Source organism: Myxine glutinosa, unplaced genomic scaffold (assembly GCF_964187855.1).
Source record: "Myxine glutinosa unplaced genomic scaffold, kmMyxGlut1.1 SCAFFOLD_2200, whole genome shotgun sequence".
Classification (NCBI taxonomy): domain Eukaryota; kingdom Metazoa; phylum Chordata; class Myxini; order Myxiniformes; family Myxinidae; genus Myxine; species Myxine glutinosa.
The window spans coordinates 1-71,547 of record NW_027618295.1 but is presented as its reverse complement, the minus strand read 5'-3'; the positions used below and the strand labels follow the sequence as shown (position 1 = coordinate 71,547).

General features: G+C 46.2%; 3 protein-coding genes across 9 annotated transcripts in view; 1 reads left to right on the top strand and 2 right to left on the bottom strand.

The window, feature by feature from the left end:
* The window catches only part of TSR3 (TSR3 ribosome maturation factor), a 24,462-nt gene extending 1,170 nt beyond the window's left edge, over positions 1-23,292 (bottom strand). For both annotated transcript variants that reach the window (XM_068127263.2, XM_068127264.2), the window contains exons 1-5: positions 23,051-23,292; positions 16,453-16,663; positions 15,854-16,047; positions 15,474-15,641; positions 14,248-14,317 (exon numbers count right to left, since the gene is read on the bottom strand). In XM_068127263.2, the coding sequence (XP_067983364.2) occupies positions 14,248-14,317; positions 15,474-15,641; positions 15,854-16,047; positions 16,453-16,663; positions 23,051-23,168 (761 nt within the window). In that variant the 5' untranslated portion in view covers positions 23,169-23,292. The remainder of the gene's footprint in view (positions 1-14,247; positions 14,318-15,473; positions 15,642-15,853; positions 16,048-16,452; positions 16,664-23,050) is intronic.
* Positions 23,293-26,940: 3,648 nt separating this feature from the next.
* Positions 26,941-54,750, top strand: GNPTG (N-acetylglucosamine-1-phosphate transferase subunit gamma). 4 transcript variants are annotated; one of them, XM_078769354.1, is made up of 12 exons: positions 26,941-27,005; positions 27,136-27,220; positions 28,776-28,839; positions 31,762-31,826; positions 32,576-32,630; positions 37,901-37,984; positions 45,611-45,704; positions 47,470-47,584; positions 47,752-47,834; positions 47,967-48,077; positions 53,908-53,986; positions 54,071-54,750. In XM_078769354.1, the coding sequence occupies exons 2-12, from the start codon at positions 27,136-27,138 to the stop codon at positions 54,175-54,177; spliced, it is 942 nt and encodes a 313-aa protein (XP_078625480.1). In that variant the 5' UTR covers positions 26,941-27,005; the 3' UTR covers positions 54,178-54,750. The 4 variants fall into 4 exon arrangements, with proteins under 4 accessions (XP_078625480.1, XP_078625479.1, XP_067983359.1 ...); XM_078769353.1 differs by having other exon boundaries at positions 27,002-27,019; XM_068127258.2 differs by lacking the exon at positions 26,941-27,005 and having other exon boundaries at positions 27,034-27,220.
* Positions 54,751-55,485: 735 nt separating this feature from the next.
* On the bottom strand, positions 55,486-69,044 carry LOC137434347 (mitochondrial dynamics protein MID51). 3 transcript variants are annotated; one of them, XR_010985850.2, is made up of 6 exons: positions 68,407-69,044; positions 61,849-62,058; positions 59,108-59,306; positions 57,686-57,858; positions 56,026-57,588; positions 55,486-55,909 (listed from the first exon to the last, which is right to left on the bottom strand). XR_010985850.2 is itself a non-coding variant. In XM_068127256.2 (5 exons), the coding sequence occupies exons 2-5, from the start codon at positions 62,047-62,049 to the stop codon at positions 56,578-56,580; spliced, it is 1,584 nt and encodes a 527-aa protein (XP_067983357.2). In that variant the 5' UTR covers positions 62,050-62,058; positions 68,407-69,044; the 3' UTR covers positions 55,486-56,577. The 3 variants fall into 3 exon arrangements, 2 of the variants coding, with proteins under 2 accessions (XP_067983357.2, XP_067983358.2); XM_068127256.2 differs by having other exon boundaries at positions 55,486-57,588; XM_068127257.2 differs by having other exon boundaries at positions 55,486-57,588; positions 68,403-68,765.
* Between the last annotated feature and the right edge of the window lie 2,503 nt (positions 69,045-71,547).

The window sequence follows — 71,547 nt, the reverse complement described above, 5'->3', positions numbered from 1 at the left end:
CACGCTATCGAAGTTAAGTAATTGTTCCCATTTGTATTTTCGTCAAAACTATTTATTTTATGGTGTGTGTACCTACAGTGGGTCCCCAGGAAAATTCTCGGTGTTAATCTTTCATACCTGTATAGAAAATCGTGTTAATTCGTGTCGTGTCTTTTGAGGCCTTGTACCATGTCCTACTTTGAGGCTTTGTTTTTCTCTCAGCGGTCCGTCGATTGTGCTCCAACTACTTTCGTTCTCTGTTTTTCCCAGTCTTTTCACCCCATACGTCCTTGTTTAAAATCTCAACTCAAAAAAAAAAAAAAAAAAAAAAAAAAAAATTTCCTTCTCTGTTCTTATTCGTTGTTCTTATTCGTTCGTTCGTTCTTCGACCACGAGTTTCACCCCCATTTCCCCATAGTTTTCACTGTTAAACTTTAAAATGTTTAAACTTTCCCCTGAAGTACTGTATTCTGTCATGTATTATAACACCTTTTTCTTCTTCTTCTTCAAAAGGTTGCTTTCGACTTGCTCACCAAATCTATTCATTCCAAAAAAAAAATTCCATCTCTGACAGTTCCTCTTTCATACATTCCCTAAACTCTCCTGCACTCCACCCCCCCCCCCCCTCCCCCCCTCCAGCATCCTTAAACGTATTTTTGACTCGGTCACAAGAAACTCATTTTGCAATAAATGTTCGTTTCCCATTAATCGTACACTTTCCAAAATACAATCTCACCCCTCCCCTCCAAATCTTCCCCATCCCCCCTCCCCTCCAAATCTTCCCCATCACCCATCCCTTTCAAATCTTCCCCCTCCCCTCCAAATCCTCCCCATCACCCATCCCTTTCAAATCTCCCCCCTTGCCCCTTCCCTCCTAAACTCCCCCCACACCCTTCCCCTCCCCTCCGAGACCCCCCTCACCCCTCCCCTCCAAATCTCCCATCCCTTTCAAATCCCTCCCCTTGTCCCTTCCCTCCTAAACTCCCCCCTAACTCCTCCCCTCAAACTCTCCCCCTCGCCCCTCCCCTTCAAATCTCCCCACCCTCATTTATTCTCCATTTCCCCCCTCTCACCCCTCCTCCTCAAAGTGTCCTCCCCGCTTCTTCCCCCTTCCAACTCTCACTTCCATCTCCCCCAACCTTCTGCCTTGCTTTTCCCCCTCCTCAAATAACACCTCTCAATCAGCATCAAACCTTTTGTCCGCCCCATCCTTCCCTTTCTCCGAGCTATTCTGAAATCTGACACACCTTCAACAGCTCTCCCTACCTCTTCCTCCTCTTCCACATCTTACCCTACCCCTCCCTCCTCACCCCCCCCCTCCTCACCCCCCCCCCCCCCCTGTTCTGTATCCGATGCTCCCCCTCTTCATTAACGGTATGGACCTCAAACATCAGGGGCCTTCGTTCAAACTTAACTGATCTCTCCATACAGGTTGCTTCTGACAAACCAGACGTGATCTGCTTAACAGAAACTTTCCTCCTTCATGATGTCTCTGATTCCTTAGTATCTCCCGGGTTACTCCCTCCTCCGGTATGATAGACCTGAGCCTCGTCCTGGAGGTGGAGTTGCTATCTTTATCAAAAACTCTCTTTCTCACTCGCCCTGCACTGCCCTCTCTCCACCTCACCCCCAGGAATACCTCTGGCTATGGCTTCCCCTTCGCTCCCACCTCTTGTTCATATGTGTGTTGTACCGTCCACCAAACAGTTATGACTCCATCTACATCTCCCTGTCTGATAATATGGACCAACTTCTATCTACTCATCCAAACTCTCTCTTCCTCATTTGTGGTGATTTCAATTGTCACCATGACAGTTGGCTGGGTGTGGGTACCTCTCTCACCAGCCATGGCTCCTCAGCAAAGGACTTCTGCGACTCACTGGGACTGACACAATCTGTCAATTTCCCGACCCGGATCTCAGTCAACGGAGCATCTTCTCTTCTGGACTTGGTTGACTAACTTCCCTGAAAATGTCTGCTGCTCTTCTTCTGCTCCAATCGGCTCATCTGATCATGTGCTTGTTAAAGTGGACATCTCTCTGACCATTCTCAGGGAGCCTCCTCAGCGTCGACGAGTCTGGCATTTCACTCAGGCCAACTGGCACGGTCTTCAAGCAGCCATCAATCTTCTGGACTGGTCTCCCATCTCTACCGCCTCTGACATCAACTCATCCTGGGAATTTTTCCAAAGTAAATTGCTCTCTCTCATGTACAGATTTATCCCATCTCGTCTTCAGTTGTCATACCCTTCCTCCCGTCCATGGTACACGGAATCTTGTGTTGAGGCTGTTGCCCAGAAACAACTTGCCTTCGTCTCCTGGAAAGCAAATCCAACGGAAGGAAATCTCATTTCCTTTCACAAAGCCCGAAACAAGTGTCTCCACCCTCAGGAGAGCCAGGAAACAATATCTCTCCGTTCTCAAGACCGAACTCTCTTATCTGTCTCCCTCTTCCAAATCCTGGTGGCATGTGGTCAAATTTGTTTCTGGTGTTTGTTCCCCCTCCATCCCCTCCCTTACCTCAAATGGCTACACAGCTGACTCCGCACGTGAAAAAGCTGAATGCCTCAACTCTGTGTTTGCCTCTAAATCTTGTGTCCCAAACCCATCCCTCTCTGTACCCACCGTACCCAGTTGTACCCAGCTGCTCCTGGACTCTGTGTCCTTTCCTCCTGACAAGGTGGAAAAGTTTCTGTCAACCCTCGACTCTGATTCTGCAACTGGACCCGACGGCATCAGCCCACGGGTCCTAAAATCCTGTTCTTCCGCTCTTTCACTCCCTCTCTCTGTTCTCTTCACCCTCTCCTTTGCTCAAGGTCATCTGCCATCTGCTTGGAAATCAGCCAATATCACCGCTTTACACAAAAAGGTGCAAAAACAGATCCTAGCAATTACAGACCAATCAACCTCCCAATTATCAGCAAAGTCATGGAATCCATCATTGCTTCGGATATGAAATCTTTCCTCTTCTCCAATGGCTTGATCTCTGATCATCAATTTGGTTTCAGACCAGGTCACTCTACTCTGGACATGCTGCTTCTGCTGTCTCAACAATGGATGGAGGTCCTCAATGCCAAACAGGAAATTAGAGCTGTCTCCCTTGACATATCACGTGCCTTCGATACGGTCTGGCACCCCGCTCTGCTCACCAAACTCTCCTCCTTTGGTATCCATGGAAATCTCCACGCATGGCTGGCGGACTTACTCTCTAGTCGTAGTCAACGTGTGGCCCTGAATGGGTTTCTCTCCTCATCTCTTCCTGTTCAGGCTGGAGTTCCCCAAGGCAGTGTTCTGGGCCCTGTGCTCTTTCTGGTCTTCTGTGCTTTTTCTGGTCTTCATCAATGATCTCTCCGATTCTCTTGAAAATCCTCTATCTCTTTGCTGATGAGTCCACTCTCTGCCGCTCCATTCCTCATCCCTCAGATCGGCAGTCTGCAGCCTCCTCACTCTCTGCAGACCTGGACAAAATCACAGACTGGGCAAACAAGTGGAACATGTCTTTCAATCCTGACAAATCTCACACTCTTACAATGTCTCTCCGAAAAGACCGATTTGACAACCCTCCCATCCACTTTCTGAATAATCCTCTCCAAGAAGTTCTGTCACTCAAGCTTTTGGGTCTCACTATCTGCCATGATCTTTCGTGGGAAAACCACATTTCAAATCTGGCCTCCAAAGCCAGTCGCCGACTGGGCATCCTCCGTCGTGCGAAGTCCTTCCTTGGCACACCTGAGCTCCTCACCACATATAAGGCTTTCATCCGCAGCTCAATGGAATACTGTTCCCCCCTCTGGGCTGGTGCTCCTGCCTCACACCGAGCTCGTCTTCACGCTGTTGAAACCAAAGCGTTCAGAATCATTGGAATCTCCCGCGATGAAGCTACCTCCGAGGGCCTTTCACTTACTCACCGCAGGCAGGTTGGTGGTCTTTCTGTCTTTTACTGACTCCTCTCCGGCCTTGCTCGTCCAGCTCTCTCTGGGCTCTGTCCCCCAAATATTCCTACAGGTCGCACAAGATCTGCCTGCAACCTTCTTATGGTTAAACTGCCAAAATCAAGACTCTCTGCTCACCTTCACTCCTTCATTCCTCTTTTCTCCCACCTCTGGAACAAACTCCCTCACTCTCTTCAATCCCACTCCCCCCTCCAGATCTTCAAAACAGCTGTTCACCCCCATCTCTTATCTTCCCCCATCCAAAACCTTGATCTTTTCTACCCCCGCTAATTTCACCCCAAATCCACTTTTTTGAAATACCAACTTCTGTCCTGGAAGTCCTTGGTGTCCTTGTGTTTTATACTTCTCCCACCCCCCCCCCCACCCCCCCTTCCCATGCCTCCTCTCCCCCCCACACATTCCCGATGTCCCTGCTCTCAAATGTTGTGTTTATGTGCTTCCCCTTCTCTCCCCATCTTGTCTTCTGCTCCCCTTTTTATATACTTTGTTTGTTTGTTTGTTTGATTTGTTTGTGTGATAAATGTTAGCTCTTTCACGAGCCTCGATTCTGTATACAAAAAAAACCAAAAAAAAAAAACGATTTGGGGTTTCCTGGTCCGAAGTCGAAAAAATTAACTGAGCGATCCTGTGGACCATCGGGTTTCAGAGCAATCGGTTGGCAAATAAGGGGTATTGAAGAGTTTGGGGTGTAATCTCCCCTCCCTGGGAGCCCTCATGATCGAAACTCGAAAAATTGAAGCCCAATCTATTGTGCAGGCTACTGTCTTGTATTCATGCATCACGTTTCAGAACAATCAGCCAGGTGATGGAGTAGCAAAAAGTTAACGGACGTACGGACAGACATCCGGTCATCACAATCCATTTTACAAGTTCATCTCTCCGAGCATTGAGATGAGATGACCTAAAATTAATTTTGCATGAAAGCTGCAAGTCCCTCAGGCACAGTTGAAAGGACTAGCTGATTGTCCTGTTGTCTCCCACCCATCTGATGAGGGGGGGGGTTATGGCTGAATTTTGTCTCAGTACCTTGGCGTGTGGACACAATATTTCAAAATCCGTTCAAGATTTACCTTGCATGTTGCACAGATCTATTCGTCATACCACCCAAAAAGCGGGAGACCGAGAGTATCATCTTATTTACACAAGCATTGCAGGGTCCCAGAAAAAACATGTCACAATACTCCTTTGCAAAAAATAAAAATAAACCTTGTTCAATGCAAATATACCTTGAGAAAAACAAAATCTGATTCAAATAACTGAATTTATACACAATATATATTGATATAAACTCGTCGTGAGTATATCCACCCTTTTCTTTCAAAACTATTGAAATACTTCTGAAGACAAAATTTTGTCAAACTTGTGGAATGGTGTTCCATGCTTCATCCAAGACCTTCCAGAGATCATCGCAACTGCTGGGATTCTTTTACTCTTTGTCCAAATTAATAGTCCCATACAACTTAAATTATATTGAGATCTGTGCTTTGAGGGGCCATTCCATATGGTGAAGGATTCAGGCATCCTCTTTCTTTTACAAATAACTTTTGCATGGTTCATTAAAATTTGTTTGTACCTTGCTGTAATCTTTTTCCCCTCAACTTTCAGCAATTTTCCAACACCACTTGAGGATATCACCCCCAAACTGGAATTCAACATTCTCCATGCTTAATTGTTGGCCTTTTTAGTCTTGTTCCACTTTCCCTTTTAGTTCCACTTCCGAAAGAGGTTTCCATACTTGAACACATCCTTTACGTCCTGATTTTAAGTCACCTTCGTGCTGTTAATGGATGCACAACATCTGAGCCTTCTGCAAGTTCTGTTGTCAATTCAACACTTGTATTCTTTCTGTTCCTTAAGGATATTATCTTCAAGTATTGCACATACTTGTTATAGTGGGGCGGCTTAGCCCAAATATTCAAAAGAATTGTGCATTTTGTGATACAAGCACCAAATTTGGCACAAATGTACATTAATATGTTGCGAACATTTTCAGATATTGGGCCACTTGAAATTCTCTCTTTATGTCCGCCATATTGGATTTCAAAATGGCCGCCACTTGAAATCTACATTTGCTATTATCTCTGGACGTAATGCAGCTATTGACTTGATTCTGGTATCTAAATGTATGTTTTTGGGGGCAAGGAATCCAATGGTACCAATTTCAACTTAATATTATCTATCACAGTCTGTTATATAATTTTATTTGGAAATTATCTAGGCAAATATTGGATTCAACACAATACTTTGAAAAGAATGTCTTAGTTCTGTAAATATAAATAAAATAAAAAACTATACTAAATCACTAGTAACAACTCAGACAAGCTCATATATACTGGCAGTCTAAAATATAAATTCATATCCCATTAGGAAACAAAGTGACCCATTCATTTGTGTTTTTCATATGCATATTTTATGTAACATTACATTCATATTGTCAATAAATACCAAACATGCATAATCCCCTTTTCCTAGACCCTTTAAGCCATCTTTTGTGTTTCTAGAGTACAGAAATTTCTTGTATAGGCTTCCATCTGTCTTGTTTCCTTAACAATGCACTGTAGCATGTCTTTAACAATGTTTACAAACATGACTCCACTACATGTCTTTAATCACAGCCCTGACCCAAATAAAAGAGTAGAGAGGCTGCATGTGTGTTGACCCACATCAACTGTGTTCTTTGTGTGTGGCTGTGTTGAAATCACCTTGTGACTCCACATAAATGAGTTAATTACATACAATCTGGGCTCAGCTAGACAACATTGTGTGGTCAGCAATGAAGACGAGAGTCTGAATTACATGTATGCAAAAGACCTTGTGAACCAGTGAAGTAAATACACGGGTAAGCATGAATTAAATCTAGGGCATGATATAATTTCCATGATGTTTACCTCTACACTCAATGGTGGAAGGAGGTAATGTTTTGATCCCAGCTTGTCTGTATGTCTGTTTGTCTGTCTGTTAGTCCACAAAATTCCAGACAAAGCTTGTAGTAGTGGTAGTTGTAGTGGTAGTGGTGATAACAGAAATTGTTATATAGAACTGAACTTATATTATTATTATATGCAGAAAATAACTTCATTTCTATATGCCCTGCAGTGGACAGGTTAATTGGTTTATGCACTGAAGGGGTCACCCTGGTGTGCACTGCTGTGTTCTGCCTCACTGAGTTGTTCAGGTATGATGTACTCAGCACAAGCTTACCTGATACACATGTGTGCTGGCTAAAACCACTTGTCTGGTGGGCACGACAGAGGCAGGTTGTCTAATAGCCAACCTGGTCTTACTTTTTTGGGGTTTATCTGAAATTCTTACTTTAAGGCTTTAAATTAGAAATGTTTTATATAAAGTAGTATTTTGAGTGAAGTGTGTATTCCACACTGACAGTTTTGACATGTTCTGAATTTAACACGAAGGCTGTAATTAACAGAACGGGGTATGTCTGGAAAATGTACTGTCCAACCTAATAAGAGTTTAGACTGATTTATATTTAAATCTTGGCTGTGTAAATATTGTAAGAATTTATGAATTCAAATGTTTTGTAAATATTCAATAAATTTGGGAATATTTTTTAACTAAAGAATCTCATGTGATTTTATTTCTCTTCTTGCCTCCGGTATGGGTGAAAATTTAATTCCGGCATAATCTCTCAAAACTAATTCCCTAAGTGTGCCAAGCTAAATGCTCTACGATATAGAGGAATTATCCTCCTCTCCATTAGTATGGCGGAGGAAACCCCTCTATTATATATATAACAAAATGTTAACATTATATCATTGTATCGTTGCAGATTCAGAAGACAGTTCCACCATGTCCAAGAGCTTCAGACTAGCTGATGTTGAGCGAACTTCACCATCAACATCACAGCACCTCACCACAACTGACTGGAAGTTATGCCTTATATGTCAAGAGGACAAGACGGAGACACTGACCAAACCTGACCAATCAAAGAGAAAAGACATTGAGAGTGGGTACAGTTCACTCGCAGAGAACTTGGTCAAATTCAGTGAACTTGGAGAGCTTCCAGGATCATTTCACCTGGAAAGACTCGATGATGGTCATGGCATTGAAGCTGCGATGGTTGCACACGGTGCAAAATATCATCAGACATGCAGGCTCCAGTACAACAACACCAAACTGCAGAGAGCACAAAAGAGAGCACTCAAGAAAGAATGTGAGAGCGATGAGGAACAAGCTGCATGCAAACGCACCAGGTTACATTCACGCTCATCGAGTACAGAGAAGAAGGTCCCAGAAAATTGTTTCTTCTGTGAACAACCTGCTGGGGCTGACAGTCTTCGGAAAGCTGCAACATTCCAAATGGACAAACGGGTGCGTGCCTGTGCAACCCTTCTTGGTGATACAGAACTGCTGGGCCATCTCAGTGGTGGGGACATGATAGCGTTGGACGCCCAGTATCACCCACGGTGCTTGATAGGACTTTACAATCGCACAAGAAAGGCCCAGTCAACAGGATCACAGGACACAAAACAAGAGCGAGCAATGTCGGCAGTTGTCTTCGCTGAACTCGTCCTCTACATTGAAGAAACCAGACAAGATGAGGAGACGGCACCAGTATTCAGATTGGCTGACCTTGTCCAGCTCTATCAGTCCAGAATGGAACAGCTAGGAGTCCAGCTCGACACGAGAGTCCACTCCACACGACTGAAACAGAGACTGTTGGCTCAGTTTCCTGACATGCGGGCACACACCAAGGGGAGAGACATCCTGATGGCATTTGAAGAAGATGTCGGTGCTGCTCTTGCCAAAGCCTGCGAGCTGGACAGTGATAGTGATGCAGTCCATCTTACCCATGCTGCACAGATTGTTCGCCGTCACATGTTTGGAGAAGCCAAGCCCTTCACAGGATTCCCTGAAGTATGTCAAGAAGAATCTGTGCCACCGTTGCTGCTTGCCCTAGTCAGTATGATCCTAGAGGGACCCAGCATCAAGGAACAGATGGCAGACACTAACCCTGCAGCAATTGCCACAACTCAGATACTGAAGTTCAACAGCATCAAACACAAGCGAACACGTGGCACCACATCATCCACCAGTGTCAGGCACAGTGTTGCACAGGAGACCCCACTTCCAATATACATAGGGATGATGCTGCATGCTCATACACGCAAGAAGGAATTGGTCGACAGACTGTCACACCTTGGCCTGAGCATCTCCTATGATAGAGTGCTCCAGCTCTCAGCACAGATGGGCAACAGTGTCTGCCAACAGTTTCACAGAGAACGAGTGGTCTGCCCTCCGAAGATGCGTGGCAAAGTGTTTACAACTGCCGCTGTAGACAACATAGATCACAACCCCAGTGCAACAACATCAAAGGACTCCTTCCATGGTACCGCTATCTCCCTCATACAACATCCTTCTTACACTGGTGAAGGAGTGGATCGGAGTATCGTCATTGTTGGAGGATCTGGGGATGCACGGTCCAAGACAGTCGCCCCCTTGCCGCACTACTACACTGATGTACCCCCTGTCACTAGCAGCATCAAGAAGTCGCCTGTCCCAGCTGCTAAAGTGGCGTCATTGACCAGAGGAGACTTCAAACAGCAGACTGATGAAGAATACCAATGGCTAGGCAATGCAAAGCGAGTCCTGGAAGACAACACTGGTACAGTGGACAATGACAACACATCTTGGGCTGCATTTCATGCCAGCCGACAGCCACCAGATGCTCGAGTCATCTGCCCCACGTCGCTGCTTCCACTCTTCCTGGAGAGTGCCCACACAGTGGCCATGATCCGGCACTCAATGGACGTCGTGAAGAATGCTGTGGAACACCTGAATCCTGGACAGACACCAGTGGTCACCGTTGATCAGCCACTGGATCAGGTCAAGGACTGGAGAAGGACAGTACACACCTTACTGGACCAGGCTAACTGAGGCAGCTCACAGCTGCATTGAGCTGGTTTCTTGCACATGCAAGAAAGGGTGTGTGAGGCGCTGCAAGTGCAAAAAGGCTGCCCTTCAGTGCACAGCCCTCTGTGTATGTGAAGGGGACTGCACATGACGATGAGTCAACAACATACATGTACTTGTGGCAATGCTGAACTTGTTAACATGACACTGTTTATGTACACGTATCTTCAGTACCGGTATATACCTAGCCTCAGATACCAGTACACCTAGCCTCAAATACTAGACCATGTAGCATGTCAGTATTATACCTAAGACATTTACAGAACTAAGACATTCTTTTCAAAGTATTGTGTTGAATCCAATATTTGCCTAGATAATTTCCAAATAAAATTATATAACAGACTGTGATAGATAATATTAAGTTGAAATTGGTACCATTGGATTCCTTGCCCCCAAAAACATACATTTAGATACCAGAATCAAGTCAATAGCTGCATTACGTCCAGAGATAATAGCAAATGTAGATTTCAAGTGGCGGCCATTTTGAAATCCAATATGGCGGACATAAAGAGAGAATTTCAAGTGGCCCAATATCTGAAAATGTTCGCAACATATTAATGTACATTTGTGCCAAATTTGGTGCTTGTATCACAAAATGCACAACAGGTTTGCTATGCTGCTACACTATTAGACAGATTTTTGGGTCTTTCAGTCCTGGGTTTGTCAACTGAGGCTACCTTGAATAGCCAGATCGACGGCGAATACCTTGAATAGCACAGATGGCGCTATACAGTTGTTTTTTACGCGCTCTGGTCATCGTGCACACTTCCGGTCGGGTTTGCATGCAAGACAACTAAACGCATATTTGAATGATCGATGAAAATGTTACCTCTGCCACCAAAGGTGGATGGAGGTTATGCTTTCACCCATTTGTCCGTCTGTAGGACATTTCAAAGTTAAACAGATTTGGACAAAACTTGCTGAACAGGTTGGGAGTGTGACAAGGACAAATTGATTCGATTTTGGAGATGTTGATCCAGATACGAGTTAAAAAAAATTTTTTTTACGCGATTCTTCACCATTGAGAGATGGGGCCAAAAATGATATATAGCATGATATTTCAACATGTACAAAAAGTTTTAATTAAAACAAAAGCCACGTCGATGTTACACAATGCCTAGATGCAGCTGTGCCTATAACGTCGATGTTATAAGCACAGGACATTCCTATTGATTCGATTACTTGATGTTATTTTTGTGCAAAGTGAAAATATATCTCGGCAATTTCCCGTGTGTGGCGACGAATTTTTAATATATCTCGGCATTTTCCCGTCTGTTATTTCAGGCGGTGTATGACTGACCATGCCGCGATTGAAAAAAATATATATCTCGGCAATTTCCCGTGTGTGGCGACACGTGAACGAAGCTATGCTCCTCTCTCCACATTATTGTGACGACGTATAAATTAAATATTTCATCGTGACGATTGTCATCAAATGGACGAATTTTTAATATATCTCGGCATTTTCCCATCTGTTATTTCAGGCGGTGTATGACTCACCATGCCGCGATGTAAAAAAATATATATCTCGGCAATTTCCCGTATGTGGCGACTCTCTCCACATTATTGTGACGACGTATAAATTAAATATTTCATCGTGACGATTGTCATCAAATGGACGAATTTTTAATATATCTCGGCATTTTCCCGTCTCTTATTTCGGGCGGTGTATGACTGAACATGCCGCGATTTAAAAAAAATATATGTCAATGGACTTGAAGTTACAGGCCTTTGAGAATTCATTTCGTTCTATAAAGGGCAACTTTCATCGCATTTTCTTCCCGTTTTTTTTCAACGGAGTCTAAAACTATGTTGGCGACTGTGAAAAATGAAATGATATATCGAATTTGATTTGAAAGAAAACTGTGAGGAAGACACCATGGGCCTACAAAACAGGCCTCAAAGCTATGCGAGTTAATAAAATGGTGGATATTTGTTTATATGAAGGCTCTCCCAGAATGGGTGGAGCTATGGTTCCCAGAATGGGTGGAGCTTTGAGGTTTTGTCTTCTCTGCAAGAACAACAACAAGAAGAAGAAGACGTGGTAACAACAACAACAGCAGAGTGCACTCTATGAGCAGCGTCTGCGACGCGGCTAAAAAGTTGTGGACGCGTTTTGACAAAATGAGGTGGATAAGTTGGTTAGGTGACAAAAACATGCTGATTATATTTTGGGTAAAGCCTGGATCTGGCCTATCGGTGCATTACAAAATGTAAACTGTTCAGCCTGGTGGCGGTAGGTGCTTTACCAAGTGTCGTTCTAGTTACCGTCGCCAGAGGAGAAGGTAATTGCATTCGGGTGCGTTTTTGTCTGTCCAGACAAAGTGTCTTAATTACATACTACTGAAATGATAATGACAATGATTATACTGGTACATAATGATTATGATAATAATGGCAATGGTACAATTATAACAATATAACACAATTATAATAATATCGAAAGCATTCGATAGGGTTCCACGTGAAGTAGTGACAGGGGCATCGAGAAAGTTACAAGTGGAGGAATGATTGACCAGAGTAGTGATGGCAATGTACAAAAGAGCGCGCACAGCTGTAAGGACGAAGGACGGGAACAGTGGTGAGTTTGAGGTGAAGGTGGGAGTGCATCAGGGGTCGGTACTAAGTCCACTACTATTTGTAGCTGTGATGGAGGTGCTGGCTCAGAACGTAAAGGAGGGTTTACTGTGGGAGTTGTTGTATGCAGATGACCTGGTGTTGATTGCAGAAAGTATGGATGGACTGAAGGAGAAGATGAACAAGTGGAAGGAATGTATGGAGACAAAAGGTCTGAAGGTGAATATCGGAAAAACGAAGGTGATGGCAAGTGGTAAAGCATGTGGTGAGGTGGAAAGAACTGGGAAGTGGCCGTGTGCTGTGTGCAGGAATAGTGTCGGAGTGAATTCCATTCAATGTACAATGTGCGCTGAGTGGGTTCATCAAAAATGTAGTGGTTTGAGAGAGTCATTAACCAGTGTGGCAGCTACATTCAAGTGTAAGGTGTGCACACTGGGAGCTGCAGATGGAGGAAATGTTGAGTTGGATCTTGGAGACAACATGAAGCTGGAAGGTGTGAAAACATTTTGTTACCTAGGAGAAATGCTGAATGGAGAAGGTGGATCAGACTCGGCAACAGTTGCTAGAGTGAGATGTGCATGGAAGAAGTTTTGTGACTGGTTGAGAAGAGTGATGGAAATGAATGTAGAAGGAAGTAGAGGACGGGGAAGACCGAGAAAGAATTGGCTAAAGATAGTCGAAGAAGAAATGCGGGCAAGGGGGTTAACAAGGAGAGATGCAGAAAATAGGGCAAAATGGAGAAGATTGTCATGGGGACCGCAAGGCTAACCCCTGCTCTAGCAGGGAAAATGGCCTTAAAATGCATGTTGTTGTTGTTGTATAGCAAATGTTTAATATTTTCTCTTTTTTTTGTTAAAGTAAATTTTGCTCCATCTTCGTTCAGTCCTTTTCAACAATTAAGCAACGAACTTACTTCCAGTTGATTTATTTGACGACTATTGTGTTGAATCAAGTGATGCGAGCTATTTTGCTCTATTTTCCTTCTTTATGCAGCAACTTTTACTGATATTTTATTAATTTTCTTTTAAGCGAACAGTTAATCCTGGAGTACGAAAGGTGAGCTTAGCTTTGTGGATATGTAGAGACTTAGAGAAGACCATCTGACGTTAATGATGAGGAACACCTGACAATGGAGTCATCAATTCGATTTGATTGGGAAATATGATTGATGAGGAACACTACCAAAAAAAACACCTTTAGAGGCCTTTAGAGGAAATATGATGAGAAACACTACAACACTTCATATTCGTTGCTCATGTATAGTTTACTTTGAGTTGATGTGATAAAGTTTTTGAAGATGCTGATCAATGTGAATTAAAGATTGCTAAACCCCAAGCTCGATTTATTCTCACCCAAACTAAGCTATGTTAATAGTGGGCAACATTGTTATAATCATAGAAAAACTTTTGTGGAGGCTTTTGCCTGGTGTTGGCTTAACGGTTAGGGTGCTGGCTTGGGATCCTAGGATCCTGAGTTAAAATTCCGGTCAATCGTTGAATTAACGCCAGGGGGGGTTGACTCCGCCTGTCATCCTTCCGAGGTCGGCCAATTGAGTACCAGCTCACTAGTAATTGGGGCACTGCATCAGAGGCACAAACGAGCTTCCAAAGAAATGATGCAAACCAGCAGCCAGAGGCTGCATTTGAAAACAACAGTGGAGGCTTTGAATTAATTGTTGATGCTCATAACATCCATATATTAACTCCTAAATGTGTATAAGACTTCTGGAATAATAACCACCACAGTAAGTACAATAGGCTTACAGCCAGACTGGCTTGAAAGCCTTGAAGATGAGTGTGAGATATCACCTGTCAAGCACATGGTGAAATGGCTGGTTGGGACTGACAAACTCTTCCTGGGAATCTGGGTCAAAAGGATCTGTAAGCAAAACAAAATTGTCAATAAATCCACATGTCTGCTCTAGTGGTGTTTGTAATCCTACTCTATAAAATAAGGCAATTCTCTGTGGGTATGTGTGTACAACTGAAAATCATGGGGGGAAAAAGGCTTGGACAATCTTCAGGAAATTTTGCATACATACTGGAGGGTACACAGGGTCAGGTTATAGGTACACAGGGTCAGGATTAACATAGGTACAAGGAGGTGTCGATTTACGATTTTCACTTGTACACGTGGCACAGTGCAAGTGGTTTACTGACCCTTGCTGGAGAGAGGAAGGATTACTAGCCACAGCACAAAATATGAAGTCTGACTAAAGTTCCAGGACTGATGGCAGCAGTGGCTTGGATTTAATAATTCGACGTGCATGGTAATCCTCCCATCAGTACTGTTAGCCATTGTATCGATCAGTTTTGTTAAAATTATAAGTGTTGCAATCATCATGTTCTGAAGATGAATGACAAATTTATAGAACAGAGAATTCTCATCAAGTTTTTGGTAAAATTAACGAAAGTGGCATGGACATTTTCGGTAAGCTGAAACTAGTGCAGGGAAGATGCAATGTCAAGATCATGAGTTTGAGTTGGCCAAGAGGTTTGAGGAAAAGAGAATTGACTTCAATGATGCCGGGAGGCCCATCGATTGCAAAAACGGACGGAGATGTGAAAAGGGTGAAAAAGTTGATCCGATCTGACCGACATCCAGAACTCCAATGAAAGAAACTCATTTTGCATCAACAGAACAGATCCAGAGAGCGGTGACCAATCAGCTAAATGTCCTTTCAGACGATTTTCAAGGGTGCTTTGAAGCATGGCAGTGACGTTGGCATGTTTGTATAGACTCCCAGGGACATTACTTTGAAGACATACACTAAACATAATTGGTACATTTTACAATAAAATCTTTCATTGCTTTAATCCTGGAATTTTATTGTCAGACCTCATATTTGCCTCACCTCCCCCAATATCACCTCTAGGCTGCTGCGGGAGGGAGCAGGTGTTTCTCATCGATCAAACACAGGAAATGAATGAATGTTGCTTTCTCAAATTATAGTTAATTAGTATTGAATGTTATGGCATAGTTCTCATAACTTGTAGCAATTGGGTGTCTTCTCTGACCACGTAATCTACCTCACCATGGGTAGGGCTTGGTGGCCGCTCTTCCAACCATCGTTGTTGTACGTCAATCACAGCCTGTTCATCTGTACAACTTGCATAATCCTTAAGGAGAGTGTAGTTCAGCTCCAGGAAGGCTTTACCCCACTTGAACTTTTGCAATAGTTCAAGTGCCCCTTTCTCAAAACCTGGAAAGAGGAGTGAAAACAAGGCAGGATAGCAGAATCGTAGACTAGGAAATCATTCAGTTTTAACCCACCCCACCTTCTTCCCCCTTGCCACTTTTATCACAATCCCGTCTCTAAATTGAATGCTGATGGTCCTGCACGAAGGTTGATTAAAGCCAATCGGCGTCTTGTCCATCAGCACACGGTCTAACTTTAACAAACCACCTCCTTACCAGTAATGCACAATGTAGCTGCATAAGCTTCGACACACGACAGCCGCCATGGCCGTCCGTAGTTCACTGGGTTAGCTGCCAAGAGCAATGGGAGTAACCGGGCATGGCCACAACGAAAACGGGCGATCGGGGACTCTCCAACACGTGCCCAAGAGCAGTCGATTGTGGCCACACCACGCTGCTTTACAACATCACTGAGGAGAGATACATGTTGACAAAGAGATGGCACAGTTTCCACCATCTCGTATCTTTTTGTTCACCTCCATCTCATATCTTCCCCCATCCGAAATCTTGATCTTTTCTACCCTTGTTAATCCACCCCAAACCCACTTCCTTCAAATTCCGTTTTCTTTCCCGAAAGTCCTTGTGGTGTCCATCTTGTTTATCCCGTGTACCCCGCCCCAGCCCTCTCTCTTCCACAGATCTCCTGATGTCACTCTTCCCAACTGTTGTTGTGCTTCCCTCTCTCTCTCCCTCTAATGTACCGCTCCCTTTATTATATGTTCTGTGTGTTAGCTCTTATACGGTGAGTACTAACTTGGCTGTACTTGCTTTACAACATGCATACTTCCACACGCCTCGGCTCCTGCACTGCTTACCGATCACATGGAGTCACATAGTTTGCGGCAATGGGAGTCAGCACAAGCCCTGGCCAGCGTTGGCCCAGCTGTAACTTCCGCACGAAGCCCTTCGACAGAAGCTTGCGTCCAGTGCAGCGACGGCGATCACACTGCTTCAGGTCCCACAGGGCTAGTGGGAAAGGAATGTGCACTAAGGGGGTGGCAGGTGCCACTTCTGCAGATGCTCCCTCTGAAAAGGAAAATGTTTAGAAATATATCACATGATGAACGGCGACTGCTTTATCGAGTCACATTGAAAAAAAGCTCACTTATTCCACCCAGACAAATTTAAACTTGTACACCGTGATTCAAATCATCTCGTGTTTATGCATCATTACTCGCCAACTTCACCAACTTCAGAAACTTTTGCAGGGCGATAAAAGTAAGGCTGCGTCATGATTTGGAGTGAGGGGAGAGGGTGGAATGGTGAGGTAGGTGTATGTCAATTTGGTGCATGCCCACTTTGACTTGGTCCGGATTTATCCCTAGATGGTTCCTGTGTTAGGAAGCATCGGTTAATAACACCACACGAGATACGTCATAACGAATGATGTGGCGTCATAACAAATGATGTGGCGTATATGGATTTTGTTTTGTGTTCAGCTGATGTTGATCCTCCTGGAATGGCTGCAGAAGAGTTCCAAGCTTGGGTTTCCATTGGCGATGAAATTCTGGTGACGCATGAAGCTGACGAAGCGGTCTTGGAAGGACTTGTGTCAGAAATCAACGATATTAATGCATCAGGTTAGGATTCTGATGATGACAGCACTGAAGAAAACGATAATGAGGAAGTCAAAGGCACTCCTTCAAATGCTGAAATGCGAGCTTGTCTTCACTGTCTGCAAATCGGTGTTGAGAGACATGGATTTGACAACATCAAAGGGTTTGAAAAAATTCAAGATGACATCAGGGATCTTTTGAGGGCCCGTGGTTCAGACAGACAATAATGTACATGCATTCCCCTTTGTGCATTCTGCACTCTAGCATTCAGAAGAATTCTGCATTCAGAAGGCCGCATTCCAGTGGATTGGGAACTGAGTACCCTCGTCCCTCTATACAAGGGGAAAGGTGACCCTCTGGACTGTAGCTCGTATCGAGTGATAAAGTTATTGGAGCATGGAATGAAGGTATTGGAAAGGGTGTTGGAGAGGAGGATAAGGAAGAAAGTGAAGATTGACGAAATGCAGTTTGGATTTATGCCAGGAAGAGGAACGACAGACGCGCTTTTTATTGTGAGGCAGTTGCAGGAGAAGTACATGGAGAAGAGGAAGAAGTTGTTTCTTGGGTTTGTTGATCTGGAGAAAGCATTCGATAGGGTTCCATGTGAAGTAGTGACATGGACATTGAGGAAGTTAGGAGTGGAGGAATGGTTGATCAGAGTAGTGATTGCAATGTACAAAAGAGCGCGCACAGCTGTAAGGACAAAGGACGGGAACAGTGGTGAGTTTGAGGTGAAGGTGGGAGTGCATCAGGGGTCAGTACTAAGTGCACTACTATTTGTAGCTGTGATGGAGGTGCTGGCTCAGAACGTAAAGGAGGGTTTACCGTGGGAGTTGTTGTATGCAGATGATCTGGTGTTGATTGCAGAAAGTATGGATGGACTGAAGGAGAAGATGAACAAGTGGAAGGAATGTATGGAGACAAAAGGTCTGAAGGTGAATATCGGAAAAACGAAGGTGATGTCAAGTGGTAAAGCATGTGGCGAGATGGAAAGAACTGGGAAGTGGCCATGTGCTCTGTGCAGGAAGGGTGTCAGAGTGAATTCCATTCAATGTACAATGTGCGCTGAGTGGGTTCATCAAAAATGTCGTGGATTGAGAGGGTCATTAACCAGTGTGGCAGCTACATTCAAGTGTAAGGTGTGCACAGAGGGAGCTGCAGATGGAGGAATTGTTGAGTCGGATCTTGGAGACGGCATGAAGCTGGAAGGTGTGAAAACATTTTGTTACCTAGGAGACATGCTGAATGGAGAAGGTGGATCAGACTCGGCAACGGTTGCTCAAGTGAGATGTGCATGGAAGAAGTTTCGGGAACTGAATGGCGTGCTGACGAGGAGGGGAGTGTTGTTGAAGCTGAAGGGAAAGGTGTATGATGCATGTGTGAGAAGTGTTATGATTTATGGGAGCAAGACATGGGTAATGAACGTAGAGCAGCAACGAAGGGTGGAAATGCGAATGGTTCGGTGGATGTGTGGAGTATCGTTGAGAGAGAGGAAGACAAATGATGAATTGCGAAAGATGACGGGAATAGAGCCTGTGATGGATGCTGTGAAGAGAAACAGTTTGAGATGGTTTGGTCATGTGTTGAGGAAGGATGAAAGTGACTGGTTGAGAAGAGTGATGGAAATGAATGTAGAAGGAAGTAGAGGACGGGGAAGACCGAGAAAGACTTGGCTTAAGATGGTCGAAGAAGAAATGCGGGCAAGGGGGTTAACAAGGGGAGATGCAGAAAATAGGGCAGAATGGAGAAGATCTCCAAAATGGAGAAGATTGTCATGGGGACCGTAAGGCTAACCCCCACTCTTGCAGGGAAAATGGCCTTAAAATGCCTGTTGTTTGTTGTTGTATTGTGCATTCTGTGTTTGGTTTGTTCTATGCAGAAATATAAAAAATGTGACAAATTAAAATGTATATACAGTATATATTGTTGCTGAATCTGCAGGCCTCGGTTTATAAAACCATCAGTTAATAAGACCAAACAGCCGCGGTCCTACTGTGGTTTTATTGAGCAGCAACCACTACATATGGGAGTTCACATTTAGCATGCCATACAAAGGGGAAAGACCACAAGGTATATTTTCTCCTTTAACCCTTTATTTACCAACATGGAGTGGAGTGGGTGGAAATCTTTTTCGTATCTCATCACAAAAAGTTGCTGATATCATGCGAATGTAGTGGCTATAGTTGGTGGCAGATCATTTGTTAACCATTTGCATGGACAGAGTAGATGTAGAGATAGGTAGATGAGGCAAATAGTTGTTTACTGTAGCAATTAATAGGTGGTGGTGGTGTTTTTCAAACCCCACCAACCTCCCTCCCCCCTTGCCCCTCTCTCCTTCCCCACTATGAAAAAGGTAAGTTCCGTTACCCCATAAAGTTATCTTTTGCAGAATGTTTAATTTCTTTAAATGTTCATATAATGCTGCAAGGGTGGAGTTCTTTCTTTGAGGAGGGGGGGGGGGGGGGGAGGGGGAGGAAGATTGGGAAGTGGGGTGATCCTTTAGGGGAATTTCAAGAGTGGATTCTCTCGCCCTGTCCCCTAACCCTCTCCTCCCCCCATAAGAACCGGCTCGCAAATCCCCCAATTAATTTCTGTTATCAGCCTCTGGAGCCACAATCAATATATCTCCAAGCGAACCTCAAAACTTGCCCACCGAAATCTCCTCAGATTACGATGAACGTGCTCTTCCAGTGACCCCCTCCTGATTAAACTTCCAAAATCCAAACTGATTGCTCACCTCAACTTTTGTATTCCTCACTTTTCCCATTTATGGTCGCACCTTCCAGGGCTTCAAGGCCCTGGCCCCATCCTACCTGACTGACCTCCTCTCCAGACACACTCCCACCCGCAACCTCCGCTCTGCTGGTACCAACCTCCTGCCCCCCCCCCCCCCCCCCCATGCAGACCAAATTCAGATCCTGGGGGGACAGGGCCTTCTCCATCGCTGCTCCCACCCTCTGGAACTCACTACCTCACACCATCAGAGACTCCTCCTCACTCACCACATTCAAAACATCACTCAAGACCCACCTGTTCAACACTGCATTCAACATTTAACCCACAGCATTTAACCCCTGACTATCTCTTCTCCTTCTCCTTCCTTTTGCTTTGATTATTTACCTGTTGATTTTCTGTCTTTTTGCACTTGTTTTTTTGTACTCTGTCAAAGCACCTTTGGGCTTCTTGAAAAGCGCTATATAAAATAAATGTATTATTATTATTATAAGGAAGGAGTGCCCTGCCACCTCTTGTCATCCCCAGTTATGACCTATGATCTTTATTACCCCCACCCCCACCCCACCTGAACCTTTCCTAACCGAACTATCTTACTTGCTCGTGTAAGTGTTTCTTCACCTCCTCCCGTTCCTCTTCTTTCATCAACTTCATGTTTGTCCGACTGGCAATTCTACCTTGCTCTTCCATGAGCTTCATTCCTCAAAATAAGTTAAAAATTAAAAGGTCCGAGTTCTTACTCATCTTACAACGGTGTACAAGGTAATCATCCAAAGTGTCAATGGAATATGGCTTCCCCTGTGGGCAGGTGCTGCTGCTTCTCATCTTGTGGAGTCTCGGATCCTCTGCCTCATTGGCATCTCGCAACAGGAGGCCGAATCTCAGGATCTGCTTCTTGCTCATGGAAGCCACCTGGCATCGGATGCGATGTCATGCCGTTGCTATAGTGTTATTAGGTCGGATAAGCCATTTAATGGTTTTAAATATATCTATATGTGTGTCTGTCCCCCTTCATAAGGGTAGGTTTTAAAGGGTTTGAGGAGCGCTTTATGGGGGATTTGAGTGGGGTTTTAATGAGCAATCTTTGAACACGACTATGTGTCCACTGGTCAAAAGACCTAAAAGACTCCAAGGACCCAAAATACCCCAAGGATCAACAAGACCAAAAGACCTCGAGGATCCAAAAGACCACGATGCCCCAAACAAGATTGTCATAAACATAAATGCAGAAGAATTGGAGAAGATTGTCATGGGGCCTGCAAGGCTAACCCCCGCTCTGTCAGGGAAAATGGCCTTAAAATGCCTGTCGTTGTTGTATGTGTGTGTGTATATATATATTGTTACGGACACGACTTTGATGTTATGGTGGGCCGAGCGGAATGGCCGCCGTGTTCGCACAAGTTACCCGATTATACTCGAACCTTGGCCGAGTCGCGCTACGCTAAATCAATTGAGGAAAGGACACAACGGCTGGGTTTAAAATGACACGACACCAGGGGTACGGTTCTCAAGACCTCCGGAGGAGGTTATAATATTGCGGAAGGTTAGATTACAAAGACAAGAGAGACAGCATAGAAAGGTGGGCACTTAAACACGGTCTTATCTTAGCCCCGACAGACGACAGATAAACGGGACAAGACTGACTCACACGGGGATTGATGGCAAGGAAAGGCAGGTAGTCGGTGGACAGCACAAGGTGCACTCTTGGCTCAGGGACAGGATCCACACGGTCCGAAAGATGCAGGGAGGTCTCTCAGCGCTCGGAAGGTGACGTTCTTTCTCCAAGCTCGGGGCGCATCTGACGTCACGTCCGGTAAGTGGCTGCGTATATCCGGCGGGGAGTGACACGCCCTCGGCTCGTTAGCTCCGCCCCAGTTGGAATCGGCCCGTTGCTTCTTATTGGGTGCGGGGGTTACCGGGCTCCGCCCTTGACGAGGAGCTGACAGCCAGCCCCTTCGTGGTAACCCCGTGGGCGCACATGGCAATGGCGGCTAACCAAGCCGGTGTGAGGACGCACACTCCCCGCACCGCGGCCGCGCCGCCCCCGCTGTGGTTGTAGTTGTTGTTGTTGTTATTGTTTCATGAGGAAGATGGGAGGAGGTATGGGGAGGTCCTAAACTCACTACTGGTGCCATACAATCACATTCTGGTGCAACGAAGAGTCAGAATTAATGGAAACGAGTCCTTAACTGACATAGACTAAGAATAACTAGCAAGAGGTCCGAAAGTTGTCTACGTGAGATGCGGTGGACCTGGGCACGACATTTAATGGGGGAAGAAGGGGAAGGTCGGTTCTACAGAGTGTTGTTTACAGACAATGGGACTAGGGAATGGGGGATTGGGGATAGTTGGGGAGTATTGGGGAAATAGGGGAATATTTACAAGCGGATATGGAGGCCAAGTCCCATATCCGCAACAATATATATCAGTCACTATGCGACCTTCATATCATCAGTGGAGAACCGCCAGCAAGGTGTCCCATACAGCTGCTGCTGCACCTTGCTGGGAGCGATAAGCACCACCTGCCACACGGTAACGTTATCTCTGGTATCCACTGATCATATGGAGTCGACCTGTATATATATATATATATATACACATCACGCTCACGCTAATGATGTCTGTGCCTATCCCTATGGCTGCCCCACTATTGTCATGCCTTCAGCCTTGGACGAGCAGACCCAGTCCTTATGGATGGGACGAATCTCCCAGAATTAAGAACGAGTTAATTCACACAGAATTTTCACATTTTAATAATACTTGTAATACCCCCTCCCGCCAGGTGTGGTGCTATGCCATTCATATTTACCTCCAGATAATTGGGGTCCTACCCCCACCCTTAACTACCGAGAAAACGATTTATTTATTTATTTTAGTGTCCGGAATTCCTAAAATGTCCACGTGCACACCTCGAGGACAACAGGTGTTTAACTCGTTCAGGACTCAGGAGAGCATATAGAAGTTGAAGGCAAATAAATATACTCACGCACACACTTCTCCGTTCTCGAATGATGTATCAGATGATGATAAACTGTTAGTGTTAAGATTGAATCGAGCTGTTTTAGTGGAAGCTTGACGAGCCAAACAGTCCTACGTCACAGTTACTGCTTGTAAAATGTTTCACCTGAGGGTAAGCTCTCCTGGAGCTCGGCGGAGAAGTTATCGAGCGCTGATCGATTTTGGCGGTGCCTGGTGTCCTTCCACCCTCCTGGTTTCCGCCGATCACCCTTAGTGCGCGGCATCACAGCATATTTAAAGCTATAGGAGACCGAGAATATAAAGGAAGGAGAAGAAGAGACGGCGGAGGAGGCATAGAGAACTCGTCTAATACTTATGGTAATACAGATTCATACCATTTGTGTCTGTGTTGGTGTTTTTTTAATGGCATGATTATACCTTTTTATTAAAATAAAAATTTGTTTCAAATTAGCTCGAAAACAGCACGTGGGATAATAATAAAATGAGGGCTATGAGCAAACAGCGCGTAGCTATACACCGCCTTTAAAGGTTACTCATAATTGCACCTTTGTGTGGTCTAGCAAAACTGTAACATGAAAGTTTAATGAAAAGCGAAGAAATAGCGTAATTTTTCTCATTATTAAAATCAAAATTATTTTTTCTGTCGAGTTTTAATAAGCCATGGTGTGAGGGTGTGTTCAGTTACTAAACAGCTACCTGGCGCCACGGAGGTATATAATAAACTGGAGAGCCAATGACGGCTGTCGGCTGAAGCTAGCGGAAGTTGCTTGGCGGCCATATTGGGAAGCCGATTGTGTCCAAGATGACAGTGCTCCCCAGGCCAGCAACGCACTGGTTTTCATGCTGGTTGCACTGAATGACAGTTGGAAAGTGCCTGTAGCATACTTTATGATAAATGGATTGTCGGGGAAGGAACAGGCGAATTTGGTGACACAATGTCTACTAAAATTGCATGATATCGGTGCAGAGGTGGTTTCCTTAACTTGCGATGGACCGTCCGCTCATTTGACAATGTTACGTGAGCTAGGTGCCGACATCACGCCGCAGAATGTGAAACCAACATTTCCCCACCCAGCAAATCCCGAAAAGAAAATTTGTGTTGTACTCGATGCATGTCACATGCTTAAACTTGCAAGAAACTGTCTTGGATCCATGAAAATGATGGAGGATGGCAACAAAAAAGTCATCGCGTGGAAATACATCCAGGCACTCTTTGATCTGCAGAAGAGGGAAGGCTTGCGTCTGGGAAATAAGCTCTCCCGGAAACACATCGAGTGGAAGAGCAATGTCATGAAGGTGGACACAGCCGCTCAGACATTGAGCACTAGTGTGGCAGATGCAATTCGGTTTTGCAGGGACACTTTGCAACTATCAGAATTTCAGGGCAGTGAGGCTACCTGCCAATACATTGAAACATTGGACAAACTGTTTGACATTCTAAATTCTCGCAATCCATTGGCACGAAACTACAAGGCACCACTCATGACATCACGAGAAGGACTTTTCCTGCCATTCCTGGATACTGCCTACAGTTACTTGTCCAACATCAAAAACATGAATGGTCAAGTTATGACCAATACGCGTTTGAAAACCCCCTTCATTGGTTTCATGATCTGCATAGAGAGTGTCAAAATTTTGTATTTCACATATGTCAAACCTGCCTCATCTCCCCTGCGATACCTGCTCACGTACAAAATGAGCCAAGACCACATTGAACTTTTCTTTGGAGCGGTCCGCATTGCATGTGGAAGTGGGAATAACCCAACGGCCCGGCAGTTTGTTGCCGCATATAAGCGCCTCTTGATGCGACATGACATCAAGTCTGCAAGTGGGAACTGTTCTGCACAGGACTCAACCAGAATCCTGAATGCGGCTTCCTTCAAGTGCGTTGCAAAGCAGGCTGTGCCTGACGAGAGTCACGACATGTTGGTGGCCAGACGATACGACCTGGAGTTGAGATCGCCGGCAAAAGAGGACCACGACTATGCGGATATTCCAAATTTTGAGCAACTTTCCATCTTTACAGAGTCATGTGTTGGCTATATTGCCGGCTATGTGGTGAGGATGGTGAGGAAGACTCTGAAGTGTAGCCAATGTCTTTCTGCATTGACCAGTAACAACGAAGAATGGCAAACCACACCAATGTACAGCCTGATTGTTACCAAGAACAGGGGTGGCCTCATAGTTCCCTCGCACAGTGTTGTTCGTGTCTGTGAGGCGACCGAACGCTGTGTCAAGAGGCTCCTGGCTGTAAGCAATGGCAAAATGCCTCGTGAAAGTGGGATAAGAGTGGCAATTTCCACTTCTGTCCTTTCTGAGGTCGGTCGGTCTACATTTGCTTCCTTGGATCGGCACATGTTTGACTGTGAGGCAGACAGCAACCATGTGTTTGCTTTAATACATTCTGTATCACAATCATACAGCAAGATACGTTTCCATCATGTTGTGAGAACACTCGATGATGACATGAAGGAAGAGCGCATCAGGAAAAAATATTGCAAACTGGTCCTGTTTGCTCACCAGTGAGGCAACACCAGAGCAAGCTGAAATATAAGAGCGACCTCATCTCTACATGGTGTGGGTGTGTTTTGTGGGTTAACTGTGAATTGTGTGGGTTAACTACATGACAGCGTTTCATGTCATTTATGTGACTGACTCACTGTTGATGTGTTGCTGACCCATGTCAGTGTAGAATAAACTCTGGTTATCATTATATCTGCGTGGTTTCTAACATCTTGGTAATAGAAACATACACATCTTAGCTACAATATAATGACTGAATTAAGTAACATCATATAACATGACAACAAATCAGATCTTTATATTGAGGAATATTATAGAACAAGCCAAAGAATGGCAAACGACGATGTACCTCAATTTTATAGATTTCTAGAAAGCTTTCGACTCCTTGCCCAGAGAAAGTCTGGGTCATAATGAAGAAATACAGCATACCTGGAAAATTAGTGAACCTTGTAAAAGCCCTTTACCAAGACTTTCAATGTGCGGTCGTCGACCAAGGTGAAACAACAGAATGGTTAAAGGTGAAGACAGGAGTTAAACAGGGGTGTAACATGTCAGGATTCTTATTCCTACTAGTGGGTGATTGGGTCATGAGAAGAACGATAAAGAACACCGAGCGGTAATTTTGGGCACTTTTTTTTCAAACAAGCTCTAAACCATTGGATTCCCCAGGAAAAATGCGTCTAGAACCAACTTCAAACTTAATGAACACCATTTCCTTAAAGAACGGGATTCTGAGCCCGAATATCAGTTCAAATATTAGTATTCTATATTAATTAAATAGTCGGCGGTCCTAAAATTCGCTCCAGCTGCATCATCAGTGCGCCACGCCTTTGCTTTGACAGGCTTACGATCGGCTTCCCAATATGGCCGCCAGACTATTTCCGGTGGCTTCACGGCGGCTAATGCTGCGAGGTGGCCAATTGGCTCTCCATATTATATACCTCCGTGCCTGGCGCTTGCCAAGCCACGAAGCCAGTCGTTCCTTTTATCAACGGTTTTGAATGGAGTGCTTGCTTGAATGCTTAAATCACTTAGTGACCATTTCACATGAAACTTGCTAACTAAACACACCGATTAATGGTTGCTTTGAGAACGTTATTCTACTGAGGAAAAAAAAAAAAAAAAATACTGTTTTTTTAACCACACATTCCGATTTTTCAGTGTCCAATTCACTGCAAAGATCAGACAGGAGGAAGCTTTATTAATGATACAACTAAATGGGAAAAAAGAATCTCTCCACCCGAGCTAAATTGCAATGGAATAAACCCCAAATTACAAACCACTTCATACAGCGTCAATGGAGAAAAAGAAGGTTCGAATGTCGAAGATATAAAATAATAAAGTGCTTACCACATCGCTGTTTTTACCATTAATGTTATTACAATTTAATTATTTTTAATTCCAATAAATGTCGTTTTTTGGGGGGATCTTGAATTATTGATGTTGTATGAAGAAAATCGAGGTACTCCTTGGCTGACGACTGTACTTTGACGAATCGGCTGTATTCAGTTCGTGGATAGAAGTCTGTGTTTTTACTGTACATTGACGAATCGGCTGTATTCATTTCGCAGATAGTGGTCTGTGTTTTTATGTATTTATTTATTTATTGTAGTTCGTGCAATTCGGTCACTGTGCTTTGATTTTGTTGTTACAATACATGAGACTGAGTGGTCTGTTTCAATATCTCTTTCTCTATTCGTGTGAGAGATGAATGAGAGAAAAATGAGAGAAGAACCAAGGGCAAGATGGGTTTTTATTTTGGTTTCAATCATCATCATCATCATCTCTCTGTGTGAGTTGTCAGTGATTCGGTGTCTGTTTCCTATTTCTCCTCAGAAATATTATTGAGCGATAGTCTAGCCTTGGCCTTGTATCGAAATGCATAACGTTGCCGTTTATTAATATTATGCGTACGAACCTGATTTATCACCGACAAGGCTTGACTCAAACTTAAAAAAAATAAACTGTGACATTTATTCACATGTCCTGATAAGTAACACAGAATCATGAACTTCATATCAAATAATTATTTGCGCAAAGTCTGTGCTCTACTGTAAAATGTCCACCCTCCCCCACAACCCACCCCACACCCTCCCCCACAACCCACCCCACACCCTCCCCCACAACCCACCCCACACCCTCCCCCACAACCCACCCCCCACCCTCCCCCACAACCCACCCCCCACCCTCCCCCACAACCCACCCCCCACCCTCCCCCACAACCCACCCCCACCCTCCCCCACAACCCACCCCCCCACCCTCCCCCATAACCCACCCCCCACCCTCCCCCACAACCCACCCCCACCCTCCCCCACAACCCACCCCCCACCCTCCCCCACAACCCACCCCCCCACCCTCCACCACAACCCACCCCACCCCCACCCTCCCCCACAACCCCCCCACCCCCACCCTCCCCCACAACCCCCCCGCCCCCACCCTCCCCCACAACCCACCCCCCACCCTCCTCCACAACCCACCCCACACCCTCCCCCACAACCCACCCCCACCCTCCCCCACAACCCACCCCACCCCCCACCACAACCCACTCCCCCCAACCTTCCCCCAAAACCCACACCTCCCCCTTCTCCCCCACAACCCACACCCCCACAACACACCCCCCACCCTCCCCCGCAACACACCCCCCACCCTCCCCCGCAACACACCCCCCACCCTCCCCCGCAACACACCCCCCACCCTCCCCCGCAACACACAACCCACCATCCCCCACAACCCACCCCCCACCATCCCCCACAACCCACCCCCCACCATCCCCCACAACCCACCCCCCACCCTCCCCCACAACCCACTCCAGACCCTTCCCCACAACCCACTCCACCCCCCATAACCCATCCCCCACCCTCCCCCACAACCCACCCCCACCCCCCACCCTCCACCACAACCCACTCCCCCCACCCTCCACCACAACCCACTCCCCCCAACCTTCCCCCACAACCCACACCCCCCACCCTCCCCCGCAACATACCCTCCCCCACAACCCACCCCCCCCACACTTCCCCACAGTCCACCTACCCCCCCCCCCCCCACACTCCCCCACAACCCACACTCCCCCACAACCCACCCACCCCCCCCACACTCCCCCACAACCCACCCACCCCCCCACACTCCCCCACAACCCACCCACCCCCCCACACTCCCCCACAACCCACCCACCCCCCCCACACTCCCCCACAACCCACCCCCCCACACTCCCCCACAACCCACCCAACCCCCACCCCACTCCTCCCCCACAACCCACCCTGGGCTTACGTAATAAGTCGATGGTTCCTCGCAGATTTGTCTATTGTTTTTATTTTGACTTATCCATGTTCTCTTCACCCATTTTGTAGATTTATCAAACGGCAGCTGCGACTCTGTTGCGATGAGGATTGTGGACGAGCCTAACATGATGGGGTGAGAAGTAGTATTGTGCCTCAGCATGGTGTAATATTGTTACGTGGTGAATGGCATGGTGTAATACTGTCACGTGGTGAATGGCATGGTGTAATACTGTCACGGGGTGAATGGAATGGTGTAATACTGAATGAGGTGAAAAGCATACCATGGTGTAATAGTCAAGTGGTGAATGGCATGGTGTAATACTGTCACGGGGTGAATGGCATGGTGTAATACTGTCACGTGGTGAATGGCATGGTGTAATAGTCACGTGGTGAATGGCATGGTGTAATACTGTCACGTGGTGAATGGCATGGTGTAATACTGTCACATGGTGAATGGCATGGTGTAATAGTCACGTGGTGAATGGCATGGTGTAATTCTGTCACGGGGTGAATGGCATGGTGTAATACTGTCACGTGGTGAATGGCATGGTGTAATACTGTCACGGGGTGAATGGCATGGTGTAATACTGTCACGGGGTGAATGGCATGGTGTAATACTGTCACGTGGTGAATGGCATGGTGTAATAGTCACGGGGTGAATGGCATGGTGTAATACTGTCACGTGGTGAATGGCATGGTGTAATAGTCACGTGGTGAATGGCATGGTGTAATAGTCACGTGGTGAATGGCATGGTGTAATACTGTCACGTGGTGAATGGCATGGTGTAATAGTCACGTGGTGAATGGCATGGTGTAATACTGTCACGTGGTGAATGGCATGGTGTAATACTGTCACGTGGTGAATGGCATGGTGTAATACTGTCACGGGGTGAATGGCATGGTGTAATACTGTCACGTGGTGAATGGCATGGTGTAATAGTCACGGGGTGAATGGCATGGTGTAATACTGTCACGTGGTGAATGGCATGGTGTAATAGTCACGTGGTGAATGGCATGGTGTAATAGTCACGTGGTGAATGGCATGGTGTAATACTGTCACGTGGTGAATGGCATGGTGTAATACTGTCATGGGGTGAATGGAATGGTGTAATACTGTCACGTGGTGAATGGCATGGTGTAATAGTCACGTGGTGAATGGCATGGTGTAATACTGTCACGTGGTGAATGGCATGGTGTAATACTGTTACGGGGTGAATGGCATGGTGTAATACTGTCACGGGGTGAATGGCATGGTGTAATACTGTCACGGGGTGAATGGCATGGTGTAATACTGTCACGGGGTGAATGGCATGGTGTAATACTGTCACGGGGTGAATGGAATGGTGTAATACTGTCACGGGGTGAATGGCATGGTGTAATACTGTAATGAGGTGAAAAGCATACCATGGTGTAATAGTCACGTGGTGAATGGCATGGTGTAATACTGTCATGGGGTGAATGGCATGGTGTAATACTGTCACGTGGTGAATGGCATGGTGTAATAGTCACGTGGTGAATGGCATGGTGTAATACTGTCATGTGGTGAATGGCATGGTGTAATAGTCACGTGGTGAATGGCATGGTGTAATACTGTCACGTGGTGAATGGAATGGTGTAATACTGTAATAAGGTGAAAAGCATACCATGGTGTAATAGCCACGTGGTGAATGGCATGGTGTAATACTGTCACGTGGTGAATGGCATGGTGTAATAGTCACGTGGTGAATGGCATGGTGTAATAGTCACGTGGTGAATGGCATGGTGTAATACTGTCACGTGGTGAATGGCATGGTGTAATAGTCACGTGGTGAATGGCATGGTGTAATACTGTCATGTGGTGAATGGCATGGTGTAATACTGTCACGGGGTGAATGGCATGGTGTAATACTGTCACGTGGTGAATGGCATGGTGTAATAGTCACGGGGTGAATGGCATGGTGTAATACTGTCACGTGGTGAATGGCATGGTGTAATAGTCACGTGGTGAATGGCATGGTGTAATAGTCACGTGGTGAATGGCATGGTGTAATACTGTCACGTGGTGAATGGCATGGTGTAATACTGTCATGGGGTGAATGGAATGGTGTAATACTGTCACGTGGTGAATGGCATGGTGTAATAGTCACGTGGTGAATGGCATGGTGTAATACTGTCATGTGGTGAATGGCATGGTGTAATACTGTTATGGGGTGAATGGCATGGTGTAATACTGTCACGTGGTGAATGGCATGGTGTAATACTGTCACGGGGTGAATGGCATGGTGTAATACTGTCACGGGGTGAATGGCATGGTGTAATACTGTCACGGGGTGAATGGCATGGTGTAATACTGTCACGGGGTGAATGGAATGGTGTAATACTGTCACGGGGTGAATGGCATGGTGTAATACTGTCACGGGGTGAATGGCATGGTGTAATACTGTCACGGGGTGAATGGCATGGTGTAATACTGTCACGGGGTGAATGGCATGGTGTAATACTGTCACGTGGTGAATGGCATGGTGTAATACTGTCACGGGGTGAATGGAATGGTGTAATACTGTCACGGGGTGAATGGCATGGTGTAATACTGTCACGGGGTGAATGGCATGGTGTAATACTGTCACGGGGTGAATGGCATGGTGTAATACTGTCACGGGGTGAATGGAATGGTGTAATACTGTCACGGGGTGAATGGCATGGTGTAATACTGTAATGAGGTGAAAAGCATACCATGGTGTAATAGTCACGTGGTGAATGGCATGGTGTAATACTGTCATGGGGTGAATGGCATGGTGTAATACTGTCACGTGGTGAATGGCATGGTGTAATAGTCACGTGGTGAATGGCATGGTGTAATACTGTCATGTGGTGAATGGCATGGTGTAATAGTCACGTGGTGAATGGCATGGTGTAATACTGTCACGTGGTGAATGGAATGGTGTAATACTGTAATAAGGTGAAAAGCATACCATGGTGTAATAGCCACGTGGTGAATGGCATGGTGTAATACTGTCACGGGGTGAATGCTGTGTTTTCATGTGACAGTTCAATTAGAATTTTCATTTTTTTCCAGGTTTAACAACATTTTTACACATCCGTCCAAACTCATTCCAAAAGTGAAGCCAATGGAACTTTCAGGTATTTTTATTTTATTTTTATAGAATGTCTTATTCCGGTACCATATTCACGACTTTGTGTTTGTACAATGTGGTAGGCTCATCAGTGCACGCTTACAGAAGGATGTATTTAAGGAGACCTCGGTGTACTTTTTTTCCATGAATTACGAGGATAACACTACGTGCATATGGAATTTGAACATGTAATACCACAATCGTGAGATGCAACAGTCAGCGTCGTGTCCCCTCCGATGGGCTGCATACTCATTGATGAAAATAACTTCCAGGATCACTGCTCACCTCCACTCTTTCGTTCCCCGTTTTCCTGCCTGTGGAACCAACTTCCACATCCTCTTCAATCTTATTCTTCTCTCCAGGTCTTCAAGACACCATCTCAGATCGTCCCCAATCCCAAACCATGATATCATTTCTGCACCCGATTTTCCAGGTTTTCCTGAGAATTTGATTCTGTGTCCATCTTATCCACCCCCTACATTCTCTCCTACCCCACCTCTGCCCACGCATCCCCTGTTTGTCCATCTCCATATATTTTTTCTACATCGGCTTTGTGTTGGTCACTCACCCCCCCCCCCCCCCACCCCCACCCCCCTTCTCTTTCTGATGTTCCTCATGTTCTGTTGCGTCCTGTTCTGTGATCTAGCTCTTCCATGAGCTTCTCATGGAATGCAAACTCGGTTCTCAGGGAGGGTTGGTGATCAGGTGAGAAGAATGGTGGTTAATACTGAACGATCGTTTCACTTGTGCTTTCAGGTCCTCCACATTTGTTTCACCTGGCTGGACGATGCTGGGCTCTAACTATTGGGATGTAAGTTGTAACCCTGAGCTCGCAAAGCGAAAAGCGGGTTAAGTGATAGAGCGCGTGTGTATGTGTCTGCATTTTTAAAATTAACTTTCTTGGCATCTGTTGGTCCGATTGACACGATACATTCACCATAGTATGTGTGTACTTATGTAAAAAAAATTGTGATAATTATGACGTCACAAATCACATGGTACCATCTTGGAAAACCGAAAAACCTTGGACCTCTGTATCTCCGAAATCTCTCCATGGAAAAAATTGAAACATTTCTCATTGTAAAGAACTCTGCATTGGGAATAAGTGTTGTTAACGAGGACGTCATTGATGCCTTAGTTAATTACTAGCAATGGTACCCGCCCTATGGGCAGGGCTTCAATTGGGAGGCCCAAATGAAAAGGCAAAATATCAGAAATTGAAGGCTTTTTTATTTTAAACGATTCATATAAACATCCGTTGAATCGTATCACACGCAAATCATCAAAATCTAAACAGTACATGGCGCCCATTTTGAAAAAAGATTGAATTCTGCAAAACGGAAGCGGCCGCGACACGTCTTTCTCATTCGCATGTTTATGTGTGAAGAGTGCGCGCCGAATCTGTAACACGGAAGCGGCCACTACACCTGTTTCTCAGTCGCTTTGCACACGCTGCCATGTTACTTCAGAGCCGCACGTTTATATAGGAAGAGTTCGTCAGGAGTCGATCTACTCTCCTGGTACGTAGAATAAACTATTTGTAGAATTTCAACAAAAGCCACATCACTGTTCATATCGGTAAATATTATTACATCGTGTTTGGAAAAACTGGAAAATTGGAAAACTTGGAAAACTTGGAAAAACAATATAGCCTATTTTACTCCCAGGGGTCCCAGGAATACCCACCCAAAATATCGTTGCGATCGGTTGAGCCGTTTTTGCGGTACCTTCGAACGGACGGACGGACATTTGGTGAATTATAGCAAGATGATGTCACAATTAAACTAGAGCTTCCAGGGAAGCAGAACTCAACTGAACTGACTGGACAACTTCAAAGTAGGTCTGTTGTCAGATCAGAGAGATTTGACATCTCATGATCATCTCATGATTTGAGATTTGACATGTTAGACAGGCCAGCCTGACCATTACCCATTAAACCTTGTATGACGCCAAGTTTGATCAAAACCCATAAATATTTGTGGACGTTAAAGTCTTAACGTCGTTTCGGAGCTGAAAACAATATGGCGGCCTATGGCGGCCATTTTGTGATGGATCGGGTTGGAATGCAATAGCAACCTACCTTGTGTGGTAAGGGTTAAACATTCTAAGTTTGATCAAAATCTGTTAATATTTGTGGACGCGAGAGTGTTAACGTCGTTTTAATGACCAAAAACAAAATGGTCGCCTATGTCCGCCATTTTTCAACGGATCGGGCTGCAATGGAATACCAACCTGGTCCTTGGGGTAAGGATGCTGCATGTCAAGTTTGATCAGAATTGGCTGATATTTGTGGACGCTGGAGTGTTAACGTCGAAAAGTTAACGCACGACGATGACGACAGACGCCGGACGCCGGAGGGTTCAGTTTGTGATGACCTCAACTGGACGGCAGTCCAGTTGAGTTAAAAAGTACAATGCTTAATCCAATCAGTTTGAAATTTCGTGAGCGTGATCTACGCAACAATTATATTGGAGAATGTAAATTTATGATGTCATCTGTCACGTAATTTGACAGCCATATTGGATCGAAGAAAGACAAAAAAAAACCTTGAAAAAAAAACAAACAGAAGAGTTGGCTTGCACCAAGTCGACGGCGCTGGGTAAGTATTCGATGAATACCATCTAGTATTTTTGTATTCAAAACCATCTGGTATACCATCTAGTATTCAAAAACAAGTTTAGTTTGTTTTTGAATAAAATGATCTTATCTCATGTTCCTCTTTCATGAAATCACCACTGAGGGAGTAAGCAACATCGATGACCTAATAACTGAACTATCTTTGTAACTGAAGGCTTTTGAATTGTTCCCGAGTTACCTTCCTTCCGAAATTTGTTCCAGTCAAACATCTGCCATTTATTGGGTCCATTGTAGTACAAAAGCCTCTTGCTGTTGGTGTATTAAAATGATAGGAGCATCATCTCGCGCCATCAAGGATTGATAAATTATCGCAATTCTCGTGAGTTCGTAAAAAATCCTCTATTTATTTATTTATTTATTTATTTATTGTAATGCACGTTTGCTTGATTTAGTCAATCTATCCGTGATACAATATCAAAGCCAAAGCTGACATCCATTAGTGATTGTCAATTTAAAGTTTTTTTTAATACAAAGACGCCAATTATTCCCACCTTGTGTGGTCTGATGGGGAGAACAATTCTGGCCCATCTTTCTAGAACCAGCCCAGCCAGGCCTAGTGTTCAACCGTGTCGGGAATTTGTATTTTGTTCAGATAGATCCTTGAACAAAATGTTTTAAAATGCATGTTTAATGTCCACCGACCACAAGTGCTGGCTTGTCTGGCTGAATGCCCATCCTAGGGACAGTACACACATTGATGCCTCGCCCTGCATGAGAAACATCAGAAACACCAGGGTGAAGTTTATACCTGGGTCATAATTCCAACGCAAGCGAGACAGTACGCACACCTCTACGTTATATTGTCAGCTGTGCTCTTTTTTGTTAATGCCTCCACCGACGAAGTCGTCCAAGGCATTGTGTTTTGGGTTGTCCGTCTGTCCATCCGTGATAGGTTTTCATTACCGCCATAACTTGAAGGGAAACCCAGAACACCTCGATGCTAATCTTTATTCCGTGATGAATGAAGGAATGATCGTTTTAAGGCCATTTTCCCTGCTAGAGTGGGGGTTAGCCTTGCGGGCCCCATGACAATCATGGTTCCCTGTTTGAGGCAATGTTTTTATGGCCGGATGCCCTTCCTGACGCCAACCCTTGGTCACGCTCTTACGATGCGCAGGGATACGGTGTACCTATTCTAAATCCCGTGATACCCTACAAAATAGATATGATGTGTCTTTTTCCGATTTATAAAGTGGGTAATTATGTCATTAAAATCGAAATCTTCTTTTTCACGATTAGCTGTGACGTCGCACCAGAAAGTCGACCGCCATATCCATACTGTCTATGGGTTACATCATGGTATAGTTTAATAATAATCATAATGTTTATTGTCCACAGAAAATGGAAAATCACACTACAAACAAGGCTCACAAAGCTCACGTAATGATAAATGCTGGCAAAACAATAGCCATAGTACAACAAAAAAAAAAACCCTATCAAACTATCAAGGTTTAAAAGAGCAAAGAGAACAATTCAGCAGACAACTCCAGTGTCCCCACTGCAACCCACTAACCCCTTTAATATCACCGACGTCAAAAACCCGAACACAAAATGGTACAAATGATTTCACAAATCTACTTCTTAACACAGACCTAATCTGTTCAAACAACTTATGATGTAGTGGGCAGATAGGAATTTGCATAATGGATTTAACTCAAACGGCGAATAATTTTGGATTTTCCACAAATATTCCGGGTCGATGCGTCCATGGTGGTTGTAGCAATATAAACCAAGATGGTTTCATGCTACACCAATGGCCGAAAGATCCGAGGATTGTCAGAAATTGGACGAGGTTTGTCCGAAATACCAGATTGTGGATCGGGCCAACAAAATGTTTTATTTTGTGCTCGGAACATTTTGCAGAACACTGTTATGAAACGAGATGGCTTTAGATCTTGTGGTTATCAACCATGATTGAGAGAGGATGCCATCCCCACGATTGAGCAGAAGAAATAGCCGTCACACAAAACTGTAACCCCATCTCTACCCAGCTACCAGCACATGGACACAGGCAATTTGAGCAGTGAATCAAACACCTATGTTGACGAGGTGAGATTGGTCGCTGGAAGGCCAACACCTCTCCCTCTCCCCTCCGCTGGGACGGGATATCGGCACGGACACGGCACGGTCATGACACCGCACGTCCATGACACAGCACGGCCACAGACACAAATGGCATCCTGGCAAAGTATGAAACGGGACGATCCTGTAGCATACAAGACACCGGGTCAGCCTGCGACGGTGGGACAAAGCATTCGTTGCCCATTTGGTCGGCGATATTCGAATGTGCCTGCGCAGTGTCCATGCCATTTCTGTGCCGTATTTCTTCTGGAGTAATGTAATTGATTTATCAATTAATACAAAATCCCTGATAAATCGCCAATCGAACAGAAAAACAAAACCTCCCAATCTGTAGTGAACATGTGACTGGCATTTTCATCTGCACTGCTAACACCGCCATCTTCACCACTGATCAGTTCCAACATACTGAGAACCGTCAGAGTTGCTAATGACATTGGAATCAGTATTTGAATCCAAACTCAAAATGCACTGTTCACAATGTAAAGCTGCCATTTGGATCAAGGTGAGTTCTTAGTGTGACGTCACTGGCAAAATCGAAAATAGACACTTTTTGGCGCTTTTTTAGACACTTTCTGATTGGCAAAAAAAATTCAAATATTTTTCTCCTTCAAAGTGGACCGTAATTAATGGTTTTCAGAAGAATTTTTTTTTTGCGTTTAGGTTCCCTTTTAAGAACGGCTGAAGGAATCTAAGCCAAACTTGGTAAAAGTATGTATAATGATGCAAACATCACCTGATTAGATTATGGGATCAAGAGGTCAAAGGTCAGAGGTCCCTTTGGGTAAAAAAATTTGTTAGCGAGCTAACTTGTGAACCAGTGAAGAGATTTTGACCAAACTTTGTATCTGCACATATGATGATGCAAAGGTGAACTGATTAGATTTTGGCGTCAGGTAAAAATGTGATATTTGAGAACAGCTGAAGGGATTGAAATCGAACTTGGTACTAAGTATGCATAATGATGTAATAATATGGGCGGAAGCATATCGGTCTACGTCGAAGAGTGCCGTTTAATAGTGTTTGTCTCAAATTGTTTAACTCTCTTTGTTCATTCATCGAATCTGCATTGTTGCCTCATTGTCAGTGCATTGCTTTTTCTCTGTGTTGTCTTGCTTTTCCATGAGCCTAGACCTTTTAATACAAAAAACAATCCTTGATGTGTTTGAACAAAAGCATCTCTTTCAGGTTTTCTAAATGTGTAATTACTTTAAAATAACAAAATGCATTGTTTATTGTAGATTCCATTAACACGGTTTTCTTTAAACCATTAGATGCTCTTATTCTATCATGGTTTTGTTCGATTTTTGTGATTAAACCATTCTTTTGTTTTATTATAATTTCCGGTTTCTGCTGTTTTTACAGTTACACGTATGAATTGTGTCCTTTCCACAACGCCACGCAGCACGAGCAAACAATCAGATGGAATGCATACAGCGGTATCCTCGGGTAATGTACACCCTCCTGTCCTGTATCGGTGCACTGCACTTGAGCCTAAGGTTTCGTTTTGCAGTAAAGCCTTGCACAAGCACTGCTGGGTATACTTTATTTTTATATAGAGAGACGAGGCTCACGGAAGAACTAGAACACATAATGGATCAGGATGCAACAGAACAAAAGTAACAGCAGAGAGAGGGGGGAAACATCAGGGTTCAGGGACAAAATAGCTGAAGACAGACAAATAGCTGACGAGTGCAGTCTGTCTGTCTGAAAGATGAGGGATGTCATGGCAGAGGGTGGGGTCATCCGCAAATACATAAAGGGGATTTTCCAGAGAGTCAGAGAGATCATTGATGAAATGAGGAATAGGAGTGTGGCCAAAAACACTGCATTGGGGCACTCCAGCTTTGACAGGGAGATAAGATGAAAGGATTCTGTTGACAGCCACATGTTGTCTACGAGAGTAGGGAAAGGAAGTCAGTAAGCCATGTGTGGCATTGGCCTTGAATGCCATAGGCAGATAGTTTGGAGAGCAAGGTGGCATGCCAGACTGTATCAAAAGCATCATATATGGCCAGAGAGACGGCACTGATCTCAAATCTGGCATTGAGGACCTCTACCATTGTTGGGAGGGTTGGAGCACCATGTCTAAGAGAGACTGACCGGGTCTGAATCCGAACTGATTTATCTGAGATGAGGCTATTGAAGAATTACATTAACTTGAAGGAGCTGGGGCTCCCACGTCGATCGGAAGAATGGACGCGACAAAAAGCTGGAATTCATCCGAGTTGCTTTAATCAAACCAAACACTCAGGCACTCTCAAAAGCCCGTTTATCGGGCAGCAATATATATACATATTATCCCGGAGCGTTTGCCCAGGAAAGGCGAGAGGGGGCGTGGCCCAGCGTCCTGGCTGCGGCCTGGCAAGTTGAGGGCGAGCCTGCCCGGGCATGCCCGGGCATGCCCGGGCGTCCCGACCGAGGCCTGGCAAGTTGAGCGCGGGCCTGCCCGGGCGTCCTGGACGAGCCCGGCATGGTGATCGCTCCGCGTCCTTGATAGGTGCAAGGCGATTGTGAAAACCCAGCGGTAGCCGCTACACACGTCCCCCCAGAATCGACTTTCACCGGCAGGGTCAATTTGAGGGGGGTCCTGATGACCCGGCCGAAGCGACCCCTGGTGGGTCGTGGGAGGGGGTCCGGTGTGGTGGTGGGCGGTCGAGTGGGGGGCACCGTGGATGGGGGGCGGCCTCGCCGCGGCGGAAGGGCCACCCGTGGTGGGTGGTCGACGTCCACGTGCGCCGGCTTGAGGCGGTCCACCGCAATCCGGTCCGACCTGCCGCCGATGTCGATGACGAACGACTTGTCGTCCCGTCGCAGCACCCGGAAGGGCCCGTCGTACGGCGGCCGGAGTGGCCCCCGATGTGCGTCGTGATGCACAAAAACATACTCCGCTGTGCGAAGTGCTGGGGGGACGTAGGACTGGGGGTCACCGTGGTGGGATGTTGGCACGGGGGCAAACCGTCGGGCGGCCTCCTGGAGGTCCGAGCGCTGGTGAGCTGCGGACCAGGGACTGGTAGCGTCGGGCACGAATTCGCCCGGGACGCGTAGCGCCTGGCCATAGACAAGCTCGGCGGTGGATGCCTGGAGGTCCTCCTTGGGGGCCGTGCGGAGGCCCAAAAGGACCCACGGCAGCCGGTCGGCCCAACCGCCGTCTTGAAGGCCGGCCATGAGCGCGGCCTTCATGGAGCGGTGGAATCGCTCGCACAACCCGTTTGCTTGGGGGTGGTAGGCCGTAGTACGGTGGAGCTTGACCCCCAGGTTGCGGGCGACCGCGCCCCACAGCTCGGAGGTGAACTGTGGTCCGCGGTCTGACGAGATGTCCGCCGGTGCGCCGAAGCGGGCGACCCAGGTGGCGATGAAAGCCTGCGCCACGTCGGCGGTGGTGGTGGTGGTGGTGGAGACGAGGGGAACGGCCTCCGGCCACCTGGTGGTCCTGTCCACCATGGTGAGCAGGTGTGTGAACCCCCGTGACGGGGGGAGGGGGCCCACCAGATCCACGTTGACGTGGTCGAAACGTTGTTCGGGCACGGTGAAAGGTGCCAGCGGGGCCTGGGTGTGTCGGTGAACCTTGGCCCGTTGGCAGGCCGTGCAGGTGCTGGTCCAATCGCGGACGTCCCGACGAAGGCCGTGCCAGACGAATCGCGCCGACACCAGCTTCTGGGAAGCTTTCCGGCCCGAGTGGGAAAGGCCGTGGAGGGAGGCGAAGATGCGGCGTTGCCAGGTGACGGGCACGATGGGGCGAGGCTGGCCTTGGGAGACGTCGCAGAGCAGGACAGTGTCCGCGAAGGGGATGTCGGCCAGGCGGAGGCCCGTGTCCGCCGCCCGGAGGGCTTGCACCGTGGTGTCGGTGGTTTGGTCCGCCGCCATAAGCGCAAAGTCCACGCCCAGGTGGACCGCGTTCGCGCTGGCCCGGGAAAGACAGTCGGCCACGGCGTTGTTTTTGCCGGCGACGTGCCGGATGTCCGTGGTAAACTCCGACACGGCGGAGAGGTGGCGCTGTTGGCGGGCCGACCACGGCTCCGTGACCTTGGCCATGGCGTAAACCAACGGCTTGTGGTCGACGAACGCCGTGAAAGGTCGGCCCTCCAGGAGGTGGCGGAAATGGCGGACGGCGAGGTGTAGACCGAGGAGCTCCCGGTCAAACGTGCTGTATTTGAGCTCGTTCGGCCGGAGCTGCCAGCTGAAAAAAGCGAGTGGCTGCCAAACCCCGTTCACCCATTGCTCATGTACGGCGCCCACCGCGTAGTCGGAGGCATCCGTGGTGAGGGTGATGGGAGCGTTGAGCACCGGGTGAGCGAGCAGTGTTGCGTCGGCGAGGGCCCGCTTTGAGCTTTGGAAGGCCGCATCCATTGCTGCGGACCAGGCGATGTCGTGCTTGGCCGGCTTGCCCCGGAGGGCTTCGTAGAGGGGCCGCATGAGTTGAGCAGCGCGGGGCACGAAGCGGTGATAAAAATTCACCATTCCCAGGAATTCCTGCAGGGCCTTTATGGTGCGGGGACGCGGGAACGTGGTGATGGCCTCGACCTTGGTTGGCAGCGGCACGGCCCCGTTCTTGGTGATGTGGTGGCCCAAAAAATCAACGGCCGTCGTGCCGAAGTGGCATTTGGCCGGGTTGACGATGAGGCCGTGCTCGCTGAGGCGCCCGAACAGTGTTCGGAGGTGGAGGAGGTGCTCGGCCCGGGACGTGCTGGCGACGAGGATGTCGTCCAGGTAAACGAAAAGGAACGGCAGGTCACGCAGCACGCCGTCCATCAAGCGCTGGAACGCCTGAGCCGCGTTCTTGAGACCAAACGGCATCCGCAAGAATTCGAATAAGCCGAACGGCGTGATGACTGCCGTTTTAGGGACGTCGGCCGCCCTGACAGGTACCTGGTGATATCCCCGTATGAGATCAATTTTCGAAAAAATGACCCGTCCCGCCAGACGGGCGGAGAAGTCTTGGATATGTGGGATCGGGTACCTGTCGGGGGTGGTAGCGTCATTGAGACGGCGGTAGTCGCCACACGGGCGCCATCCACCCCCCGGCTTTGGCACGATGTGCAGTGGCGAGGCCCACGCGCTATCGGAGCGCCGCACGATGCCGAGGTGCTCCAACGCTTCGAATTCGGCCTTCGCCACGGCGAGCTTGGCTGGGTCGAGGCGGCGGGCCCTGGCGTAGACCGGCGGGCCCGTGGTTGGTATGTGGTGCTCGATCCCATGCCGTACTGCGACGGCCGAAAACGTCAGCCGCGTGAGGGCCGGGAACTCCTTGAGCAGGCGAGCAAACTCGTTCGCCGCCGGGACGGCGCATGCCAGCTCGGTCGGCGCGGAGCTGCTCAATGTGCATACCAGGGAGCTGAAGGTTTCGGCGTTGATTAAACGACGCCGTTGGACGTCCACCAGCAGTCCGTGTGCGCAGAGGAAGTCGGCGCCTAGCAGAGCCATGGGCACGTTTGCGGTTACAAACGTCCAAGCAAAGCGTTGGCCGCCGAAGCAGAGGGTGACGTTGCGTGGGCCGAAGGTGCGGATGGTCGATCCGTTGGCCGCAACCAAGGAGGGGCCGCAAACCGCGGATTGCCTGTCCTGGTCAGAGGCGGGTATGACGCTCAGTTGGGCGCCGGTGTCGCACAGGAAGCGCCGTCCGGACGCTTTATCCGTGATGAACAGTAAGTTGCCCGTGTGGCCGGCGCTTATGGCTGGTAATGAACGCCGGCCCGGCCGTTTCCCGGCCTGCCGAAGGTGCACGGGGGTCGGCATGTCCGGGCCTTCTGTCCGAACCTGGCATGATAGTAACACCACGCTTGGTCAGGTGGAGGCCCCGGTCGTCGTGCTGGAGGTGGTCGGCTCGGTGTAGCGGCCGCCAATTGCGTCGGCAGTTCGGTCGTCGACCGTGCCGGGTGCTCGGGCGCCATGGGTGTTGCGTCGGACGGCGGTGGGTCCCATGTCGCCGCTGCGATGCGCTGTCCTGCGGCGGAGATCTTGTCGGCTTCTCTGACAAGGGCCCGGGGATCTGTGATCGTCGTGCTTGCCAGGGCGAGGCGTACCGGGTTAGGCAGCTGACGGAGGAACAGCTCCCGGAACAGGAATGCCGGAGAGTGCTCGCCGAGCAGTGAAAGCATGTAGTCCATTCGCTCGGAAGGGCGCGTGTCGCCGAGCTCGGGCAGGTCGAGCAGGCGCCGTGCGCGTTCCGCCGATGGGAGGGCGAAAGCGTCGAGGAGAAGCTTCTTAATCGCGCCGTATTTGTCAGCGGCTGGTGGGCTCTCGAGGAGGCTCAGGGCGCGGGCCGCGGTGGTCGAACCGAGCGCTGCTACCACATGGTGGAAGCGGGTGTCGTCGGCCGTGATGCCTCGCAGGGCGAACAGGGAATCCGCCTGTGCGAACCAAACCGCCGCGTGAGCCTCCCAGAAGGTAGGCAGTTTAAGGGTGACTGCCGTGTCCATGTCGGTAGGTCACCAATGAAGGAGCTGGGGCTCCCACGTCGATCGGAAGAATGGACGCGACAAAAAGCTGGAATTCATCCGAGTTGCTTTAATCAAACCAAACACTCAGGCACTCTCAAAAGCCCGTTTATCGGGCAGCAATATATATACATATTATCCCGGAGCGTTTGCCCAGGAAAGGCGAGAGGGGGCGTGGCCCAGCGTCCCGACCGAGGCCTGGCAAGTTGAGCGCGGGCCTGCCCGGGCGTCCTGGACGAGCCCGGCATGGTGATCGCGCCGCGTCCTTGATAGGTGCAAGGCGATTGTGAAAACCCAGCGGTAGCCGCTACAAACTGATGATTTTATGTCAACTGCGATGATGGATTCTGGATTCAATGACCTTGCTGATAAAATTGGAAGTAAGCTGATAGGTCAGTAGTTCATTTAAAGGGATCTGTTTTTGCACTTTTTTTGTAATGCTTTGAGGTTGGTGGATTTCCAAACAGATGGATGTGCAAGACCAGCAAAGTAGGTTTTTATGACATGTGAACTGATGCCATCCGGTCCAGTTGCAGAGTCGGAATCGAGGGTTGAAAGAACCTTCTCCACATTCTCAAGTGCAAACTACATAGAGTCCAGGAGTATTTGGGTACGACAGGGAAGGATGGGTACCGAGAGTGAGAGGTTGGGGACACAAGATTTGGAAGCAAACACAGAATTGAGGCATACAGCCTTCTCACGAGCGTGGTCGGCTGTGTTGCTTTTGAAAGAGAGGGAAGGGATGGAAGGGGAGCATACACCAGAGACATACTTCGCAAGGCACCACCAGGTTTTAGAGCTGAATTCATTGATGAAGACTTTAATCCAATGGAGTATTTGATTTTGGTGAAGATTCGGATCCAGCTAGTATAATTTTTGAAGCGATTCTTCACCATTGGGAGATAGGGCCAAAAACTATATATAGCAGGATATCTCAAAAGGTTATGGACGGGTTTGGATGAAACTTGGTGGACATGTGTGTGTGACGAGGAAGAATCGACTCCATTTTGGTGAAGATTCGGATCCGGCTAGTATAATTTTTGAAGCGATTCTTCACCATTGGGAGATAGGGCCAAAAACTATATATAGCAGGATATCTCAAAAAGTTATGGACGGGTTTGGATGAAACTTGGTGGACATGTGTGTGTGACGAGGAAGAATCGACTCCATTTTGGTGAAGATCCGGATCCGGCTAGTATAATTTTTAAGTGATTCTTCGCCATTGGGAGATAGGGCCAAAAACTATATATAGCAGGATATCTCAAAAAGTTATGGACGGGTTTGGATGAAACTTGGTGGACATGTGTGTGTGACGAGGAAGAATCGACTCCATTTTGGTGAAGATTCGGATCCGGCTAGTATAATTTTTGAAGCGATTCTTCACCATTGGGAGATAGGGCCAAAAACTATATATAGCAGGATATCTCAAAAAGTTATGGACGGGTTTGGACGAAACTTGGTGGCCATGTGTGTGTGACGAGGAAGAATCGATTGCATTTTGGTGAAGATCCGGATCCGGCTAGTATAATTTTTAAGTGATTCTTCGCCATTGGGAGATGGGGCCAAAATTAAATACAGCAGGATATCTCAAAAAGTTGTGGACGGGTTTGGACGAAACTTGGTGGCCATGTGTGTGTGACGAGGAAGAATCGATTCCATTTTGGTGAAGATCCGGATCCGGCTAGTATAATTTTTAAGTGATTCTTCGCCATTGGGAGATAGGGCCAAAATTAAATACAGCAGGATATCTCAAAAAGTTGTGGACGGGTTTGGACGAAACTTGGTGGCCATGTGTGTGTGACGAGGAAGAATCGATTGCATTTTGGTGAAGATCCGGATCCGGCTAGTATAATTTTAAAGTGATTCTTCGCCATTGGGAGATGGGGCCAAAATTAAATACAGCAGGATATCTCAAAAAGTTGTGGATGGAATATTTTGATTAAATGTGATCCTGTATTGTGATGTTCTGGTCTATTCTAGGATACAAAACATAAACTGTTCACCTCGCGGAGGTATGCTCTCTACTGAGTGCCGTTCAAGTTGTTTTTATGATTTATTTTGTCATTAGAATGCCAAGGAAGGACGTATTAAGCTGCGATATACATTTTAACAATCGGATAAGCAGTCGCTGAGAAACAACAAACACATAACATCCATCCATCTATATACTGTAGGATTACCATAGTAGATTTGAAAGCAGTGGTTTTTTTACATGCGAAACCTAATGGGAGAGCAGAATAGTAGAAGGTAAAGGGATAACAAAGAAAACCGGACGAACAGGAAGTTGGAGGAAAAGTATGCACAGCTGCATTGAGGATATTGGTAGACAATGGACAAAACGACATGGGACTTAGCATTTGAAACTTGGATCCTGGAACCATGAGTTGAGTGCTCAGGAGGGAACATGAAACGAGCTTGCTTTCACACAGTCTAAATTAATTATCAGCACACCGATACCACCGTGAGCCTCTGAGGACTTTTTCAAAAGCTTTGGATTACATTGCGTTGTCTTTGTCATGTGACTACACATGTCATTTATTTGCATGTTGTTTACAAAATCAGATTTTGGAGTTTGAATTTGGCAAATATTACAAATGTAATACTTACTGACCGAGTGTACTGCATTTTGTACTACCAGAGTTTGGCAGGGTTGGGACATTTCCAATTTCACATTCGTGGCCATGCTGATGAAGGAAGGGGATTCGTGTGGCTCGAGGAACCGGGAAGTTCAGGTAAGTCTGAAAACTGTGCAGGTGGACAGGGCAACATGATTTTTGTTGTATTCGGCTGTAAAAATGTTCTCGAGATTTGCTTCCCTATTCCACTCAAACTATTTTCTGAATTTGTTCGATTGGCAAGATGGACTAGACTCTAGAGGTACGCACACTCGTCGACAAGCTGTCTAGCCTGGGTTCAAATTCTGACCCAGCTATAAACTGTCATCCCGGGGTGTTTCACAAGGCAGAGTGATTCATCAACGTGTGTGCCATCCCTCGGATGGATGTTAAACAGGCGTCCTGTGTGCCGACATTCATTGATGGCAGTCAAAGATCCCATTGTGTCTTTCACAAAGAGTAGGTGAACTATCGCCGGCACCATGAACAAATTCCTGCCCTAACGTAGAGGGCATTGCATCAGCGGCACAGCTGCACCCTCAGCCAATGATACTACCCCACAGTGTTGGTGCTGCATACGTATGAGGAAGAAGAAGTGTTCTTATATATTTACTGCCCCCTACCGTCTTTCCAACCCTGCAGTAGGTATTTCTACCCTATGCATGCGAAGCGAAAAGTGGGGTTAAGCGATCGGCACGTAAGTGCGTGTCTGCATTTTTTTTTAAATTCATTTTCTCGGCAACTGTTGGTCTGATGGACACAACATTTTTACCATAGTATGTGTCTACTCATGTATATGTTTTTAGTTAATTATGACGTCATACGTCACGTGGTATGAGCGCCATTTTGTTTAAATTCATTTTCTCGGCAAGAGTTGGTCCGATTGACACAAAATCTTCATCACAGTATGCATCCACCCATGCAGAATTTTTCGTTATAATTATGACATCATAGGTCACATGGTATGGGCACCATCTTGTAAAAAAAACCTAAAAACCTTGGACCTCTATATCTGAAACGATTAAAACGTGGCTCCATTGTAAAGAACTCCGCATGGGGAATGTGTTGTTAATGATGACATCATCGGTACCTTTGTTATGACGTCATATTTGTTGAGTAGAATGCTGTCCAATCAGTTGAAATTTCTTGAGTGTGATCTACGCAACAATAATTGTATTGGGGAGTGTAAATTTATGATGTCATCAGTCACGTGGTCTGTCAGCCATATTGGATCAAATTGTTTTCAAAAAAACCTTAAGTAACAAGCGTTGCCTCACACCAAGTTTTTCTCAAGACTGCGTGGGGTAAGTATTCTATGAATACCATCTAGTAATAATTTTTTTGGCCAGCATTGCCTTTTCATGTGTAGCCTTTCAATGCCCTGCCCAAGTTGCCCTGAGAGGAATCCGGGTGTGGCATAACCCTGGCATAATCCCTGTTGCTTCGGACAGGAATTTCGTAATCGCAATGTTATTTACGAAATAAATCATGGGTTATTTAAGTCGACCAGCAACCATTGTTGGCAGGCAGGGCCCTAGCCTCTCATTTTGGCAGACTAAACGCTCTCCCTGCAAACCACGAGACTGTCTATTTGTAGCTGGACCAAGAAACACACCTGATTAGCCGGCTCAGAGGCAGGTGTGCTACCTCTGTGCAATCCTGCCAACGCTCTAGTTAGTTCATGATTGAAGGAAACCATACTGCTTACTTGCATAGTGAATGCATCTACTGTAAGTGCACCCTATGTGGCACATCCTGTCATTATTATACCTTGTTATTATTATACGATGCTTCTCCAGTCAATTTTGCATTTGACTATATCCATGTGCTTAATGGATAAAAGCATCCAAAGGATAGCAAACTAAAAGGTACACCGTTGCAGGTGTCGTTTATTTGTGGAGAGGCTAACAAACTTCTGCGAGTGGCTGAGCCCGCGACGTGCAGTTATACGATGGAATTCTCCAGCCCACTGGTTTGCCATCCTCATGCCCTGCTTGGTGTGTACTGTTGAGTTGCGCTGCATTTAAAACACTGTCCTTCATGTTAAACACGCTGCCCCTTTTATCAGCCATTGACTGTAAATATCTGACAGTGCTATTTTATTGCCTCTCCATGTTTAAGTTTTGACATTCTATTTATTTATTTGATTTGTGTATTTTGTCAGTGTACCCTACACTCCACGAATCTCTGCGCAATGAATGGGATCAGCTGGAACAGGCGCTGTATGATTCAGTTATCAACAAGCAGGTATCCCCTTTTCCCCCCAACCTCCAGCTCTGGCTTAAGCCTGTTACTATGGCAGAATATAATTGGCGTATTTGCTATCTGTGTGCACTTTATCCTCATGGGTCTGCCCTCTGCTCCTTTTGATAATTTCAGAACTACACCAAGAGCCTGAACGATCTTTTTGAACGTGCGGGACTAGCTCAGCGTCCTCTTATTGAGAGTGGCAATCCAATGGAGTTCAGGATCCTGGAAACCTGTAATCAGGTTTGCTGTCTTGTCTTTTGCGTTAACTACATAGATAGAGGATGGGCCTTGTTTTGTTTTATGAACGACCCCATCTCTTGCTCAAAGAAGTTGCCTTGTTATGCCGATTCTCAGTTTCCCTCAAACATTATGAAAGTTTGTTTATTTGTGTCACATCAGATTGGAGAAAATGTTATTTGATCTGCGAATCGTAAAGAAAAGTCGAAAATTCACGTAGAATTTGGCGCAAATGTGTTGATGGATATGCATCTGCCTGCGATTTAGATGTCAACCCAGTATAACATTTTATCTCTATGAAACGTCACCTGATAGAGAGCACGAGGGAGATAAGTATAAGAGAGACAACATCAGATGCCTCAAAAACTAGAGTTATGGCTTGCAAAATGATTTTTCAAAGGGTACATGACCTTTGACCTTTTGAACCGGAAATCAAATCGCTTCATTTTTACCACTTGTTCTAAGTCCATATTTGTGCCAAGTTTGGCTGAAATCCCTTCGGTGGCTCACTGGTTAGCATAGTAACAAAATAAACCAATGATGGACGAACGGACAACCTAAAAACATCATGACTTGGGCCTTCGGCTGCAGAGGCCTAATAGAACACCAATGTTGTTCACTTGATTCCCACACCATCTTTCCATTCCATGTGAAGTTGTCCCATTTAGAACAAACAGTGATCTGACCTATTGAGATGTTTTGTGCGTAATTGTTGAGCTGAATATAATAATTGATGAGATAATTTGTCACAACTCACTCAACCACCTCTAATATATTTTTATGATAGTTAAAATACTTTACGTTCATGTATATCTTTAATTTTTGGGTAAAATGCCAGGGGCATAGAAAAGGCCCCCTTTTATATAAGGGTATGTGCCATGTGGCAAAGTATAGAAAAGAAGGGACATTCCATGTAGAAAATGCTTCTGTTTCTTCTGCTTTTAGAAAATGTCAAACAATAGAAAAGAAGGGACATTCAAAAAATCTCATGTGCATGCTTTTACTACCCTTGTGTTCTGAGGAGGAACCAAGTAATGCTCCAGAAAAGTTCATATAAAGGGGAGCCAATTTGATTCATACACCTGCATGAAAAAGTAAATGTATTTTATTTGCCAGATGTATGGCACCCCTTCATATGAACTGTTCTATCAATTCAGTATTTAATTTTTTTCGATTAATGACTTAATTAATTTTCAAAAAGTTACAGCTTCAGATGAATCACTGGTGGTTGAGATATGCTATTAGCCAATTGATTAAGAAATTATTTTACGATAATTATTTATTGATTTTAATGATGCAATTAATCAGGTATTGTAACCTCTCCCCACCCAATACCGTCTCTGTGTTACATGGCAGTATCAGGCACCCTGGCAATGCTGTGCTTGAGGAGGTTATTTATTTATTTTGGCATTTATTCTGCTGTCTCATGGACACCAGCTTTATCAAAAACACTCTTCCTCACTCTCCTTGCACTGCCCTCTCTCCACCCCACCCCCAGGAGTACGGCTTCCTCTCCACTCCCATGTTTTGTTCATAAGTGTTCTGTACCGTCCTCCAAACAGTTATGACTCAATTTACATCTCCCTGTCTAACGTGGACCAACTTTATCCACTCGTCCCAACTCTCTCTTCCTCATATGTGGCGACTTCAACTGTCATCATGCCAGCTGGCTGGGTGTGAGTTCCTCTCACACCAGCCATGGCACATCAGCAAAGGACTTCTGCGACTCACTGGGACTACCCAATCTGTGAATTTCCCGACACAAATCTCATTCAGTGGAGTATCTTCTCTTCTAGACTTGGATATGACAAACTTCCCTGCAAATGTCTGCTGCTCTTCTTTTGCTCCAATCGGTTCTTCTGATCATGTGCTTGTTAAAATGGACATCTCTCTGGCCATTTTCAGAGAGCCTCCTCAGTGCCGACGACTGGCATTTCACTCAGACTGACTGGCACGGTCTTCAAGCAGCCATTAATCATCTGGACTTGTCTCCCATCTCTACTGCCTCTGACATCAATTCTTCCTGGGAATTCTTCCAAAGCAAACTGCTCTCTCTCATGCACAGATTTATCCCATCTCGTCTTCAGTTATCATACCCTTCCTCCCATCCATGGTACACTGAAGCTTGTGGTGAGGCAGTTGCCATGAAACAACTTGCCTTCACCTCATGGAAGGCTAATCCAACAGAAGGAAATCTCAGGTCCTTTCACAAAGCTCGGAACAAGTGTGTGTCTACCCTCAGGAGTGCCAGGAAACAATATCTCTCTACTATCAAGACTGAACTCTCAAACCTGTCTCCCTCCTCCATATCCTGGTGGCATCTTTTTCAAATCTGTTTCTGGTATTTGTTCCCCCTCCATTCCCTCCCTCACCTCAAACGGCTACACAGCTGACACCGCAAATGAAAAAGCCGAATGCCTCAACTCTGTTTCCCTCAAAATCTTGTGTCCCGAACCCATCTTTCTCTGTACCCACCGTACCCTGCTGCTCCTAGACTCTGTGTCCTTCTCTCCTGACAAGGTGGAGAAGTTTTTGTCAAATCTTGACTTTGATTCTGCAACTGGACCAGACGGCATCAGCCCACGGGTCCTAAAATCCTGCTCTGCCCCTCTATGTCATCCTCTCTCTGTTCGCTTCACCCTCTCTTTTGCTCAAGGTCATCTGCCATCTGCTTGGAAATCAGCCAACATTACCGCTTTACACAAAAAAGGTGCAAAAACAGATCTTTGCAACTACAGACCAATCAGCCTGCTCCCAATAATCAGCAAGGTCATGGAATCCATCATTGCTTCTGACATCAAATCCTTCCTCTTCTCCAATGGCTTGATCTCGGATCATCAGTTTGGATTCAGACGAGGTCACTCTACTCTGGACATGCTGCTTCTGCTGTCTCAACAATGTATGGAGGTTCTCAATGCCAAACAGGAAATCAGAGCTGTCTCCCTCGACATATCACGTGCCTTCGATACGGTCTGGCACCCAGCTATGCTCACCAAACTCTCCTCCTATGGTATCCATGGAAATCTCCACGCATGGCCTGTGGACTTCCTCTCTGGTCGTAATCAACGTGTGGCCCTGAATGGATTTCTCTTATCTCCCCTTCCTGTTCAGGCTGGAGTTCCTCAAGGTAGTGTTCTGGGCCCTGTGCTTTTTCTGGTCTTCAGCAATGATCTCTCCGACTCTGGAAAATCCTCTCTATCTCTTTGCTGATGACCAGTCTCTGCCGCTCCATACCTCATCCCACAGATCGGCAGTCTGCAGCCTCCTCACTCTCTGCAGACCTGGACAAAGACTGGTCAAACAAATGGAACATGTCTTTCAATCCTGACAAATCTCACATTCTCACCGTCTCTTCGAAAAGACTGACTGGACAACCCTCCAATCTACTTTCTGACAATCATCTTGAAGGTCTGCCACTCAAGACTTTGGGTCTCACTATCTGCCATGATCTTTCCTGGGAAAACCACATTTCCAAGCTGGCCTCCAAAGCCAGTCGCCGACTGGGCATCCTCCGTCGTGCGAAGTCCTTCGTCGGCACACCTGAGCTCCTCACCACATACAAGGCTTTCATCCACAGCTCAATGGAATACTGTTATCCCCTCTGGGCTGGTGCTCCTACCTCACACCTAGCTCGGCTTCACGCTGTTGAAACATAAAACATGTTTTATGTGTGAAAAACCAAAGCTTTCAAATCATTGGAATCTCCTGCAATGAAGCTAACTCCGAGGGCCTTTCACTCACTCACCACAGGCAGGTTTGGTGGTCTTTGTCTTCTACCAACTCCTCTCCGGCCTTGCTCCCCCTCTGTCCCCCAAATATTCCTACAGGTCGCATAAGATCTGCCAGCAACTCTCTTATGGTGAAACTGCCAAAATCAAGACTCTCTGCTCACCTTCACTCCTCTTTACTCCCACCTCTGGAACAAACTCCCTCACTCTCTTCAATCCCACTCCTCCCTCCAGGTCTTTAAAACAGCTGTTCACCACCATCTCTTATCTTCCCCCATCTAAAACCTTGATATTTTCTACCCCCGTTAATTCACCCCAGATCCACTTTTTTGAAATACCAACTTCTTTCCTGGAAGTCCTATCAGTGTCCATGTGTTTTATAACTTTCCCACCCCCCCCCCCCCCCACACCCCCTTCCCATGCCTCCTCCCCCCCAAGCATGCTCCCTCCCACAGATGAACCGATCTCCCTGTTCTCTGCTGTTGTACTTGTGTGCTTCCCTCTCTCTCCCCATCTTGTCTCCCACTCCCTTTATTATATGTCTTTTGTGTCAGTTTTTTTTTTTTTTTTTTGTGATTAATGTTCTTAGCTCTTACACGAGCCTCGATCTTGTATCCAAAAAGAAATAGGGGTGGTGTACTTTGAATGTACCTGTACTTGTCATCAAATTTTCAACAAACCTTTATCTATCTATAATTCCAGTAATCTCTGTGTGTCTGTGTGTCTGTGTGTCTGTGTGTCTGTGTGTCTGTGTGTCTGTGACCGCTGTTTCTCGACAACCACGGGTCCGATATACTTGAAACTTGCCAGGTATATTGCTGGGGACCCGAGGATGTGCCTTTTCAAGGTTTCATATTAATCGGACAAGTACTTACCGAGCTATGTCCAAAAAACGATTCAACCAATCAGAGAGCAGCGAGCTATCACGTGTGCCGAACGTGGCGATCAGACTCTGCCTCGGACGGCACATTTGACAGCGTATTCATTTATTTCACGTTGGAAAACTATGTTGCCGTTAAACTATGTTTTAAAACGAATTCAAACTGCGATTAAATTAAAACGATTCATCCTAACTGCGATTTGCGAACTTCCGGACAGTGAAGACTGTCCGGCAGCACGCTTTCCGGCATCCAATCACAGAACGCTTTGTTGCGTAGGCGTGGCCGATGTGAGACGAGCGGAGCTGAGCGCGTTACGAGCTGACCGCCATTACGGTACGTAATTCGATTTCTTATGCGCATTATTTCTCCCAATTCATTCATCTCCCAATTTCTCCCAATTCAATTCGTATCACTAATAAAAACGAATTTGCGATTCATTCGCTTTCCTGCGCGTTTGTGCACGCGATGGCGATTGCTTTACCAAACTCCGGAAGCCGTTCGCTTTGGACCAAACCATTGCATGAGGGGGGGGTTCTGTGGTCGTTGCGAATGGACCAAACCATTCATGTAAATAGAGGGGGGGGATTGTCACTGTACTCGCAAGCCGTTCGCCGTTCGCTTTGGCGTTGCGAATGAACCAAACCATTTCATGTAAATAGAGGGGGGGGGATATAATTTTAGATAGATATATAGTACGGGCATATATATAGTACGGGCATGCCCTAGTAATAAGAATGTGAAGAACACCAATTCATAAATAAAATAAAAAAAAATCTTTTAAAGCTGTGGTTTTCATCGAGTTTAGTTCAAGCAACAAGCGGACTCTGATGGGCTTTGCGTTTTGGGATGCTTTCTGGTATATATTGGTTCTTATTCTTCCCTTGATTTAAAGCTTGTGTTCTTAAATTGTAAGGATGCAGGCATTGAGTAGATGTACATTTGCTAGAATTACAAGGACATTTGTAGACAATAGACAAGCATGGATAGGAAGTGGGATTTGTGTCTGAGTTGCCTACATCGTGAGCCAACCGTTGAAATGGAAATGTTAACAAGTCAGTTTTGTTATGACTCAGATTTTCACTGCATTAGTACGACTGTTTGCCCCGCTGATACCCCCGACCCTCCTCCCCACATGCCAATATACAACATAAATTGTTTTTTGCAAAATTACTAGACTGATTTGCAAAAAGCTGTCACTATATTTCCCCCATGCTCTGTGAAAAGGAATACATAACATTACAAGGAGAACTGCGGCGATTACAGACAATTTTGGATCTGCACAACATTCCTTACGTGCAGCCAAGTAAGCCCACCTGACACCAAACTCATAAAGGGGCAGTTGCAAGTTTCCATAAGACGACTCTTATTTATGATTTATTTATTGCAGAGCGACAAACACCTCTCGGCGCAGGTCCGGGCGAATCATCACCGTATTATCCGGTTGACTGGATTGTCCCACCACACCTTCGTGGCGACACACGGGACCGGGCATAAGAGCCAGAGGAGAAGCATCAGCTGCTCGTAAGGGCGGCACTGTTACAGATGGTGATACAAAGAGGAAGAGTACTGTGTTTAGATACTTACCATTACCAGCACTTTCCACTGCTGCACTCTTATTGAGCTTATGGAGATTGTTTGAGGATAAAACTCTGATTTGTGGGGTTTTTTGGGGGGCCATAAGCTGTGTCTCTCTCCTGAGGGACGTTAAGCCAGGTGTCTTATCTGCGGAAACATGGAATTACAAGGATAGACGTCGGCAATAAACATAGCCAATCAAAGAATCAGGCAGGCAGGACAATTTCACCAAGCTATGTGCTCCTTAAAGGTGTTTGATGGAAATGAAGAACATTGTTATTATCAAGAATAGTCATTGGTTTTGAATTGCTTCCCTTAAAAGAATAATTTTCCTTCAAATGGAATATTTTCCTTTGTTTAACTGAATATTCACACAAACCAAGTGATCGTGAAATATTTCCATTATTATAATCACACAAGCTTCTTCATTAATACACTGCTGGGAAATGCAAGATTAAGCAGAGCTTCAAATAAAGTGCGATGAGGATAAAACATTGGTGTTAAGTGGTGGAGATTTTTTTTTTTTTTTGCATCCGTCGTTTAAACACGAAGTAAGCAAATCCAGGACAGTGAAAGATGCTCACAAAACCACCGGCATGAGGAAAGAGCTGCTTTGGGACAGGCTGCGTACGGCAGGCAGCTAATCGTGAAAAATAAAAGGAAATTGTAGCATCTGAAGTCTGAACACCTTTGCATTTTGAAGCAGTAATAGTAAAACTGGGCTCTACTCAGGTTGAGCAAGGCAAAGGATCATTTGTTTTGAAGTTCCTAATTCTTCTGAGGTATGTTTGAGATGTCGAACATACTTCACATCAAAAGACTAAATGTACCCCAATGAAGCCCAGCTTGCCCAATCAAATAACAGTTAAAAACGTTGACGTGCTATACTCTGGATTTCTTGGCTTGGGGTCATGCATGGTGGTTTGCCTTAGTTGGAGTAGTTTGAGCAGGAATTTTGGATTCTGTTCATGGTGCCAGTGATAGCTCACCTACTTTTCACGACAGACACTGGGATCTTCAACGTCCAACGAATTTCGGCAGACGGGAGGCCCCGTTTAACGTCCCTCCGAGGGACAGCACACCCTGACGAATCACCCTGCCCGTGAAACATCAGATGACAGTTTATACCTGGGTCGGGATTCGAAGCCAGGCTACACAGTGTAGCATTGAATGTACTTACCTCTAGGCCATTCTATCAGTCCCAATTCAAAAAAAAAACCACAAACAGACCCCCAAAATATCTTTTATTACCATTTTTACATGTAGTGATTATTCTGCAATACTGTTCAGGGACACCATGTCACGGGCTGCAGCTGCAAACCTCGATTTACATGGGAAGCAGTTCCTCCCCCTGTTCAGGTAATGTCACAGCTGTGCCATGTCATCAGCATGTGACACATAGCAAAGTGTGAAGATGAAGCTGATCAGCACATGGTTGACCAAGAGCAGCCAAGGTACCATAAAAGGGGAAGATCGACTCCGTAATCAAGTGAGGGACCGGTAGTATGGAAGGGAAATTGCTGCAAACATTGTCCCAAGATTACCGAGTGCATTGTCTTTGCCTTTTTCAGATTTACGCAAAACCCGTTCCATTAAGGTAAGCATGCCACAGGAGGTAGAAAACGCAACTCTTCCTTCAATTTGTCACATCCTAGTGGCAGGAAATACATGTTGACAATTACAATATTCTTCAACAGCGCTGTATAGTACGAGCAGTGCAGGTGTGGCGCTTATGCCACGAATAAGGAGAAGAGTGGTGATGCATACCTTGTTTGGAATAAAAATCCCAACGATGGTAAAACAGGATCGGCAAATCAAGAATCTGTTCCGCTTTATTTATTTTCATCTTCTTGTTTTCTTACGGTCAGCACAAATCAAAGTCAAATGGACCTGCTCCAAACTGTATGTTAAACCATTCCAGGTAACATGACTCCCCTCCCAGACCAGCAAGAGGCACCGCAGGGCAGGTTAACAATCATGACTTGGAGTACAAATTTATAGCTTCCACATTGCCCAATAGTAAAGCCAATTTCTGCAGCAGAATTGCACACACCCTCAAATGAATGATTACATAAGACCAAGCACTCGTCATGTGGTCACTCAGTTGGTCCAGCAGAGGAACTTGCCCAAGGCTTTGACATACGATGAATAATACGGAGCAAGACAAGCCGATGAGAAGGGCAGACAGAACCCTGGTTCTAAGTGCGATTGCAGTGCTGGCCGGCTCACGTAGCCAGACAGCACTCCATTCACCATTCCACAGTGAGAAGTGTACCTCCTGCCAAGCAATTAATTTATTCAGGACCAAAGTAGTCAAAGTCAAGCTCTGAGCAGGGTCTCTGGCTTGCCAAGTGCACTGTATAGGAGGAAGCCCATCTCATCAAGCTGTGCTTCACTTATGCCTTTGAGGAGGTTCTTCTGGGGACAAAAATATGCCGGCAACAGGCCTCGTTCTAAGCAGCCAACAAGTCGTTGCAACAGCTCTACAAAGCGCTCCGCAAGAGCTGTTCTGCCCCAATGTACTGGCTCATCGCTGGCGTGCAACAGGAGCGAGCGCAGTATCTCCGAGTCGAGCAGTGCAAGCGTGTCGTGTGCCCGTGCCACTGATTTGAGCAAGCAAAGGGCCATCCTCCGACAACCATGGTCAGTGTTGTCAAGCTGTGCAAGGTGTGCCACCTCTGCTGCACGGAAACTCTCACGCCAAAGGGCTTCGGAGCCAGACCCACCTGGAGGTCGAGCGATGAGAATCCGCCGCCGCTCCGATTCCTTGTCTTGTCCAACACCAGGAGGAGGTGCAATCTCACCACTTTCAGTCAGTTCTACACGTGGCAGTATCTCCAATGTCAGCTTTGAGTTAAGCTGCTCATTTAGCCACATAGTATCGTCCCTATACAAAACCTCGAGCGCCAAGAACCCTGGTTCTGAGTGCGATTGCAGTGCTGGTCGTACCACGTAGCCAAGCAGTGCTCCAATCACAGGCCAATTCATGGAGTCCAATAAGCCATTACGAAGCACGTCTGTGACAGAGCTAGGGGAAAGATAACCGCCAACAAGCAGCCGATCCCAAGCACTCGCGCCACGTGGAAAATACTCCGTGTTGTCCCGCCGGAGTAACCAATGTCCCGGGCAGCTGAAAAGGGTGTCTTCAGCTGGCACAGCTGTCCACAGTCGAGTCTCTAAGGTCAAAGGCAGCGCTAGGGCAAGGTGGTAGCAACGGCCAGCTGCCAGACCCTCGTGCAGTGCACCACCTAAACTAGGCTCCGCTAAAGGGAGATCGGGCCGACGTGACCGCAAAAACGCTCGAAGCTCACCACACACATCCAAAGCCACCTGTGAATGAGATCCAAAGGGACTTGATGAGCAACAGCTAGCATAAAGGTGAGCCTCAATTACAAAAGTGAAACGGTAGACGAGAGAGGGTGAGTACCTGTCGTGCCTGTGCCGCATGTGCTGGGGGAATATCCACGTGTTTGTGGCAGTACAACAACAGCCGCTCCTGTAAGGAGGGTGAACCAGTCAGTACTGACCGAGACGATTCAGACACCTGGCTCTGGATGCAATGAGTTGAAGAGTCATTTTGCAGGCAATCTACTGACGGACCTGCAATAGAAAGTGCATCCGACAATGTCACAATAAAACACAAATAATGCTGAAGCTTCGATATAATTTAACCCTAAAACTACCCGCAAGTCAATTGAGTGACTTATATTAGCCAAGTCATACAAATCAAAAGAACACATAAATGCATTTATATAAAAATAAAAACGAGAATGGCATTTTTCGACGTCGCGTCGTCGACCGATTATGCCTCGGCCCACATTCTTACATCATTGTATATACTTGCACCAAGTTTGACTCAAATCCATTCAGATGTTCTCAAGTATCACATTTTTATCTGCCAACAGAATCTTTACCTAACATGACCTCTGACCTTGGACCTCTTGACCCCAAAATCTAAACAGTTCAACCTTGCATCATTATACATACTTGTACCAAGTTTGGTCAAAATTCCATCACTGGTTCACAAGTTATCATGGTAACAGGATTTTTACCTAACATGACCTCTGACATTTTGACCTTGTGAGCCCAAAATCTAATCAGTTCATCATTACCTAATTATACATACCTGCACCAAGTTTGACTTGGATCCTTTCAGCCATTCTCAGTTATCGCAGTAACGAAAAGCTATTACGGATGGACAGACAGAAAGCATAATGCGTCCTGCGACTTCGTTGGCAGAGGCATAAAAACACAAATCCTGTTCAGGTTTTTATTCTTATTTGTTGCTAACGTTTAGGAAACATGAAACCTCCTTTTGGTTTCCGCATGAAGGTGACCACATGACAAAAATACGACGGTGGCCATTTTTACCCTCAACCTTCCATTCTTCTTCCTGCGCTCTCTTTCTCTCACCCTCTCTGATTACCTCCGCCCTAAAGGTTGACGGATGTTATGTATTCACCCCTGTTTGGACGGATTATGGACGGATTTGGACGAAACTTGGTGGACAGGTTGTGTTTGTAACAAGGACAAATCGATTACATTTTGGTGAAGATCTGGATCCTATATTTTTTTTAAGTGATTCTTCATAATTGAGAGATAGGGCAAAAAACAAGATATAGCATGATATCTCAAAGTTATGGATGGATTCGGACCCTGAAGGTCTATTCTAACAAATAAATAGCAAAGTAAAATTGCATTGTGCAGAGTAAGATCCACTCAAAATTCAACTCCTTGGAGCCTAAACACACAAGCTGGATCATCCTGATTGACAAGCTAACAACACTTTGCATCACTTTGGCATTAGGAGATAAAGGACCTTTGATGGGTGAGGGTCAAGAAGGCTTACTCTTTAGAGGAAGCTCGATGCATTCCTCCCTTGGACGTTCCTGCGATAGCTCCACCATCGAGCGACTAAGGGAAGATCCATGCCCAAGGGTAAGCCACGCTGGCTCCTCACATGCTCCTCGCAATGGAACAGCCAATGCCCTGCTTGTCTGAACCTGCTTTAGCGGGCTGCTCGGGACGCTGACTGCACGATCGTAAACCTTCGGACAAGCAGGACGTACGTTAAATGGAACAGGACATTTATAGCCGTGTGGAATGTACGAGAGTTTTACACAAACAAGGGTATATTATCGAGCATGCGTTTCTACTTTGACAAAGGGAACTTCAACATTCGCATATCTGTAGTTTTATACTATTACTTTTGGGCAACACTTGTAACTACTGACAAATTAAATATAAAAATTATACACCTATTGGTGTGCTGTTGTGCATGTGACATTGCTTTTCATATGATATAAAATCTCCAGATACATTTACCTGGTCTTTCATTAGGAAGAAACTCCAGAAACACCATTCTACAGAGTGGCCACAAAGTCCCTATGGATAATAGTATGTCCTCTGTTACTTATTTGTTTTATTTGTTTTCCAGGTACGGCTTCAGTATGACGGACACCAGTGAGTACACGATAGAAGAGAGACTGATTACTTGTGTTTGGGTTCATGACCGCGTGTGAGAAGGAGCAGGTTTTGAAGACATAAGGACAAGATTTTCGCAGAGGTTTGATAAGCCAGCTCGTACGTGCGACATGGTGCGGGCATGGGATAAGAAGGCTTTTTCAACATGGAGTGTCTTTTATTTGACTTGATTTAGAGCAAGGCACCTCTGCAGCGATTTCACACCATTAAATCAAGACGAAGCGTATTTTTTTCGGATGATTGTGCTGTTTACCTCAGCAATCGATCCAGGAATGTTTATTTTTGGTGCAAAGAAAATCCTCATTTTTATGAGGAAATTGAACAGCATCCTCCTCAGGTCATGATGTGGGCAGAAATTTCAGAAGATCACTTGATAGGGCCATCTTTTTTTGATACAAGTGTCAATCACACTGCTTATTTGAACATGCTTCAGACGTGGTTTGTTCCACAACTGCGTGAGAGAGAGGTCTCGAGGCACCAGCTGTCCTGCAACAAGATGGTGCAACAGCACATTATGCTCTCGCAGTAGGACAATATCTCGCTGACAAATTCAGTGGACAATGGATTGGACATGGATCTGAGATAGTGTGGCCTCCTCGAAGTCCGGACTTAACAACATGCGACAACCCGCTTTGGGGCATTGTACAACAAAACAATAACAGGCATTTTAAGGCCATTTTCCCTGCTAGAGCGGGGGTTAGCCTTGCGGGCCCCATGACAATCTTCTCCATTTTGCCCTATTTTCTACATCTCCCCTTGTTAACCCCCTTGCCCGCATTTCTTTTTCCACCTTCTTTAGCCAAGTCTTTCTCGGTCGTCCCCGTCCTCTACTTCCTTCTACATTCATTTCCATCACTCTTCTCAACTAGTCACTTTCATCCTTCCTCAACACATGACCAAACCATCTCAACCTGTTTCTCTTCACAGCATCCATCCAGGCTCTATTCCGTGTGAATATATTATATGAAACGTGAAATTGTGAAAAAAAACAAAAACTCTAACAACAGTTGAAGACCTCAAAACAGCCGTCAGGGGCTGCTTTTATGATCTCCAACTCTCAACACGGAAGAGGATGTTCAGAAGAACATGTAGAAAAGTTAAAATTTGTGCGGAGAATGGAGGGGAGCATACAGATAAATTCTAACTATATTCTAACTGCGTGCATAGGGACTTTGAGCCACTCTGTACATGCTACTTTTGGCTATTAAGTTTTCATATTCTTGTTGAGATGTATTAATGTAAGTTTGCATCGAACCAACTCAGTTCAGTACTTTCACCCCATAAAGAAGTGCGTTTGTGTTGAGCTGGAGTCATTGCAAACACTCGTGCCTGTTCATGGCATCGCTCGTGCCTGCGCACGGCAATGCTAGTGCCTGCACACGGCGACGCTAGTGCCTGCACACGGCGACGCTAGTGCCTGCACACGGCGACGCTAGTGCCTGCACACGGCGACGCTAGTGGCTGTGCATGGCACTGCTCGTACCAGTGCAGGGCACCGCTCGTAACAGTGCAGGGCATAGCACGTACTTGTGCATGGCACCACTCATGTCTGTGCATGCTCATCATGGTACTGCTCATGCCTGTGTATGACACCTCGTGTCTGTGCATGGCACCGCTCATACCTGTGCATGATACCTCGTGTCTGTGCATGGCACCGCTCATGCCTGTGCATGGTACCACTCATGTCTGTGCATGCTCATCATGGTACTGCTCATGCCTGTGCATGGTACCTCGTGTCTGTGCATGGCACCGCTCATGCCTGTGAATGCTCATCATGGTGCCTGTGCATGGCACCTTTCATGAGAGAAGTTTCACAGCAGGAACTTGTACTTTGGGTGGTGGACTGGCACACAATGCCCTACTCTTTTCAGAAAGTACCCTAGTGACTACAATACCAAAAAGCGAAGAAACAACAAAAAGCAGGACCACCTTATCTCCCAGAGGAGTGCATGCTCTGCGAAGCAAAGTCAATTGATCATGTGAAACACCAAGACAAAGGCTTCCAGTCAGATCCTAATCCGTCAAGAATCAAACTACACCAGTCAGGAATGGAGTAGACAACTTAAAAGTAAGTTTTCACTTTCGTCACATCGCTGAGTTGCTCACCCGCTTGACGGCGAGGGTGGCGATGCCCAGCATAGCCGCTCCACCAACACCGAGCACCAACCGTGCATTGGACAACATAAAGTCCACAGCGTGACCGAGACCTCTGTCAGCTGCTCCACCCCGTGCTGTTCCCTGTTTACCTGCTTCAGTGGGACTTCCAGCACCTGAAGCAGAGCCAGAACCTCCTCCCACTCCTGCCATACCCCTCCACTGGATATGGGGCAAGGTGGGAATACAGGTTAGAGTCGTACAATGAACAAGCGTACCATGCTCCAAGTATGTTGGGAATTGTGCAAGGTGCACTTCAAATCCTTCAAGGTTTGTACAGTTACTACGAGGACAAATTCACTTTTGCTTGGTTGTTCTACACTAAATGAAAGCTTATGGAGGAGCGTGTACATAAATCATATGCAAGACAATAGCGTTAGGAGACATCAGTGTTCTTTTACATTAAATATCAGAGACATTAGGAAATAAAGGACAAATCAGCACTATATTGGATGTGAACCTGGCACAGGTGGAAAAGTCAAACAAGCAATCATGAATTTTATATGTTTTTAGTAACTCAGGTACACTGTCCGAAAGTACTCTAATATGAAACACTGTCTGCACAAAACCAGGACATTTTGCATGTGATCCAAATGTTTTTGAAAACAATATATGATAATAATGCCAAATTATCTTCCAACATAAAAATGCTACTGAATAAATGTGTGTGTGTGCGTGTTTCCGTGTGTGTGCGTGTGTGTGTGTTTGATTACGTCTGTATGTGTGTCTGTCTGTCCGTCTGTGTGTTTCCATCAGTATGTGTGTGTGTGTTTGTTTCTGTCTGTATGTGTGTCTGTCTGTCTGTATGTGTTTCCATCTGTATGTGTGTGTATGTGTTTCCATCTGTATGTGTGTGTGTGTTTCCATCTATATGTGTGTGTATATGTGTTTCCATCTGCATGTGCGTCTGTATGTGTGTGTTTCTGTCTGTATGTGTGTATGTGTTTGTGTGTGTGTGTGTGTGTGTGTGTGTGTGTGTGTGTGTGTGTGTGTGTGTGTGTGTGTGATTTTCTGTCTGTTTCAGTGTATGTGTTTGTTTCTGTCTGTGTGTGTGTGTGTCTGTCTGTGTGTTTCCATCTGTATGTGTGTGTATGTGTTTCCATCTGCATGTGTGTGTGTTTCCATCTATATGTGCGTGTGTTTGTGTGTGTTTCCATCTGTATGTGTGTGTATGTGTTTCCATCTGTATGTGTTTATGTGTGTTTGAGTCTCTGTGTGTGTGTGTGTCTGTCCGTGTGTGTGTTTCATTACGTCTGTGTGTGTTTCCGCCTGTGTGTGTGTTTGAGTCCGTGTGTGTGTGTGTGTGTTTCTGTCTGTGTGTGTGTTCGATTACGTCTGTGTGTGTGTTTCTGTCAGTATGTGTTTGTCTGTGTGTGTGTGTTTGATTATGTCTGTGTGTGTGTGTGTGTGTGTGTGTGTGTGTGTGTGTGTTTCTGGCTGTGTGCGTATGTATGTGTTTCTGTATGTGTGTGTGTGTGTGTTTGAGTCTGTGTGTGTGTGTGTTTGATTCTGTCCTGTGTGTGTGTGTGTGTGTTTCCGTTTGATTCCGTCTGTGTGTGTGTGTGTGTGTGTGTGTGTGTGTGTGTGTGTGTGTGTGTGTGTGTGTGTGTGTGTGTGTGTGTGTGTGTTTGTAAGGCCATTTGCCCTGCTAGAGCGGGGGTTAGCCTTGCAGGCCCCATAACAATCATCATGGTTGCCTTTTTGAGGCAATGTTTTTATGGCCGGATGCCCTTCCTGACGCCAACCCTTGAGCCATTTTCACGACATGCAGGGATAGTGTACCTATTCTAAATCGGGGTACACACCGGGGATCGGTCTGACGAATTACCCAAATGTAAGTGAATTTACCCAAATTCACTGATTCACCCAAACTCTGTGTTTGCCTCAAAATCTTGTGTCCCAAACCCATCTCTCTCTGTTCCCACCTTACCCAGTCGAACCCAACTGCTCCTGGACTCTGTGTCCTTCTCTCCTGACAAGGTGGAGTTTTTTTTCAAACCTCGACTCTGATTCTGCAACTGGACCAGACGGCATCAGCCCACGGGTCCTAAAATCCTGGTCTGCGGCTCTATCTCACCCTCTCTCTGTTCTTTTCACCCTCTCTTTTGCTCAAGGTCATCTGCCAGCATCCTGGAAATCAGCAAACATTACCGCTTTGCACAAAAAAGGTGCAAAAACAGATCCTTGCAACTACAGACCAATCAGCCTGCTCCCAATTATCAGCAAAGTCATGGAATCCATCATTGCTTCGGATATCAAATCCTTCCTCTTCTCCAATGGCTTGATCTCCGATCATCAATTTGGATTCAGACCAGGTCATTCTACTCTGGACATGCTGCTTCTGCTGTCTCAACAATGGATGGAGGTCCTCAATGCCAAACAGGAAATCAGAGCCGTCTCCCTTGACATATCATGTGCCTTCGATACGGTCTGGCACCCAGCTCTGCTCACCAAACTCTCCTCCTATGGTATCCATGGAAATCTCCATGCATGGCTTGCGGACTTCCTCTCTGGTCGTAGACAACGTGTGGCCCTGAGTGGATTTCTCTCATCTCCCCTTCCTGTTCAGGCTGGAGTTCCCCAAGGCAGTGTTCTGGGCCCTGTGCTTTTTCTGGTCTTCATCAATGATCTCTCCGACTCTCTGGAAAATCCTCTCTATCTCTTTGCTGATGACTCCACTCTCTGCCGCTCCATTCCTCTTCCCTCAGATCGGCAGTCTGCAGCCTCCTCACTCTCTGAAGACCTGGACAAAATCACAGACTGGTCAAACAAGTGGAACATGTCTTTCAATCCTGACAAATCTCACACTCTTACTATGTCTCTCCGAAAAGATCGACTGGACAAACCTCCCATCTACTTTCTCAACAATCCTCTCCAAGAAGTTCTGTCGCTCAAGCTTTTGGGTCTCACTATCTGCCATGATCTTTCTTGGGAAAACCACATTTCCAAGCTGGCCTCCAAAGCCAGTCGCCGACTGGGCATCCTTTCATCGTGCGAAGTCCTTCCTCGGCACACCTGAGCTCCTCACCACATACAAGGCTTTCACCCGCAGCTCAATGGAATACTGTTCTCCCCTATGGGCCGGTGCTCCTGCCTCACACCTAGCTCGGCTTCACACTGTTGAAACCAAAGCTTTCAGAATCATTGGAATCTCCCGTGATGAAGCTATCTCCGAGGGCCTTTCACTCACTCACCGCAGACAGGTAGGTGGTCTTTCTGTCTTCTACCGACTCCTCTCCGGCCTTGCTCCCCCAGATCTGTGCTTTGTCCCCCAAATATTCCTACAGGTCGCACAAGATCTGCCAGCAACCCTCTGATGGTTAAACTGCCGAAATCTCGGCTCTCTGCTCACCTTCACTCTTTCATTCCTCTTTTCTCCCACCTCTGGAACAAACTCCCACACTCCCTTCAATCCCACTCCTCCCTCCAGGTCTTTAAAACAGCTGTTCACCACCGTCTCTTATCTTTCCCCATCCAAAACCTTGATCTTTTCTACCCCCACTAATTCACCCCAGATCCACCTTGTTTGAAATTCCAACTTCTTTCCTGGAAGTCCTGGCAGTGTCCATATGTTTTATACCTCTCCCACCCCCCTTCCCATGCCTCCCACCCCCCTTCCCATGCCTCCCCCCCCCCAAAGCCCTCTCCCTCCCACAGATCTCTCGATGTCCCTGCTCTCAGATGTTGTTTGTGTTCCTCCCCCTCTCGTCCCATCTTGTCTACCGCTCCCCATGTTATATGTTTTCTGTGTCGGTTTGTCTTTCTGTGTGATTAATGTTAGCTCTTTCACGAGCCTCGATCTTGTGTACAAAAATAAAATAAAAAAAATTAAAGCACAATGTACCCAAATGTAAGTCGTACTACATAAGGGAAGGTTGGCCCATCAGTGGGCAATGGGCATAGGGCATTGTGCATTTTTTTTCTGCACCAGATTATAGTTGTTGTTCGGGTTAGGGTTAGGTAAATTTGGGTAAATTGTCATTTTTGAGAAATTTAAGTTGGGTAAATATTCCACATCATTCTGATACAAATAATAAGAAAGTAGGGTGTTGCTTTGATCAAATATTTATATTTACTTCACTTTGTGTGACTAGTTCACACAAATTTAAGCCTGTTGGGCTAGCGGCTAGGGTGCCAGTTTAGGATCCTAGGATCCTGGGTTCGAATCCCGGTCGATCGCTGAATTAACACCAGGGGGGTTGACTCAGCCTGTCATCCTTCCGAGGTCGGCTAATTGAGTACCAGTTCACTGGTAATTCCCTGTTTGTCGTAAAAGGCGACAAAAAGGGTTGGCGGCAGGAAGGGCATCCGGCCGTAAAACATTGCTTCAAAAAGGGGACCAACAAAAACAACAACAACCACGGTGCCCGAAAAAGGCCAACCCCCGCTTTGCGGGGAAAAATGGCCTCTAAAGGTGGTTTTTTTTGGGGTTTTTTTTTTTGTGTGACTAGTTCCGTGTGAGATGATCTTCATTTGGGTAAATCTTGGCTGGTTGCCGTTCATTTGGGTAAATCGTCAATTTTTTGGATTTTCATTTGGGTAAATATTCTACATCATTCTGATACAAATAATAAAGTAGGGTGTAACTTTGATCAAATATTTATACTTCATTAATGTCTAGGATCAACCTATGTGGTTAAACTTACCGCCACCTTGGTCGCTTCAGCACAGATTCATTAATCCTGCAGATGTATACCGAGTTATGTCCCCCTGGCCTAAAATGGCTGCCACCGATCGGGCCGGTAAAATTTGTAAAATTCTGTTCGCATTCGTTTTCTTGGACGTGAAGAAGCACACCCTAACGTTTTACTGCATAAAATAACATTCCTTTACGTAGTACGACTTACATTTGGGTACATTCACTTACATTTGGGTAATTTGTTGGACCCCACCGGGATCATTCATCCCAGCAAGCTGGTACTCAATTTGCTGACCTCGGAAGGATGACAGGCTGAGTCAACCCCCCTAGTCGTTAATTCAGCGATCGACCGGGATTCGAACCCAGGATCCTAGGATCCCAAGCCGGCACCAAGCTTTTCCATCTGTGTGTGTGTGTGTGTGTGTGTGTGTGTGTGTGTGTGTGTGTGTGTGTGTGTGTGTGTGTGTGTGTGTGTGTGTTTCCATCTATGTGTGTTTCCGTCTATGTGTGTGTGTGTGTGTTTCCATCTATGTGTGTTTCCGTCTATGTGTGTGTGTGTGTTTCCATCTATGTGTGTGTGTGTGTGTGTGTGTTTCCATCTATGTGTGTCCGCGTGTGTGTGTTTCCGTCTATGTGTGTGTGTGTGTTTCCATCTGTGTGTGTGTGTGTGTTTCCGTCTGTGTGTGTGTGTGTGTTTCTATTTGTTTTGTGTGCGTTTCTGTGTACGTGTGTGTGTGTGTGTGTGTTTCCGTCTATGTGTGTGTTTCCGTGTGTGTGTGTGTGTTTCCGTCTATGTGTGTTTCCGTCTGTGTGTGTGTGTGTGTGTGTGTGTGTGTGTGTGTGTGTGTGTGTTTCCGTCTGTGTGTGTGTGTGTTTCCGTCTGTGTGTGTGTGTGTGTTTCTATTTGTTTGGTGTGCGTTTCTGTGTACGTGTGCGTGTATGTGTTTCCGTCTGTGTCTGTGTGTGTTTCTATTTGTTTTGTGTGCGTTTCTGTGTACGTGTGTGTGTGTTTCCGTCTGTGTGTGTGTGTGTGTTTCTATTTGTTTTGTGTGCGTTCCTGTGTACGTGTGTGTGTGTTTCCGTCTATGTGTGTGTTTCCGTGTGTGTGTGTGTGTTTCCGTCTATGTGTGTTTCCGTCTGTGTGTGTGTGTGTGTGTGTTTCCGTCTGTGTGTGTGTGTGTTTCCGTCTGTGTGTGTGTGTGTGTTTCTATTTGTTTTGTGTGCGTTTCTGTGTACGTGTGCGTGTATGTGTTTCCGTCTGTGTCTGTGTGTGTTTCTATTTGTTTTGTGTGCGTTTCTGTGTACGTGTGTGTGTGTTTCCGTCTGTGTGTGTGTGTGTGTTTCTATTTGTTTTGTGTGCGTTCCTGTGTACGTGTGTGTGTGTTTCCGTCTATGTGTGTGTTTCCGTCTATGTGTGTGTTTCCGTCTGTGTGTGTGTGTGTTTCCGTCTGTATGTGTTTCCTTCTGTGTATGTGTGTCCGTGTGTGTGTGTGTGTGTGTGTTTCCGTCTATGTGTGTGTTTCCGTCTGTGTGTGTGTTTCCGTCTGTGTGTGTGTTTCCGTCTGTGTGTGTTTCCGTCTGTGTGTGTGTTTCCGTCTGTGTGTTTCCGTCTGTGTGCGTGTGTGTGTGTGTGTGTTTCCGTCTGTATGTGTTTCCGTCTGTGTATGTGTGTCCGTGTGTGTGTAAATCTGTATGCTGCTTTTTTTTTTTTTTTTCAAACATGATCGGTCACAATCAAACAAAAAAATATAAAACGAATTTCCTCAAAATCGCTAATTTTACAAGGGAAGCAAGAGTCACGTAACATCAGGAACCGTATATAGAAGACACGACACCTTGGACATAAAGGAATAGAAAAAGGTACAACCTACGTGCGAGAATTGGAGTTTAATGGTCCCGACGTTTCTGCTGCCGTCGTGATCGTGCAGTCGCCAAGTAGCCAAGCACACACCGCACACACGAGCCCCGCAACTTCACGCCCGAGACTCACTTCCTGTCTCGAATCGCCAACTAGGAAACACGGTCTAGTTTGCGGCCTAATCACATTTCATCCAGAAATGGAGAAATTCCGACGGTACGGACATCGTCATCGGCACGACCGAAGTTATGATGATTTCAAACGGCAGAACATAGTCGAAGAAGAAGAATTTCCTCCAAACAGCCAAGTACGACCTCAAGGGCAGGGAGTGAGAAACAAAACGATCAAATCGGAAAAGCACAAATTACGGGAAAACTTCATCGACTCACATAATACTGAAGATTAAACCACGTTTAGGTTTTCATATGAAGCATTATACTTGTTGAATCGTATAACGTAGAGCTGTTTGATGAATTTTGTAAATATAAATATTTCATGAATCTACTGGAAGCTATATATGACACCGAAGGCCAATTTGTTTTTTCTCAGCATTTGTTATCCAGAAATATTTCGTTTTAAGAGTATTTTAAGAGGCAATATTTCGTTCACAAAAGGATGTAATACAAGTACAATAAAAGCACACACCGACACACAACCCGTGTGAAACCTCAGAACAAATTTTCCCAACTTCTTGCAAATACTTTTGCGGTTTATTCATCAGTCATCAGTGCACATCGGATTTTTATGTGAAAGAATAAAAAATATTTTTTCACATAAAACGGCTTTTTTGCGTGCAAAAAAAGTATTTTGCTATTTTCGGAGAAAAAATTTTTTCGCCCTTTTTCGGGAAAAATTAAATAAAATGCCCTTTTTGGTCGAAAATGTCTGGCAACGCTAAAAAAAATTAGGGAATTTTTCGAAATTTTTAACTGCGCTCGAAATCTTTAACTGCGATCGAAATTTTTAACTGCGATCGATCTCAAAAACAAAACGTTGCGTCCACTTGCGTGTACAGCAGTGAGGCGGTGCACTACAGTGAGAGAGTGTACACAAAGTGTGAACAAGTCTCCTATCAAGATGAGTGCTGCTCTTCGTGACAAGTGGCTGAAGGAATCCAACGCTGGCGGCGATGGGGCCACCTTCAAGTACGTGTCGAGTGACACGGCTTTCTGTCGAGCTTGTGAAAAGACTTTCCGGGCGAAGCAGAAGTCTGAGCTGGCCCAACATGTCCGAGGAGACCGCCACAAGAGCAACTTGGCCTTGAAGAAGAAGAGGACGGTCACGCAAGCCACCATGGAGGACTTTGGTGGCGGAAAGAGGCACAAGTGCGACGTCGTGGCTCAGGAGCTGTGCCAGGCCATGCTGGCCGCTGGCATCCCATGGTCGAAATTGGAAAACCCTGCCCTCCGGTCGTTCCTGGAGAAGCACATCACTCTCCAGGTCCCCGATGAAAGCTGGATTCGAAAGCACTACCTCGACAAGTGCTACGACGAGGCCTTGGCGGGGATCCGTCCCGACCTCGGACAGCAGCCCATCTGGCTGTCCGTCGACGAGACGACCGATTCGGCAGGTCGATATGTGGGCAACATCATCGCGGGACGCTTGTCCAAGGAGGGGTACTTTCGTCCCCACCTCGTCCAGTGCACGTTTCTGGAGAAGACCAACTCCGGGGAGATCGTGCGCGCAGTCAATGACACGCTGCGCTATCTTTGGCCTGATTTCAAGCCGGAGTGCCTCAAGGTCCTCGTCAGCGACGCCGCGGCCTATATGATCAAGGCCGGCCATGCCCTGAAGGAACTCTTCCCGGACATGCTGCATGTGACTTGCGTTGCCCACGCGCTCCACCGTGTCTGCGAGACAGTCCGAGAAATGTTCAAGGACGTCAACGACCTGATTGCCACGACGAAGAAGGTGTTCGTCAAAGCCCCGTCGCGTGTTGTCTTTTGGAAGGAGCAGCAGCCCAATCTTTCTCTCCCCCCGGAGCCCATTCTGACTCGGTGGGCGACGTGGATCGACGCCGCGGTGTTTTACGCCGAGCACTTCGAGGCCGTCAAGGACATTGTGGACCAGCTGAACGATGACGATGCGATGGCAATCCGGAGTGCCAAGGACCTGTTCGGAAAGGCGGACATCAAGCTCAGTTTGGTCTTCTTAAATGCCCACGTGTCTTTCATCCCGAAGATCCTTAAGCAGCTGGAGGAGGCCGGCATGGAGCTGGCCAAGGCCTTCCAGCTCCTTGATCAGGCCAAGGAGGAGCTCGAAAAGATCCGAGGCTGCCGTAAGGAGATCCTGCTCACCAAGTTCAAGGCGGTGCTGCAGCGCAATCCCGACATTGGTGTGCTGAGGACAGTGGCTTTGATCCTGGATGGAGATCAGCACGGATCTGAGGTTGGTGTGCCGGCTGGAGTCAAGCTTGCTGACATCCCCCTCTTGAGGTACTGCCCCATCGTCAGCGTCGACGTGGAAAGGTCCTTCTCCGTCTACAGAAACGTCCTCACCGACCGCCGACACCACCTCACCAAGGAGAACATTACCAAGATAATGATTTCAAACACCTACTTTAACAGTTCCTAAAAGGGTCTTGTCAATTTCTTCTAGTCCTCTACTTATCAAACAATGCGGTTGCAATAAAGGTACCTGAACGTCATTTTTTACCTATTTACTAGCCCAGAGTGCTTAATGTTGTGCAGGAAAAAGCTTACCATTTTTTGTTCTTTTTTTTGACTGATTTCTGAAAAACTTGGTAATAATAAAAAATGAATAAAACGGGGGAAAAAAATATTTCGGGATTTTTTCACATAAAAAAAAAAAATTCCGCTTTTCAAAACATAAAAGGCCTATTTTCTTAACATAAAAATCCGTAGTCTAGTCATCAGTCATCAGTCACTCACCAGGGCTGTTCCATTAGCAAGCGGCTTGCTATCGCTTTCCAAGCCAAACGTTCCATATCAACCGCTTGGCATGCCGATGGCCGAGCCACTCAGCAAGTGGAGCAAGCGATTAAGAGAGGTTCTTCGTTGTGTTAGCAAAAACGGCCACCGTAGTCAGATTCATAATAACACAACAACCAATGAAATGTTCAGAAGAATATCCGTGTTATCTTATGTATAATATTCGCATTTAATACTTTAATTGTCGACTTTTCATCATAATT

Coding starts and splice junctions, on each gene's coding strand:
- LOC137434347 (XM_068127256.2), bottom strand. CDS start 62,049: ATGGCAGGAGTGGGAGGAGGTTCTGGCTCTGCTTCAGGTGCTGGAAGT. Junction 59,307..61,848: donor CCACCCTCGCCGTCAAGCGG/GTGAGCAACTCA, acceptor GCTTGTCCGAAG/GTTTACGATCGTGCAGTCAG. Junction 57,589..57,685: donor ATGCGGCACAGGCACGACAG/GTACTCACCCTC, acceptor TCTCATTCACAG/GTGGCTTTGGATGTGTGTGG.
- GNPTG (XM_078769354.1), top strand. CDS start 27,136: ATGAATGAGAGAAAAATGAGAGAAGAACCAAGGGCAAGATGGGTTTTT. Junction 47,585..47,751: donor CCATCCTCATGCCCTGCTTG/GTGTGTACTGTT, acceptor GTATTTTGTCAG/TGTACCCTACACTCCACGAA. Junction 48,078..53,907: donor TCCTGGAAACCTGTAATCAG/GTTTGCTGTCTT, acceptor CTCTGTGAAAAG/GAATACATAACATTACAAGG.